We start from the raw sequence: 72,089 nt of genomic DNA on the forward strand, positions 1-72,089 counted from the left end.
ATTAAACAAACTAAGAACTATAGACTTAGGAATAGGTCCACATCTAGTCCAAGAAGCCACTCCTGAAGCCATAGAAGATTGCAAGATAACATGTTTTTTGTCGATGCAAATTACTACACTTCACTCAGTGTGTCAGCCAGGAACACGCCTCGAAAAAGAATTAAATATATCTTTCCAGCGATAAAACATTAAGAGCCACAATCAAAGGTAGAAGATCCACGATAGGTCCACTTTAGAAAATTGTGACCGTAGATGAAGAAAATAAGGAGAACAAGACTGTTCACTTGATCAACAAACTGAAGCACCAAAACACAGGAAAGTCTTTGGTTACTGCAAGATTAATAATGAACCCAAGATGTTCTTGCATTAATATATCATTCAAAATATGTGTCATAAAGATACTAATGTATACACATCATTTGTAATAATGGTAAATGGCAAGTCACATAATATATTAACATATACCAATTATAACTTATAAAAGATCACTACATTGGTTTTCATCCTCACATGTATTTCATCCATGTATTTTTTGGTAGGTGCATAAGAATGTATTCTAAAACCACTCAAGAATGTGTATAGAAGGATTTGAATGACTATTTTCATCAGAAAATGGTAATCATTACACAACGAAAATGAATGATTGCAATCATGTATTGTCATCGCTGAAATTCTTAACAAGTCCATTTCAATTTTTTTAATTAATTTCCAAAGTTTCGTCTGTTATTCTTTTTCGTATCCCGACAATTTCTTGAAACTTCCAATATCCATGAATTTACAATGCCAAACGGATCCACGATTTATTTGTTCAATTTTGAAAAGTGTGGCTTTGAATTTGCCCACAGAAATTCCAGGTCTCACACAAGCTTCCATACATGCCTTACTACAGTCCTGTAATCAGCGAACATTTCCCCATTAATCCATGAGGATCCTCAGAATGAAAATCTAAATACCTCAATCGCAGAGTCAACAATGTGGCTAATTTTCTAGCAACCCACAAGACACCCTGTTTCATACCTTGCACCCGCACAAAACAGAGCTCCTGAGGTTTGGCCCACCAACCAAAAAGATCGAAAAATTTATAGGCAATTCTTGGCAGTAAATAACTTGTCTGAATACTCATCTCTCGTGCCAAGAATTTTTTCCCCAGTTGTCGGAAGATTTTGCATTTGTCAGTTAAAAATGTGTGTGCAATTTAGAGAACAAACGTACTGTTTACAAACGAGAACAACTCGAGTTGGTCTAGTGGTGGAGAACTTGTACTCTTGAAAAAGAGGTCACAAGTTCAAATCCCACTGGGGGGTAGGGTATGTACGCCTCGTTTGTAGTGCCAAGTGCCTCTCAAAAAAGAGTACGAGGTAGTATGTACGCCTCGTTTGTAGCACCAAGCGCCTCTCGAAAAAGAGTACGAGGTAGTCCCGTATCACTGTCACCATATGTAAACCCAAAAACTATGGCATAGTGTCGTGGACTATAAAACCCACTTACTTTTTTTTTTTTTTTTTTACTGTTATGCAATACCCCGCTGTAGTATTGACGTGGGCTCTTCCTAAAGAGCTTCTACAACGTAGATTGAAGACACAATAATCATAGATGTTTTAATAAAAAGACAGTAGTCACTGATAACAAAACTTCAGTAGGTATGGCTATGTTATTTGGATGTTTTGAGATTGAAGAAAATGAGTAAGAATAGTTACGTTTTGTAATTGAAATTTTGGGTGATTTCGAAGTGAATACCCAATTTCTTGACGCCTCTGCAGCACAGAGTGCAGGGATGTCCTATTCAAGACATTTATAGCGACGAGAATTCTCCTTTTTACACATTTCAAAATTTTGAGTCATTTTGTTTCACTACAATCTTCCATCGTCACGTTAGAACATCTAATATTCTTTGTAACTCCCCTTCTTAATTTTTTTTGGGAGGTGGGGAAGTCTTAGCTATAATCTTTTGGTGTTTTTCTATCAGATGTATACATAAACCCAACATTATCTATGTAAAGAGAAATGATTGAGATTCATTTTATTATTATTTAAATATCACAGAATATCAATAAATTCTTGTTATGCTAGTGAAGTTGAAAGGTTCTTAAAGAATCTATGAGAGATCAAGTCCTACTAAGTTTAAGGCTGCAACATTAAAAAGAGATGGGTCTAATGGCACAAATTTGGTAGAATGGACACCCCTTAGTCCTTGGCTCTTAGCCGAAGAGGTTCAGCCATAAAGAAAAACCATTTAATTATCTAATGTGTAGAAGCATGTTAGAAGGCATGTGAATAAGCTGTTGTAGATGGATTGAAGACATGGAAATACAAAGTTTTGTAACATGAAACTCGTGACATGTGTTATGTAGTTCTATGGATATCACAAAGCATAGTATATATATAAACAATAAGAAGAAGAGTGTCATATTGAGCAAAACAAATATAAGTCATTTGGATCATATATTACATGAACTCACTTGTCATTTTAGCATAAGTATATGATTTTGTAATCCTAATCTTGTTTAATTTATTCAGGGTGTAGGAGATAATCTTCATTATTAACTATTATTACTTTAACACTCACTTTGTTGTTTTTGGACAATAGCTACATCAAATTGACATGCACTATGCTTGGAAAAATCTTTTTCGTATATAAATATTCTATAAACTACTATTTTGTTTGTCAAACTTTTCTTTTAATCTTAAAAGCGTACTATTATCAAAATTAGATGTGCTCTAATATTGTATTGATTTCTATACGGTCTTGGTTTTTCCATGATCTAGGAAATGTGAATTAATTGTTACCCCTACCTATAGCAAATGCTTTGTCCAATATAACTAATGTGAGAGATCAAAGATAGGAGTCTATCTTTCTCTCACACACATCTTTTCTTATCACATGCTTGCCAATGTCTACCTTCAAAAAAAATCGCCTTCATTAGTTCTTTCTATTATTTTTCTTTAAATGAACACCTTTTAATGTCTTGGGATATGCCTAAAATTGTGAGATTAATCATTCGTCATGAAAATTTGACCCAAACTTTAAAATAAAATAAAATCCATGTGAACTTGTAGTTACTCTACTAGTAGTTGTTGTGAATCAAATTAGTATAAATTTTAAAAGTTAATTGTTAGGATTTTTATTTAAAGATCCAAATTTCCTTAACACTTTTTAATGTCTTTGGATATTCTACTTTAAAAAAATAAATTAATCATTTGACAGTTAAAATTGACCAAAACATTAAAATTAAATTAAATCCATGTGAAATTGTGTGTACTCTACTATTAGTCATTATGATTCAACTTAGTATATATTTTAAAAGTTCATTGTTAGGATTTTTATTTAAAGATCCAATATGCATCCATTGCCATTGAATACTAAGATGAAAACATTATAACTTATAGAAAACTATCTTTCTCAATTTTTTGGACTAAACTATTATCAAACTAGTATATTACTAAAGAGATTATATTGATTCTTTGATTACATCAAAGGGAAAATTATGATATTCTAGATATTAATTTACCTATTATAAATAAATATTATAATATATATTTCTTTTATTGCTTTAATATATGATTTTAATTTTTAACATATACAAATTTTCAATTTTCAATTGATCTAGGAGGATTATATATCTCTCTACCCACCAAGTGAAACCCAAAATACACTTAACATATGTAGAGACTCTCTTCTCAAAAACATCACTATTTGAAATATAAAATGTAATGGTTCTACATATTTCTCTCTCTACTAACCTCTCCCTCGTTTCCACTGCTCTATTACATTTATTTCATGCATCTCTTTCTCATTTATTGCCACTTGCACTTCTTTCTCATCTAATGTAGTAGAGAGAGCCTCTTTAACTATCGTTACTCTTCTTGTACATGCCATGTTCTTACACTATTCCTCATAATATCTACCTTTCAATAAGAAAGTTGATCCTTATTTAATTTATTTCCCATGGATAACTATAGGCAATTCTCAAAAGGGAAGTTATCATTGGAGTGTTCAAACTATCTATTTTTTTGGTTTCCTAACTACCCCATTTTCTTCTCCTTACTCTCTTCTCACATTGCACACTAAAGAGATATCAATTCTCATTGAGATTGATATTTAACGTCTCCATCTACACTACTACATAAATTAATTCATTTCCATATTTGTGTAATGATTCCTATTTAGATCCCTTATGGTATATTTTCTCTTTTCTTCCACCATGGATACCATGTAGAAAAATAGTATTTGAATTTTGATATGTAGGAAATTGTATTTGAAATTTCATAGAGATTCATTGTTGGATGGTCAAGAGTTCCACTATGTTGTGGTGTTGTTGAGTCAATATGGTGTATATCTAAAGGATAGGAATATGGGAAACTACCATATGTCAAAAAGAGTATTTGAAGTCCTTGTAGGAGATCATTTACGTTTCTCAACTTAAGCAGTTAGTATCTTGTCATTCTAGACTTAATAAGTATGATTTATGAAATTTGCATTGTCTTGTTCTCAAAGATCTAGATGAGTTAGGTGGTTGATATTGTTTTATTGTTTATTAGCAAAATGTTGGTTGCTAGGAGTGGTCAAGACTGGCCCAAATAATGATTTTTGTTGCCTCACATTAGTATTTCTAGGTGTGTTATTGGTTGGACATGTTCATGATGTTTGGGCAATATTGTAACTTAGATATATTATTTGGATTTTTTCTACAAGTGGCTTTATGATACTTCATGTTCAGTGTTATTTTCTATGTTAGTCTGTAGCTAAATGAGATAATTATGTTGATTATTTTAAACTGATATTATCCAAATATGTACATCAATGAGAGATTTATAAAGTTGTTATGAGTATTTTTATTGTATACTGAGATATATTTGAGATTATGAATATTGAAGAATAAATTTTGGGTTGATTGGTTAACAAGCTCTATTACCTTTCTTTGTATTAGATGTTGACTTTGTAATTGTCAAGGTGGTATTTATGTTGCACCAAAAGAATGGTCTATCAATGCTTGATACAACTGCTCAACTTATAGTACACAGGAGATGGTTAATTCCTTGTCATGAATCCTGAGAGGACTACTAAACAAATTTGCAACAATCTCTCCCTAAGTGTTAGATGAGGGTATGAGGATTCGAACCTATGACCAAACTATGATACCACTTGTTAGAGTGGGGTTGATGTTGCACCAAAAAACTAATCTATCAATGTCTAATACAACCACTCATTTTATAGTACATAGGAGGCAATTAAGCCCTATCATGAATCCCAAGAGGAGCACTAAACAAGTTTTGAATAGTAACATGGTGTATTTTGATTAAATCAAGAGGGATAGGTCTTGACCACATGATTTAAAGTAACATTAAATTAAAGGTAGAAAGAAAACACAATAAGTGAATTCAAATGGCTCACATACTAAGTTTAATAGATATCATTGGTCTACCAAAAAACTTGAAAACACAAAACCAACACACGAACCACCAAACCAACCTTTATAGAGGGGGAATAGGAAACCCTTTCTATTATTTTTTTAGCTTCTTCACAATATCCATGAAGGAGTCCATCTTGGGAGGATGACTTGCACTAGAATCAATGAAAGCTCCATCATCTTTGAGATTCACTTGCATGCTTTCCTCTCTCTTCCTACAATTAGCCTTCTTTTCTTCAATCCCTATCTACAAGGCATTAAGGGAAAGGGTGGTATTTTCAATAATTTTCTTACTATATAACATCTATATCCTAAATTATCCTATTATACTAATATTGTTTGGCCTTTATTTTGGCCAATACACCTACTATCTCATTATTCTCTTTCTTTGTTGGAATCTAGTAATTGATCTTTTTGATTTGTTCCTTCAATATTTTCTAGTTGTTTTGACTTTGGCAAAAATATGATTGCCCACTTACTCTTATTTCCATTTCTTTGCATATAGTCCATAGCCCTCTTCTCCACCTCATCAATAACTTCATACATATATACATACATACATATACTCAAATTTTGATGCGTCACCTATGCAGAGAATGTTGCTTGTATTGCATCTAGTGGATTCGTTAAAACTAAAGTTCATAGTTGATGACTGGGGCATAAAAATGGGCATAGCAGGAGTATCCATTAGACAGAGAACACAAAGTACACCAATAATTTGGGAAAACTTAGATGTAGCCATCTAACCGTATTTTTGGGAATTGATTAAGGGCGATAACAACTTTTTTAAAAAAACTATAGGAAACATATGTTTGCCAATGAAAAGTTGAATAAAATAAATAATAATAGTTCACCTATGTTTGAACGCTCATTGCCCAAGTACAAGTACAAGTGAATGAATAAAGTGACTTCCATCAAAACTAAAAACCCAGTTGTTTCGATCAGGCAAGAATTTGAATATGAGATGAAAAGATTGATTTCAACTTTTCCTGAAGCAAGATTTCATTTTACCTTTACCGTATGCATAGTGCCAAATTCTGGAGTGCACTTACATTTGTCGGGTTTAGCATATGGTCGGTCCCTCCCTTTTCTTGGCTTTTTCAAATTTTTAGGTTCAAGTCCTTGAAAAAAACCAAAGTGTGGAGATACATCTGTACTATTCGCAAATATCGCTAGTCCCTCCTTTGTGTAATGCCCCGCCAAGAGATCCAAAAGAATTAACTTAAAGTTTTACTAAGTTTGCTAAACTTTTTTTTTTTTTTTTTAAAGTAAGAATGTATAGTTCATACACATCAAACACATAGTAGCAGAAGCAATAACATGTAATCATCAACAATCATACATAACAGGTTACATTCCTTAAGGATCCCAAGACATTGAGTCACTTTTAAATTTAATTAATTCTAAGTCTAACAACTACCACATCCACATGAAAGAATAATACTAAGGTCCAATGTCCACAATATACATTTGTTCCGAATGCCTCTTGGAAAATTAATTTAGAATGCTCAATCATCCACTGTACATGTCACAGGGTATGAAAGGTTTAAAAGAATATACATATGTAAAAATAAAGATACATCATCCTCAAATCCATGATACAAATATAGTAAAATAAATGAAATCATATACCATACATGATACATCCATCCATCGTAAAAAGATAAAACATCCTTCATAAAATCTAACCATTCATCATAAAAATCCATGAACATAGTGAAGGTAAATGCCAACCAAGAAAGCTCCAGCCACGGCGACTACGGACGGATCTCAATGGTAAGAGTAAAAAGCACTACCACCCGACCACGTGGAACCTAAATGGTCCACTCCCACCGCTATGAGGAGATAGTCTCAAGTCCCAAATAGGAGAACAAAACATATAACATAAATACTCTCTAAGTCCAGGAAATCCTATAAGTATGCTAACTCAAAGGTTCCTAAAATAGATTGACATCTAAACCCAAAGGCACCACAAAGACACGTAGGAAACCTACTATGCAAGCAGGAAAGTGTCATCGCAAAAGTCACGTCGGAACTTACCCGAGCAATCCCTTAGGAATCTCGGGTCCCCTGTGATCCTGCGGCCACTAGTATCCTCTCATATTAACGAGGCATACTACGGAATGCAAGGTCGTAACCAAGCGTTCTCTCTACCCCATCCTAGTCTGTACTAGCACTCAAGGCATGGGAGAGAACATACAGTTATCTTATTAGATTCATTTAAGTCAGTATTTAGATGAGATGTTTCCACTTATTAAAACAACTTACAATGAGTTACCCTGGCAGCCACTTAAGGCCCTGGCCCCCATCGCAAGCCACTTCCCGACACTACACATAGATAACCTACCCTAGGCTCATGAAATCACAAATCAAAAATATCACCTCAGCCCTATACAGGCGACTGGAAAACATCAAATGATAATCATAATGATCACAACAGTTCTCTATCAGCAATTGAAGGCATCAATAATAAGTCACAATATCCAATGGTTCTCCAACGAGCAACCAATAAGTATTCCAATAATAGATCACAATACTGATCGAAGACTCCAAAATGGTCAAGTCAAAACATGTCACAACATGACATCATCAAGAACAAATCACTTTAAAAACACCTCAGCTTCACACAAGGAAATTGGAACGCAATAACAACCAGTAAAGACATCCATAATAGAGCATAGCATCACATTACCAAGGTCAAGTATAAAGATCGAGAACAACTCACCATAGCATCATATTCACAACCCCGAGCCTCTGGTAATAAACTAAACTGGACAATACTAGAACAACCCCAAAACACAGAGAACACATAGAAAACATCAAGTCTCATAGATTGGATTTGAAAGTATATTATTGAGTTAAAAGGAGAGGATTCAGTTTTCAGATTAACATATGTTTGAAATAACTAAGTTTCATAGTTTGCCCCCAACAAATTAACCCGTTCTTATAATTAAATAACATATAAATTTACCCCATTTATATTTAAAGTCAACTAAATCAAATTTAATAAGGCTAATGATTAGTTATTTATAAAATAACTAGATGATTAACATTTAATTAATCATTATAATTTAAATCTTTTAATAAATTTGATTATAACCTACAACTATATTAATATTTTATGAATTATTAATTACTTAATAATTAACATACTATTTAATAAGAATTATTAATAACTAAATTAAAATAAACTATATTAAAATTTGCTAATATGAATTAATTTAACACTTATTTAAATAAGTATTATTAAAAAACAATATTAATAAATTTATTTTAATATAACATAATATAACTTTATTAAATGTAATAATAAAACAAAAATTTAAAAAAAAAAAAAAATTAGTACCTACCATACATTTAGGGCCCGCTGGCCAAATAAAGCCTTGCGGCCCTTTTTAAAAAAAGGACGCCGCAGGCTTAAAAGCCATGCGGCCCCTATACATTCGCAGGTACACTGCGAATTGTACAGACCACAGGTTTGTATTAAAACTTTCTCTTTTTTTTTTTAAATACGTTTTCCCAAAAAGATATATATATATATATATATATATATATATATATATATATATATATATATATATATATATATATATATATATATATATATATATATATATATATATATATATATATATATATATATAATTATTTTTTTAAAAATATATATATATTTTTACAAATTTAAAACTAATGCCCCTTCCAAACATGTATAATTAAATACACTCCCCTTTCAAAATGAATAATATATGTAATTCATTTTCTTTATTTTTAAATCGATTTTAATTAAATTAGTTCCATTAAATCCTTTTATCAATTATAAAATTTAAATACAACAAAATTCTCAATTAATATAATAATTTATATATATACGTATTTTTCATCCTTACTTTGATAGAGAAGATATTACCAGCTATCTAAATTTTTAATTTAGAATTTATTTTATTATTATTATTATTTTTTAAAAATTCAGCCCCTCCCAAATTCAATCGTATTTTCTTTAAGCTAGAAGATGAGGGTTCCTAACTGATTTATTTTTCTTCTAACCATATGTTAACCATACCCTATCGTAGATACAGAACCAAAGAACAAGAGATTCATGCAATGAAACCCAGAGACTTGCTTTTAACAATCACAAAGAAGACAGGAATCTCAAATTGCATAATTTAACCAGTGATCAAAGCACAAGACCCTACTTGATCCTGATGCTAATACGAAGTCCCCGAGAAACTGTGAGGATTCGCTTCTCTTCAATATCTTTCCTCTGAAAATATTTCCTAAAATTCTCTTTCTAAAATGTACTCCCAAAAATTGTCTCCCCAAAATTCTTTCCCAAATTCCTTGTCCAAATTCGTGTGTCCCCCAAAAATGAACCCCCAAAGTTGTGATAAGGAGTTTTCTCCTCAAATCGAGGCACTAATTGTGCGTTCACCCGAGAAGACTCTTTGCTCAACTGAGTTAACTCAAAATTAACTTTTATTATCTTTGCTTTTATTTTGCATTCCTCTTTTCATGCACATTAAGTTGAATTATTAAATAACTTTATTTAATATTCCACTTGACTTCTATTTTTAAATTAATTTATTACTTTAATCTCATGTGCACTTTATGAAATTAAAATAACATTATTATTTTCTATTATTTTATCTTTTAATTAATTTCTCATATTTAAACTCATGCTTAGATCATGCGATCTAGAAACCTTTAATAATTTAATATCTTTTCCACTTTTAATTTATTTAAGAAACTTTAATTGATAAAATATTTATTAAGTCAATTAATAATAATATTTAGCATTTATTTAAAAATGAACTCTAAATATATTATTATTAAATAAAATAAATATTATCACATTCTAAAATTATACTTAAAACTTTATCTCCTTATTCAATTCTTTTTATTTAATTAATTTCTTAATTAATTAAATATAATTAAATATTAAAATATCATAATAATTTTCTATTAAATTAAATCATTAATTAATCTTTTTAATTAGAATTAATTAACAGAAAACACATCAAGGACTCATAAGGTAACATACGAAAACCCATCATAGAAAAACACATACTAAATCAAACAAAAGGGTTATAATCACAAAATTACATCATTTGATGCATTCGGAGGGTACTTAACTCAGATACTTGTCCTAATTATCAATTAGGACAATTGGCTAAAGGGTTTAGGATTTGGACTTAAGAGTTTATCTCCCCTCTCTTACCATTTAGATAATGCGATAGGGTACGCTCATCCTGCCAATTCAGGGAAGTCGACACCCGGTACCTACAACCTGCATAAAATCCACGCATGTACAGACACAATATTCTAAGCTAGACAGACAATGGCAGGAAGTGGTGCATCGTGTAGATCCCGACTAGCAGGTGACTACAACTCCCTTCCTTAACCACATCAGAAACACCATGCATAAAGAAAACAAACACACACACCATACACATGCAGTATGGGGTAAGTATCTATAAGAAAGCACATGTGATAATAAACCATCTAACTAATCATCATTGATAACTGAAAACATTGAATAATCATCATACATGCATGAAATATAGAGTACCAAGTAATCTCATCATATAATAAACTGAGCATAAAACAACATCTGATAATCTCTAAAATAATAATACTAATCATCAAACATAAAATTGGCCTAAAAGAGTTTGGCAAAGATGACTGAAATGCGACTTAGGGGCGGGCACTACACTTTGCTTAGGTTATTCAAATTTTTAGGGTCAAGTCTTTGAAAAAAACCAAAGGGTGGAGATACATCCGTATAGTTTACAAATATCGTCGGTCCCTCCTTTGCTTAGGTTATTCAAATTTTTAGAGTCAAGTCTTTCAAAAATACCAAAGGGTGGAGATACATCTGTACAGTTTACAAATATAGTCAGTCCCTCCTTTGCTTAGGTTATTCAAATTTTTAGGGTCAAGTCTTTGAAAAAAACCAAAGGGTGGAGATACATCTGTATAGTTTACAAATATTGTCAGTCCCTCCTTTGCTTAGGTTATTCAAAATTTTAGGGTCAAATCTTTGAAAAAACCCAAAGGGTGGAGATACATCTGTACGGTTTATAAATATAGTTAGTCCCTCCTTTGCTTAGGTTATTCAAATTTTTAGGGTCAAGTCTTTGAAAAAAACCAAAGGGTGGAGATACATCTGTATAGTTTACAAATATCGTCGGTCCCTCCTTTGCTTAGGTTATTCAAATTTTTAGGGTCAAGTCTTTGAAAAAAACCAAAGGGTGGAAATACATTTGCAGGGTTTACAAATATAGTTAGTCCCTCCTTTGCTTAGGTTATTCAAATTTTTAGGGTCAAGTCTTTGAAAAAAACCAAAGGGTGGAGATACATCTGTATAGTTTACAAATATCGTCGGTCCCTCCTTTGCTTAGGTTATTCAAATTTTTAGAGTCAAGTCTTTGAAAAATACCAAAGGGTGGAGATACATCTGTATGGTTTACAAATATGGTCAGTCCCTCCTTTGCTTAGGTTATTCAAAATTTTAGAGTCAAGTCTTTCAAAAATACCAAAGGGTGGAGATACATCTGTATGGTTTACAAATATAGTCAGTCCCTCCTTTGCTTAGGTTATTCAAATTTTTAGGGTCAAGTCTTTTTTCAAAAAAAGGTGGATATACAACGTATGGTTGAAGGTTTCTTCTTGTTGCATAAATTAAGATAACAATTTTTTTCTTATGAGATCCTATCAAATCTCACCACTAAAAAATTACAATAACAAAGAATTAAGAAAGTGTCTAATCATTTTTGGGGATTTAAAAAAATTTACACTACATATTAAATACCAAAGTTTGGTAAAGATAATGACAATGGTTAAAAGAAATTTAAGAACAAAACTCAATCATATTATTATAAATGTAGATACAAGATTGACAAGAGACGCAATGCGTCATAGTTCCTGTCGTTGTAGAGGTGTAGGTGAGTGAGAATAAGGTTAAATAGTTGTAAATTAGGATTGTAAATACATTGATTTTTTCCTAGAATTGCACTTGTCATCTGATAGATGGCTCATATGTTTTCATAGAATAAAGTAATTTTTAATTATGAAATAATATGTATATAATTTAATATGTACATTTGTAAATAATATATAGATGTAATACACATGAATTAATCTTAATGAATAAATATAATATAATAAATAAGAAATAACATATAACTATTTAATTTTAGTACATAGTTTAGGAAAACTTAATAATAATTTATACATCTTTTAGAATTGAAGTATCCTTTTTTGTGGTTATTTCCTTCACTATGTTTTTTGATGTAAAATATAAGTATTAATTTAATATTAAAAAATATATTTAAGCTAAATGATAAATTGTTTAAATAAAAAATAATAATAATAAATGATATAATTTTTGAATTGTAACACTAATCAATTATACATATTACAAACACTATTATAAAATATAATTAAAAAAGAATGTTGCTTAGTTTTTTTTTATTTTATAAAAGTAAAATGATAGCAATAATTCAAGTACTTTTATTAAAAAATCAAAGTTTTTAAAAAATTACAAATTGAAATACTAAACTCTATATTTGATTTAAAAACTTGGTAATAAAAATAAACAGTAATAATTGTTATTGATTAGACATATTTGATTTAAAAACTTGGTAATAAAAATAAATAGTAATAATAATAATTATTGACTAGACATTCCTTTGTGAGGTGGAGGATAAAAATAATTGTTTTTTAAAAAGTTAATCCACTTGTCACAAATGATTGCACTATAAGGGAGAATGTGGAGAAGTGTTGGCTGTCGGCTGGGCTAGGGTTTTCCCCCTAGCATGTTCTTGGTGTTTGATCTTTACTATTTTTCTGTTCTGTTTGGATTGCTAGCTACTAGACATAATTTGCGTCGGTGTTTTTGGAAATCTTCTGCAGTCAATTTTGGATTGGGGTTTTATTGTTTGCATGGCAGGGCCTGGGATTTCTTCTCCGTTGGTGAGAACAGATGGTTCTTCTCCAACTATGCATGCAATGCGATCTGAATCATTTTATTCAGGGGAGAGTTCCAAGCTGAAAAAAGTTAATGGTTGTTTTCCGCGTAGCCATGATCGCCCTGTTCTAGTTATTCCTCCAACGGCTGTAATGGAGGACATTGATTATTGGACCAAGCATGCTTTGATATGCAAATTTCTTGGAATCCAGATTTCCCTATCCGCTCTTGAGGCATGGATCCGCCGCTTATGGCAGGTGGAAGGCGATATGGAGATTATGTTGGTGGGGAATAGTTATTTTTTTGTTGTATTCTCTTGCATGTCTGATCGGGATCATGTTTTTGAAGGAGACCCTTATTTCTACAATCATGTGGGGTTATTTGTCAAACCTTGGCATTCAGGTTTTAATTTTGCTGAGGATCTCCCTTCAACGGTGCTAGTTTGGGTTCGCTTGCCTCGTCTTCCCTTGGAATTTTGGCGTGAAGACATCCTTCGACAAATTGCTACTTTGTTGGGGAAGCCGGCTACGATTGCACATCAATCCCTCGATAAAAAGGTTATTTCTTATGCTAGAATTTGTGTTGAAATTAATTTGAATAACCCATTACCAGATTCTTTGGAAATTAGTATGGGGGATTTTTCTTGGGTGCAGCAGTTAGATTATGAATCTCTCCCTTTCCGTTGTCGGATTTGTCATGAGTATGGTCATTTACTGCATCAGTGCCCCCGTAACTCAAGTTTCAAAAGAGTGGATGGTTCTACAGCTGGCAATACTGGTGGTTTGGCAGATACTACAGGGAAAGGACAATCTCAAATGGCTAATACTACCAAGGGGATGAATCCGCAAGATGCTACAGGTAAGGGTAAGGCTCAAATGCAGGATAAGGATGGATTTACCCCTGTTCGTCCTCGTGCTAAGGGTCATGGTCAAAAGAGGCCTTTGAAAGAAATATTATCCGATTCAGGTTTTAACCGCTTTGAGGTGCTGGATAGTATGGTTCTAGAGGAGGGTATTCCTCCTCCTATCTCTTCTGATCCAATTTTCCCAGATGAGAGATCTGTTCCTAATGATGCTTGTGGGGCATCCCAAGTTGTAGTATATCAGAACTGTGAGGTCCCTGTAGCTCCTATGACAGAGGCTCTTGTGACTCCTGCAGTGTTGGAGGATAATGATGTTGTTTTAGCTGACTTGGTTAAGGATGTGCTACCATCAGGTAAGGGCAAGGGTTCTCCTCTCCCCTTGGGGTTGATGTCTCGACCCTTTAAGTGGGCTTCTTCTACTCCTCCTCTAAGGAGTGGGCGCAAAACAGACCAAGAGAAGATTAAACTCATAGGAGATATATTGATTGAGTCTGGTTCAGTGAAACCTTTGGATTCTCATTTTCCCAATTCTACCCAATGATGATTATTCTCTCATGGAATGTAAGGGGGTTGAATAGCATCCCTAGACAAAAGGCTATTCATAACTTTGTGGTTGATCATAGCCCTGATGTTTTTTGTATCCAAGAGACTAAGCTCTCTGTGGAGTCTATGGTCCAACATGCCTCTAGTATTTGGACTCGTGGCCAATGCCAGTGTGTTGGGGCAACAGGCAGTGCGGGTGGTTTAGCTATATTTTGGGATCCTCAAAAAATTTCTCCTCTTGGCTGGATGTCTTCTCACTCAGCTCTCTCTATGGTAGCTTCTGCTCTAGACTCAGGAGAGGTGATCATGGTTACTAATGTGTATGCACCTTTTGATCTTGTGGGAAAGGAGGAACTTTGGGAACATATTCAATATGTTACAAATTGTCATCCTTATCATCCTTAGGTGTTAGCAGGGGACTTCAATTCAGTTTTAAGTCTGGAGGAGAAGCATGGTGGTTTGGCTAGATTGGGGCCTTCTTCTGCTCTTCTTCGGCAACATATATCTCTTTTGCATCTCTCTAATGTTAAGCCTTCTAATGGTCTCTATACCTGGAATAATCGTAGGACTGGTGTTGCTGCTATCTCAGAATGTCTGGATAGATTTCTAGTTTCTTGCTTCTGGGTTAGTGGCACCCTTACTATCTCTTCAGAAATCCTTGATTGGAGGGGTTTAGATCATTGGCCAATCAAATTTTCCGCTATAGGGGCTTATGTTCCAAAGAATCCTCCTTTTAAGTTCCAGTTGATGTCATCACAAGGGAGATTAGATATTGAGGTTTCTCAGAGGATCTTGGCAAGGCTAAATCCCTTGCTTCTAGAGCTCTAGAAGAATGGGAACTTCGAGAGAAAATTTTTTGGAAGCAAAAGGGTAGAGTTGATTGGCTCTAGGAAGGTGATCATAACACTGCCTTTTTCCATAAAATAGTGCAATCTCGCCGGAATTAGAGCACTATCTCTTCTTTGGTTAATTCTCAAGGTATCCAACTGAATTCCTTACCAGCTTTGTTCCAGGAGGCTATTTGGTACTTCTCTACCCTCTTCTCTGAGGACTCTCCTCCTGCTGATAATGAAGAAAATCTTATTTTGTCCTCTATTCCTTCCCTTATCACTCAGGAAATGAATGATTATCTCATGTGTCATATTTCTTTGGAAGAGTTGGAGGAGGTGGTCTTTGGCATGCCTAAGGGGAAGGCTCCTGGTCCTAATGGCTTTCTAGTTGAATTCTTTCAGGAATTTTGGGACATCATTAATCATGATTTGTTGGAGGTGGTTAAAGAATCCTATGCTAGCAAGCAGATGCTTCGAGCTTTGAACTCTACATTCTTGACTCTTATTCCTAAGAGAGAGGGTGCTAATCAATTGGAGTTTTTTAGACCAATTGCCTTATGTAATGTGGTTTACAAAGTTATTACTAAGTTGATTGCTGAGAGATTGAAAAGGTGGCTTCCCATTATTATCTCAGAAGAACAAGGTGGTTTTGTTGCTGGCAGACAAATTTTGGATGGGGTGGTTATTGCTACTGAGGCTATTCACTCTATGGCTACTTCAAGGGAGAGAGCCATGTTTGTTAAGTTGGATATGGCTAAGGCTTACGATAGAGTTAAATGGAGCTTCCTAAGGAGTATTCTTCTTTCTTTTGGATTTAGCTCTGACTGGGTGAGTTGGATTATGAGTTGTGTTACTTCTGCCTCTTTTTCTGTTCTTATTAATGGTCAACCTTCTCAACTATTTGGTGCTTCTAGAGGCCTCCGCTAGGGTGACCCTCTCTCCCCATATCTATTCATCATCATGGCTGAAGGCTTGGGCAGATTCATTATGCATCAGGTGTCCCAGAATTCTATTCAAGGTTGGCGGTGGGGTAATGGCTTACCTTCTCTTTCCCATCTTCAATTTGTTGATGATTTTTCTCTTGTTGGTCTTGCTAGGATCGAGGAAGCTGAAGCCTTTCGACATGCTTTGGACGTTTATTTGGTAGCTTCAGGCCAGAAAGTTAATGAGCACAAATCTTCCATTTACTTTTTTAACACTCCTGATTCTATTCAGCACAGGATTGTTGGTATCCTACGGTTTCAGATAGGATCACTTCCTTTGACTTATCTTGGCATCCCTATTGCTGTTTCTAGGCAGCCACGTCTCTTCTAGCAAAATTTGATTACCAAGCTTCAGGATAAGGTAAATCATTGAACTCATAGATGGCTTTCTACTGCTGCCCAGGTTACTCTTCTTCAAGCTGTTATCCAAGCTCTTCCTACTTATCGAAGCATGGTTCACGCTGCACCTATTTACTTTCTCAAGGAGTTTGATGCTCTTTCTCAGCAATTCCTTTGGAGTGGTAATTTGCGTAGTACTAAACAGAGCTTGGTTAATTGGGCAACTGTTTATAAGCCTAAAAAGGAGGGTGGTCTTGGTCTTCGATCTGCTATATTGAGTAGTCAAGCTTTGGCTGCTAAACTTTATTGGCGATGGTGCTCTGGACAACATCAACTTTGGGCTCGTATTATCACTCATAAATATTTTCATGGTGTTGATCCTTGCTCTGTTTCTGCACTTCCTCTTCAAGGTCGTGGCTCAATGGTTTGGCATACTTTGAAGACAGGTGCGATGTTGGTAAAGAGGGGTCTGTTTTGGGTATGTAAAGGAGGTTCTCAGGCTTTGTTTTGGTCTGATGCTTGGGATGGATTCCCTTCCATTTTATCCATATACCCTTATCTTCAGCCTCTTTGTGACTCTTTTCTTGCCGCTGGATGGGATAAAGTGGCTAACTACAAGACTCCTTATCAATTGGGACATGTTTTTGGTTACAGATGGAAGCATTCTTCTGATTGGCCTCCTGGAGGTACAGACATGGATCGTCGGGAGCTTTCTCAAATTTTGGCCTTTAGAGAGTGTTCTTCTTTGCTTGGTCCAGATGTTTTGGCTTGGGGCGGTACCTTGTCTGGTAAATATCATGTCTCTGCTGGGTATCAAGAGATAACTAGACAATTATTTGGGGGATGCTGAGGTCCCTTGGTGGAAGCAAGTTTGGAATAAAGTTTCTTGGTCCAAGTGCAATTTTTTCATGTGGCTAGTGGCTCACAACCGTTGTCTTACCTGGGATAATCTTTGTAAACGTGGATTTCAGGACCCCTCTTATTGTGTTTTGTGTGGTAATGGAGAGGATTTTGTCTCCCATTTGTTCTTCCATTGCTCCTATTCTACTCAAATATGGCACCTTTGGTGGAGCGCTTGGGGTTGCTCTTGTCGGCATGCTTCCTCTTTGCCTGAGTTCTAGGCCCGCTTGGGTACTACTCCCTCCAAGTCTTCTTTTCTCCATGCTGCTTGGATTGCTGGCCCATCTTTTATGCTTTGGCATATCTGGTTGGAGAGGAATCGTTGCATATTCCAAGATGTTCGGCTTGGTGTTTTGCATCTTTGGTGGAAAATATCACATTCTCTTCAGGAAACTATTCTTGTGAAGTGTGAGCTTGATGGGGGTATGGATCCGGTTGATCTTGCTATCTGTAATTGCCTCAATTCTCATCTGCAGGATGGAGCTGCAGTTCATAGGTTTCCTTCTATGTCTAGGCAGCTTCACCATCAGAGGAAGGGTCGGGTTAACCGAGATGGGTACTGGACTCCTCCTCCCTATGGAGTTCTGAAAATTAACACTGATGGTTCTTCCTGTGGGAATCTTGGTCCGGCTGGTATTAGCGGAGTGGCTCATTGTAGTTCTGGGGATGTTAAATTTTTCTTCTCAATTCATAAGGGTGATTATACTAACAATCTCATGGAAGCTCAGGCTATTTTATATGTTGTGGAACAGTGTTGCTTGCGGGGATGGAGTAAGATTATCTATGAGTCTGATTCCCAGGTGGTGGTGAACATGCTTTTTTCGCAAGAGCTTGAGGATGTTAGTTGGCAGCTGGCCACTGTTGTTGAGCAGATTCTTTTCTTCTCTTCCTCTTTTCAGTTCATTAGGTTCACGTATATTCCTCGTGAATGGAATAGAACTGCTAATTGTTTAGCCAAATGGGCATCTAGTAATGATCTGGGTTGGAATATTAGGGATAGGAAGCAATTGTCCTTTGAGATGGTGCAAGAATTTGATGATCTTGTTGCTCAGGATCGAGCTCCTTGTTGAGCTCTCCTTGTTGTATTCCTTTCAGTCTTAATAAATTTTTACCCCTCTTTTTGCCACTTGTCACAAATGTGGAAAAGATAAGGAAAAGATAAGGTTGTAATTAATGCATTCATAAAATTCTTATAAATCAATGTATTTGCAAAGTGTTGAAAATTCTATATTAATATGTAATAAAAATTAATTTTTCCCCTTACTATTTTTACTCCCTACCAATCCCAATAAAGATAATTAGTCTTTTTTCATATGTTAAAATCATAGAAAATAAGTCAACATTACAAATTTCTGTATAGGCAAAAAAATATTTATCTACCATTGGTGGGATGGAAAAGGTAGTTGGCATTTATTTGCATCTGACCGATGCGTTAGTATCCTGCCAACAGCAAGAACTAATAAATAGATGTTTCTTACAATTTGCAAACATAAACTATTGAACACTGTCATTGAAATCTTAGTTTTTGTTAGATGCCCAAGAAATATCTAGCTTTATAAATTATATAAAGTAATGAAAATTGTAAATTTGTTGATTTTTTAAGGTATAGCATTCTCATGCCATGATGGGTACATATTTCTTTACAAGTGAAAAGATTGTAGTAAAAAACTTGTTTTTTCTCATTAGTTTAGAATCGCATATTTTGCTTTATTCATTGCACAGAGAACACAAAGTACACCAATAATTTGGGCAAACTTAGACGTAGCCATCTAACCGGATTTGTGGGAATTGATTAAGGGCGATAACAATTTTTTTTTTTAAAACTATGGGAAACATATGTTTGCCAATGAAAAGTTGAATAAAATAAATAATAACAGTTCAACTATATTTGAACGCTCATTGCCCAAGTAAAGTACAAGTGAATGAATAAAGTGACTTCCATCAAAACTAAAAACCCAGTCGTTCTGATCGGGCACGAATTTGAATATGAGATGAAAAGATTGATTTCGACTTTTCCTGAAGCAAGATTTCATTTTACCTTTACCGTATGCATAGTGCCGAATTCTGGAGCGCACTTACATTTGTCGGGTCCGTCCTTTTGTCGGGTTCAGCCTATGGTCGGGGGTTATTCAAATTTTTAGGGTCAAGTTTTTGAAAAATATCAAAAATATCAAAAGGTAGAGATAAATCTGTATGATTTACAAATATCGTTGGTCTTTCTCTTTGATTAGGTTATTCAAATTTTTAGAGTCAAGTCTTTGAAAAATATCAAAGAGTAGAGATACATCAGTATGGTTTACAAATATCGTTGGTCCCTCTCTTTGCTTAAGTTATTCAAATTTTTAGAGTCAAGTCTTTGAAAAATATCAAAGAGTAGAGATACATCAGTATGGTTTACAAATATCGTTGGTCCCTCTCTTTGCTTAAGTTATTCAAATTTTTAGAGTCAAGTTTTTGAAAAATATCAAAGAGTAGAGATACATCAGTATGGTTTACAAATATCGTTGGTCCCTCTCTTTGCTTAGGTTATTCAAATTTTTAGAGTCAAGTCTTTGAAAAAAAACCAAAGGGTAGAGATACATCTGTATGGTTTACAAATATCGTTGGTCCCTCTCTTTGCTTAGGTTATTCAAATTTTTAGAGTCAAGTCTTTGAAAAATATCAAAGAGTAGAGATACATCAGTATGGTTTACAAATATTGTTGGTCCCTCTCTTTGCTTAGGTTATTCAAATTTTTAGAGTCAAGGCTTTGAAAAATACCAAAGGGTAGAGATACATCTGTATGGTTTACAAATATCGTTGGTCCCTCTCTTTGCTTAGGTTATTCAAATTTTTAGAGTCAAGTCTTTGAAAAAAACCAAAGGGTAGAGATACATCTGTATGGTTTACAAATATCGTTGGTCCCACTCTTTGCTTAGGTTATTCAAAATTTTAGAGTCAAGTCTTTGAAAAATACCAAAGGGTAGAGATACATCTGTATGATTTACAAATATCGTTGGTCTCTTTCTTTGCTTAGGTTATTCAAATTTTTAGAGTCAAGTCTTTGAAAAATATCAAAGAGTAGAGATACATCAGTATGGTTTACAAATATCGTTGGTCCCTCTCTTTACTTAGGTTATTCAAATTTTTAGAGTCAAGGCTTTGAAAAATACCAAAGGGTAGAGATACATCTGTATGGTTTACAAATATCGTTGGTCCCTCTCTTTGCTTAGGTTATTCAAATTTTTAGAGTCAAGTCTTTGAAAAATATCAAAGAGTAGAGATACATCAGTATGGTTTACAAATATCGTTGGTCCCTCTCTTTGCTTAGGTTATTCAAATTTTTAGAGTCAAGGCTTTGAAAAATACCAAAGGGTAGAGATACATCTGTATGGTTTACAAATATCGTTGGTCCCTCTCTTTTCTTAGGTTATTCAAATTTTTAGAGTAAAGTCTTTGAAAAAAACCAAAGGGTAGAGATACATCTGTATGGTTTACAAATATCGTTGGTCCCACTCTTTGCTTAGGTTATTCAAAATTTTAGAGTCAAGTCTTTGAAAAATACCAAAGGGTAGAGATACATCTGTATGGTTTACAAATATCGTTGGTCCCTCTCTTTGCTTAGGTTATTCAAATTTTTAGAGTCAAGTCTTTGAAAAATACCAAAGGGTAGAGATACATATGTATGGTTTACAAATATCGTTGGTCCCTCTCTTTGCTTAGGTTATTCAAATTTTTAGAGTCAAGTCTTTGAAAAATACCAAAGGGTAGAGATACATCTGTATGGTTTACAAATATCGTTGGTCCCTCTCTTTGCTTAGGTTATTCAAATTTTTAGAGTCAAGTCTTTGAAAAATACCAAAGGGTGGAGATACATCTGTACAGTTTACAATATAGTCAGTCCCTCCTTTTCTTAGGTTATTCAAATTTTTAGGGTCAAGTCTTTTTTCAAAAAAAAGGTGAACATACAATGTATGGTTGAAGGTTTCTTCTTGTCACATAAATTTAGATAACAACTTTTTTCTTATGAGATCTTATCAAATCTCAGCAATAAAAAATTACAATAACAAAGAATTAAGAAAATGTCTAATCATTTTTGGGGATTTAAAAAAAAAATTACACTACATATTAAATACCAAAGTTTGGTAAAGATGGTGACATTGGTTAAAAGAAATTTAAGAACAAAACTCAACCATATTATTATAAATGTAGATACAAGATTGATAATTAGATGTTTCTTACAATTTGCAAACATAAACTTTTGAAGACTGTCATTGAAATCTTATTTGTTGTTAGATGCCCAAGAAATATCTAGCTTTATAAACTATATAAAGTAATGAAGATTGTGAATTTGTTGATCTTTTAAAGGTATAGCATTCTCATGCCATGATGGGTACATATTTCTTTATAAGTGAAAAGATTGTAGTAAAAAGCTTGTTTTTCCTCATGAGTTTAGAATCGCATATTTTGCTTTATCCTAAATGTTTTACTTTCTCTAACATAGAATACTACAATTTTTTTGATGGTTTACTTTATCCTAGATGGTTTACATTATCCTAAATGGTTTACTTTGTTGCAACAACAAATTTTGTTCCCTCTGTTGGTGCTAGTTCTACTCCTCTTGTTGAGCGTGCTATCCCTATTACTGTTGGTTGGGAATATGTTCAAGACCTATTGGGAAACCTTGTGCTAAGTGTACATATAGTTTGGAGTAATCATCTTGGAGTTAAAACCATTTTGGTGACTATTGGTTGTGTGTTCCTGATTCACTGGTAGACTTTGGAGATTTTATTTGCTAGCTCTGATCCAAGGGAGTTGATGTGCGCTCTCTTGAATTTGGATTGTCCAACGACACTCAAACCTAATGGAATAATTTAGAATAATTTAGATGTAGAGTGAATCAGTTATCCAAGGTTTGGATGTACAAATAAAACTTTTCACAACTTAGTGAACACATATCCATAAAATATATTCATGCATGCATCTATTAGATCATATAACACTTAAACTTGTAGGTTACTATCCTAGGTCAAAACAACTTTGCAGAAATATAAACATGAAAAATAATAGATACAATAACACATTTGACACAAGAATTTTAAATGGAAACCCAATTTGGAAAAAACCACCAGTAATATGGTACTAATTCTCACTCTTATGAAGTGATGCCCTATGAAAGGACAACCTTGTTAAAGGTTACAATCGACACTATTAAATGTAACCTAGTTAGAGGATTTCAATTACCTTGTTAGGAGTGAGCCTTGTTAGAGGACTTTAGACTGTTCACTTGGAATGTCACTTGGTTAAAGGATTTACAAATGAATTTTAGGTAAACCTTAACCCAAAGGATTTACCCTAGACCGATACAATGATTAGAAAGTAACAGTAAGGCTTGATTTGATAACAAATTACAACTCACTTGTAGATTACAAATCTCTTTTTCAGTCCTCCATTTTTCTTGGCTTTCACACACTTCATCTTTGATAGATTGTTCAACCTTCAAGCATTTATACTCTTAATCCTTCTTGCTTTTCTTGCCAATAATAGTCTCGTTTATTCAGTAACTGAATGAAGAAATACCTTAGACTCCTTTTCTAACTTAGGTTCTTGAATATGACCAACCTTGCTTTAGACCAAATACCTCTATAAATAGAGAATTAAGATATTTTGTAATTTAACCTCTATCGTCCATTGTAGGGTTAGGTAGGATTAGGTAGAATTCAATGAATATACCAATCTCTTCATTTGAGTCTCTTCTAGAAACTTTGCCTTCAATCCTCTTTTAATTCACCTCAAAATGGTTTACCATGAATTGTGTACTACCAACTCATCATAGTTGTCTTCCACATGGTTCACAAAATTTAATAGAAATAAATAGTCAGCTCAAATTCGTCAAATCTATGATTTAACATGAATACTAGCACTTAACATCAATATGTTGTCACTTGCCTTCCATACTATTCTTCCACTCATCTTCAACTAGATCACTCAGCAAACACTAAAGTTTATTGGTGCTTGGCATTAATTAAATTTTACTCGTCTTACACTATTTCACTCGGCATACACTAAACTTTCACTTTGCTCAGTTCCGATTGATTTTTTGCTCGGCTTGCACTAACTTTTCTCAGCACCTATTGTCCACTTGGTCAAACTTGGCAGACTCAATTCTTCTTACTTGTTCTTCTAGACCTAGTTAGTGTACCCAACCTTTGCAACCTTAAATAGATAATCAATGCACTATAACGTCACTATCTTAGCTGATCATTTTATTCCCTTTTCATATGATAGCTCAACCTTTTCTCTAGGTTTTCTTGTTATCTTTTTTGATCTAAACCTCCTCATCAATAACACAAATGATAGTACTCAAATCAACTAAGAAGTTGTATTACTAGCAAGTAGCAGGTTTGATATAAGTGACAGAACAATGATTGAAACACATTCTCATACTTGTATCAATCAATTTTCAACAATCTATCTCTTCAGTATTAATGGAAAACGAGTACCAACATCAATACCAAAAAGAAAATTATTCCTTGTATTGAAATATCTCCCTCTATTAGTAGCTTTCACCTTTTGTGTAGGTTACAAAACTCTGTATCAACTCTTTTTATTCCTTATATCTCCCTCAGTACTTTCTCCCTCTTACTAGGTAGATATTTCATCACAATATTTCTCCCTCAATAGGATATATATCTCCCTCTTTAGTAAACATTAGGTACACTGTCTTCCATCTCCCTCTGAGTAGATATTTCTCACTTTGTTTGTTATTCTTCATCATTTTCTCCCTCTTTGATAATAATGCCAAAGACTTGTCATCTTAACATGCAGGTGTTAACAAGCTCAATTTTTCCCTCTGTCACCTATCTTGTGATTGATCTGCAGTTCCATCTACTTGATTACCTTAGCCAAATCCTAAAGTAAGATCCACAACATCAAGTTGTAAGATACACCATTTCAACATCATTTGATGCAGGGCACTACCCATGCTTCTTAAATAACCTTGGATAGGGGTATCACCCCTACTTTACCTCTTAGACACTCATAAGCATCCTTAGGTAATGCTTTTGTAAAAATATTAGCTATCTACTCTTTTGTATTCACATATTCCATTTTCACCTCTTTGTCTTGAACTAACTCTCTCAAGTAATGATACTTAATTGCAATGTGCTTAGTCTTTGTGTGCATCACACGATTCTTTGTTGTATTTATAACACTTGTATTATCACAATAAACTGTCATAGGTTTAGTGATTTTCTCCTTCATACCTTTGAGTAGCTATTTGATCCATACCACATTTGCACAATTTACTACAACATCAACATATTCAACTTCAGCAATAGATTGAGATATGTAGTTTTGTTTCTTGCTAGTCCATGTAAGTAGCCTCTTTCCTAAGAAAAGCACTCCTCCACTAATGCTCTTTTTGTCATCAATATTTCCAACCCAATCAACCTTGGTGTAGTATCTCAATTTAAATTTTTCATTTTTATTGTAGTATAGACCATAGTCTTCTCTTCCTTTTAGATATCTCATTATTCTCTTAACAACCATCAAATGATTCTCCCTTGAATTAGCAAAGAATATTGAAACTATCCCAATAGATAATGTAATGTTAGGTCTACTATGCACAACATATTGCAATTTGCCAATCATAGACTTATACAATATTTGATTCACCTCAGCTAAATCATCATTCTTTAACAACTTGTGTCCTGTCACTGTATACCAGCTAATAGAAGCCAAATTTAAATAAAGCTTCTACAAACTAAACAAAATTCATAAACTTCAAGATAGACTAAGATGAGCTCTCAATTGAGAATATGAGCCATTAATGGACTCTCTCAATAAGAAGCTCTCTTGTTGAGTAGCTTTGTCTAAATAGATAGGATGTATGCTCAAGCTTTATGCTTCAAAAAGGGCTTCAAATGGAGTTGAAATTTGGGTGTGAGTGTATGGCTTTGATGTAAAATGGCTTCTTAAAATGGCATTATGACTTTACTTCGTGGATTGTGTTATTTTGCAAAGGGGAATGATCAAATTTATAGGCAAGAGGCTTGAGGGATTGAGGGCTAAGATGCAAGGATGGGAAAAAGCTCATGGAGGGCTCAGATTGCATGAGAGGAGAACACATGGATTGTGCTTCCTTATAGCCAATTAGGGAGTGACACATGTCACAGGGTGAGAGGATGGAGGAAAGGGGAAGGATGAGTCAGCAAAGGAGGCTCACAGGATAAAATCTTCATAAAGACCCTCATAATGGCTTGTAAGAGCAATAAAAGGGCTTGGAAGAGTCATTTATGGCCTAGTGGGCTTCATAAAGTTTTATGGTTGAGATATTTTGAGGGAGATGAGAGAAATTTTGACTTGGGCTTGATTAGGAGGGTTTTAAGCTTGCTTAGGATTGTGCAAATGATTAGAGGATGGATTAGGATGGATTAGGATTAGCTTAGGGATTGGCAAGTGGATGGCATTTAATGAGGGTGGGTGAAGGAGGAGATATTTGTTAACTTTGGCTTGGGTTAGTAAGTTTTAACCCATGTTTAGGGAATGTGACAAGGTTAGGAGGGGATTAGGATTAGGTTTAAAGACATCTTCTAGAAGAGTCTAGACTTTGGATAAGGATAAAGACTTTCTAGAATAGTCTAAAACTTCCTAGGATGAGGATGAAGACTTTCTAGAAGAGTCTAGAACTTCTTAGGATGAGGATAAATTAGATTTTTAGGAAATAAATAAAATTTTATTTATATCAAGGGTTTGGGTTGAGGAGATATTTATTAAAACTTTTTTAATAAACATGAGGATTAATATTTAATCTTAATTAAATATTTTGAGTTGGGATTAGGGGTAGGAAATGATGGGATTAGCCTTTAATCAAAATTAAAGAAGGATTAGAAGATTTTGGAAGAGGTTAGTGGTCTTAAGGAAATTGGCCAAGTTTTGGGCAAAAAATAAATTTTTTATTTATTTTGGGTTTTTTGGTCAATTTATTAATTAAATAATTAATAAATAAGGAAATAATGTTTAAATAAGATTTAAACATTTTTGGGAGGGATTCCTTAATTAAATATTTTTAATTAAGATAAAGGGATTTAATGGCATAAAAATAAATTAATTAATTAATTAATAAATGATGATGTCATTAGGGACTTTTTTCAGAAAATAAAAATATTTTATTTTCTAAAGGATTTTTAGTGTCTACAGTCACCATAGGTGTTTTTACTAGCTTTGAATCCTCTAATGCAAAAAATTTTATTATCTCCTTCACATACTTAGACTAAGTGATGTATATACCATATTTCATCTAATGTACTTGCAGACCCACAAAGAACTTGATCTCTTCAAATATAGATATCTCAAATTCTTTCTTTATTTCAATTGCAAAAGCTTTAAATAAAGTATCTTGACCTCCAAATATAATGTCATCAACAAAAATTCTAGATAGTAAAATACCTTTTCCTTTTTTTGTCTTCAATTATAGATTATCGTTATCATCAGTCCTTCAAATCAAATCTTCACAAGATAATTGTGAAGCCTTTCATACCATGCTCTTGGGGATTGCTTTAGACCATGTAAAGCTTTGTGTGGTCTACATACCATGTTCTTGTTGTTAGCATCAACAAATCCTTCTCATTGTTCTATATAGACCTCTTCTTCCAAAATGTCATTCAGAAATGCAGATTTCACATCCATTTGATAAACTTTGAAACCTTTGGATGCAGACTAAGAAAGTAGGGTTCTTACTCCTTCCAATCTTGCAATAAGGTGGGATTTTCCTCCATAGTCTATCCCTTCTTCTTGAGCATACCCCTTGCAAACTAATCTTTCCTTATTCCTTGTGATTTCACCATTTTCATCTAACTTGTTTCTATACACTCACTTGGTACCAATCACATTTTTATCTTCTAGTCTGGGAGCTAGAGTCCATGTCTTGTTCTTCTCAATTTGTTCAATCTCTTCTTTCATTGCTTTACTCTAGTCCTCATCTTCTAACGCGTCTTTCACTATCTTAGGCTCATGCATGCTCAATAGACATGTACCACTTCTCAACTTGTTTCTTATCTTAGGTCTTGCATCTTGATCTCCAATAATTTATGCAGTAGGGTGATGCCTTTTGACATACTTTGACAATCTTAGTTTTGCTCTATTTTCCTCATTAGGTCTATCAACTTTTGAATCACTATGTACTTCTCCATTAGGTAATTCAACATCTCTTTCATATACACTAATCTCATAATCAAAATGTGCCTTAGCTTCAGTCTACAAATCAGAACCTAATTGTACCTCGGTTCCTGAATGTAACTCAACATTCATTGTATGTGACTTAGTAGTTGTTGAAACTTGATGTTGATTTGCAACTTGATTTACAACATCTACACTAGGAGTTATACCTTCATAACAATATACAAAAGATTTGTATTCCTTTCGTTCCTTCATAGGTTCGACCTCATGTACCTCTGTATATTAATCAAACTTCACATTTGCACTTTCCACAACTTTGTTAGTGTTAGTATTTAAATTCTTACAAGCTTTAATTCTTTTGGAATAGCCAAAGAATATACCATCTTCACTTTTTGCATCTAATTTACCATTCCTAAAATCTTTAAGAATATAACACTTGCTTCTAAATACCTTAAAATATTTTACATTGGGAGAGTATCTACACCATAGTTTAAAAAGTGTTGAATGAATACCTTTCTTGACTTTGCACACATGGTTCAAGGTCTTCTCCATCATGAGTGTCCTAGCATAGTTCATTACAGATTTGTTCCTCCTTTCAGCAATTTCATTTTGTGGAGGGGTCTTAGGTGTGGATGTATGTCTTTTGATTCCTTTGTCATTACAAAACATCACAAAATCATTTGATATAAATTCTTGTCCTCTATCAAATCTTAGATATTTTAGGCTTTTACCTATTTTTTTCTCAACTCTTGCTAAGTACCACTTAAATATTTGGAAAACATCAGATTTATGTTTTAGAAATATAACTCTCATCATCCTAGAATAATCATCAAAAAATAGCATAATGTACTTATCACCCTTGTAGCTTTGTAGCTTTGCACATCAATTAGTCCACACAAGTGAGTATGAACAATCTCCAAAATTCATTTATAGGTTCTTACTCTTAAAACTAGACTTTGACATTTTGCTTAACTAACATTGTTTGTAAATTATATTTTCAGGCTTCTTCAACTTAGGTAAACCTCTGACTCTTCTCATGTTACTGATACTAACCAAGTTATAAAAATTAACATGACTTAACATCTTGTTCCATAACCACACATCATAAAATTCTACAACAAGACAAGTAGCATCATTCATATCAAGATAAAATAGATTACCTCTAGTTTGATCACCTTTCCAAATTATTTTTCCATCAGCATCATATATCTTAGCTATCTTGTTCTCAAACTCAACCTTGCAAGATGAATTATTTAGTTGTGACACACTCAACAAATTATAGTTAATTCCTTCAACATAATAAGCATTGTCACATAAAATATTTTCTATGAGTTTGATAGATCCTTTTCCTTTTATTAGATAGGGTGCATCATTACCAAACCTTACACTATTTCCATCATAATAATTTAGGGTAATGAACTTACTTTTATTTCCAATCATGTGATGTGAACACCCACTATCAATGATCCATTTGGCATTCTTGTTCACACAAGGCACTAGTGCAATTGCCTCATCCTCATCAGAATCATCCTTCATTGCAACATACACCACTTCATCATCATGATCATCAGATCCATCTTTGGTTTCCTCTTTTGCAATATAACAAGACTTCTTAGACTTCTTTCCTTTGTCTTTGTAATCTTTGATGTCATCACTCTTTTACTTATGTATTTTTCTCCACTCTTATTGTTTTTCTTCTCTGGACATCAAGCAACAATATGACCAACCTCATTGTAATTAAAACACATGATAGGTAACTTACCTTTGAATTTGCCTTTATCTCTATATAATCTCCTTGCTAGCAATACTTCAAGCTATTTTGCATCCTCTTCATCTATATCACTATCACTGGAAACATATTTTACCTTTCTTTTTATTCTCATTAGGTTCCTTCAATGATAGCTTAGCTTTGCAAGCAGATTCAACATTATCAAATTTAAAGTTATCAAAATTGGATAGCTCAAAAGCAATGAGCCCACCTACTAGACCTTCCAGAGTCAGATTAGAACATGGTATACATCTTAGCTTTTGTATGGTAGAAACTCTAATAGTATAGATGGGAAATAGTGTTCTCAAAAATTTACTTAATATGGTATCATCATCTATCTTACCAGTACCTCCTCTTATAGATTCAAAAAAATATTTTATTCTAGAGCAATATTGAGCAATATCCTCATCTTCTTGCATTCTCAAATCATTGAACTTACCTCCAATACTTTCAAATTTGGCTCTCAAAACATTTGCATCTCCTCCATAGATGGTGTGAAGAGCATCTCACATCTTCTTTGCACTATCACAAACCTTGATGTCATCAAAATTGACATAATTTAGGTTAGAGGTGATCTCCAACATTGCTTGATTGTGTTCTTTCTTCTTTTTTAGATCTTCAAGAGTTGGAGCTCCAGTAGGATCAACAAGGTCATATTAGTGATGGTAGATTATGCATGGTTACCAAGACCTCCTAGGTGTAGCTTCATCGAACTTTTCCATACACAGAAGTTGTCCTTGTTAAACTTGGGTACCTCTCTTTTTGAAATCTTGATCTTTTGCTTCTAGTATCTTCAAACTAGTCCTCTTAAGTGGATGGCTCTGATATCAATTGTTGGAATTCTTTAGAATAACTGAGAGGAGGGGTGAATTAGTTATCCAAGGTCCAGATGTATAAATAAAACTTTTAATAGCTTAGTGAGAACATATCCATAAAACATATTCATGGATGTATCCATTAGATCATACACCACTTAAATTGTAGGAAAATGTCTTGGGTTAAAACAACTTTGTAGAAATGTAAACATGAAACATAACATATTCAATAACACATTTGACACAAAGTTATATGTAGAAACCCAATTTGGGAAAAATAACCAGTAACATGCTACTAATTCTCACTCTTCTAATGTGATGCCCCCTAAAAGGCCAACCCTATTAAAGGTTACAATACACACTGTTAAATGTGACCTAGTTTGATGATTTCAATCACCCTATTAGGAGTGAGCCTTGTTGGAGGACTTTAGACCATTCACTTGGAATGTCACTTAGTTAAAAGATTTATAAATGACTATTAGGTCAACCTTAATCCAAAGGATTTACCCTAGATGGATACAATAATTAGAAAGTAATAGTAAGGCTTGATTTGATAACAAATTACAACTCACTAACAGATTATAGATCTCTATTTCAGTCCTCCATTCTATTTGGCTTCCACACGCTTCAACTTTGATAGCTTATTCACCCTTCAAGCATTCATACTCTTAAGGCTTCTTACTTTTCTTGCCAATAACAGTCTCTTTTGTTCGATCATTGAATGAAGCAATACTTTAGACACCAAGTGTCTAAGTGTCTAACTTAGGTTCTCAAACATTACCAACATTGCTTTTAACCATATACCTCTATAAATAGATAATCAAGATCTTTTATCATTTAACCTCTATCGTCCATTTTAGGGTCAGGAAGTATTAGGTAGGATTCAATGGATCTACCCATCTTTTCATTTGAGTCCCTTCTAAAAAATTCTCCTTTAATCCTCTTTGAATTCGACTCAAAATGGTTTACCATGAATTTTGTGCCACCAACTCATCATAGTTGTCTTCCACATGCTTCACAAAATTCAAGAAAATAAAATAGTTAGCTTAGATTCATCAAATCTACAATTTAACATGAATACTGGCACTCAACATCAATATGGTGTCACTCATTTTCCATACTATTCTTTCACTCTTCTTCAACTAGATCACTCGACAAACACTAATGTTTACTGGTGCTCGGTATCAACTACACTTTACTCAGTTTACATTGTTTCACTCAGCATACATTGAACTTTCACTTTGCTCAGCTCCAACTGATTTTCTACTCAGCACCTACTTTCCACTCAGTCAAACTTGATAGACTCAATTCTTCTTACTTGTTCTTCTAGCTTAATTAGTGTATCCAACCTTTGCAACCTTAAGTAGATAATCAATGCATTATAACATCACTATCTTAACTAATCTTTGTACTCTTTTTTCATACCATAACTCAACCTTTCCTCTAGGTGTTCTTATTATCTCATTTGATCAAAACCTCCTCATCAATCAAACAAATGATAGTAATCAAATCGACTAAGTAGTTGTCTCACTAGCAAGTAGCAGGTTTGACATCAGTGACAAAACAATGATTAAAACACATTCTCATACTTGCATCAATCTATTTTCAACAAAGCCTATGTCTAAATGAACTTACTCTTATGATGTCATATGAGTTAGTTATGTTTTGTAAAATTGGGTCTTGTCCTATGTATTTTATTATTTCTTTATTTAATGTTTGTTGCCAAGCTGACTTATGGCTTGTAGGTGTATTTAATGTGAGTGTTTATTTAATGTCTATTATGTGCTAGGATGTCTTGTGGCCCAGTTTAGTATTGGTAGAGGGTCTTGTGGAGTCTAGAGTCATTATTCATTCAACATGGAGTAGATGGAGTAGATGAGAGGAGTGAAGCTTGAGCGGAGCTAGTAGTTAAGTGTGGGCTTGGGAAATAAGAAGGTTGCTTAGAGGCTTGCAAGAACAAGTTTAGATTCTTCTTAATATTTCTTCTAGATTTTGGATTTGGTTGATTGCTTTGGCTTTGTGAAGATCTTGAAAGATGCCTCTAAGAAGATTAGACCCTAGGTAGATTGATGATCTTTCTGGTGCTCTAGAGACTAGGATTTCAAAGGTGGATAGACTAGATTTTAGATCTTAGATGAAGTTGATGGCGAATGAGATCATGAGAGCTATTGTTGGCGTACCTTGGAATGGGGGTACTAGAGATGTTTATGAGGAATTTATTGAAGTCTTTGAAGTTGCTAGATCTAGTGGTGAAGACAAAATTGATCACATGGAGAGACCTATGGGAGAAAGGGCTAGTGAGTTTGATAGGTCTAGAGCTTAGTTGAAGATGATGCATAAGATGGATGTTTCTAATTTCTTAGGTACTCTGAATCCTTAAGACTTGATTGATTGGATTGGTGAGCTAGAAGACTACTTTTAGTTAGAGGATATTGGAGATTTGCATAGAGTGAGGTTGGCACAAAGTAAGTTGAAAGGACATGTTGCATTGTGGTGGAAATAATTGCAAAGAGATAGAGAAGAAGATGGTGAAATAAAAATCAATTCAAACTTGTTTTTGTTGACAACAATAAGAAAAGGAGTTGACCAACATAGATTTAAATATGTCATTCATATTGACCAACATGATGGGGGTCTGTTTACATTCTTGGACAACAACAATGTTGTTTCAATTCGCTTATATAAATACACATCTTAAGTTCTTTACTAACTTGCATTTTGGACCTTTGATTGCATTATTCTCCTTAGCTACTTTGGATAGTTATTAATAGCCCTTGATCTTTTACAACAATTTCATTCTTATACTATTGATTTCTTTCTTGGAACAATTTCCTATGCCATATCAATGGAAAAATAGACTACAATATTTCCAACATCTACTATTTACTACTTTATATCATTTTCAATCTTAAAGTTTGATATTCATTGAAACCTAGCATAATGCATGAAATTTAATTGACAACTCCAATAGTATATTTAAATTTTTTTTATTTAAAATATAAATATCAAACAACCACTCCATCACACTTGCATGTCTTCTAATATTGATCTAAAAACATACCACAATAATATATAGCTATCTTACATTTAAATATAAATCAACGATTTTGCTATAATAATTTGTTTAATTTATTTTATAACTTCACATTTATAATGTTTCCGAAATTTATTATCGAATAATACATTATCATTTAAATAAATAAAACAACACCAACGAACAACTTGGTTAAACACCTTTTAGGTCTTCTTTGTAATTTTTTGTTGTTTGGATTCGATAGGATCCAATAACTTAGTGGAAGGATGTCATCTTAACATTGGCGACAAGAGTGACTGAAAACCAAATGGGAGGGACCGATCACTCTTAAAAAATTTATATCTAATCTAACTCGCAAATGTAAGTGCGCTGCAGAAGTCTGCACTATACACACATCAAAGGAACAATGATATCTTGCTCAGGAGAAAGGCTGAAACAAATTTCCATTACATATTAAAAACAAAGAGTAGGTACGTTTCCATGCCTGACTGGAAAGTGGTTTTTTAGCTCTGTTAATTTCGTTGTATATGGGCAATGCACGTTTAAATCTAGGTTTTCTCTTATTATTTTAACCTGTCTACATGTACAGTTGCAACCTCATCTTTACCCCCAATTTTTTTTACCTTTCCTATTGTTATCTCAACTCATCATTTCTCATATATCTGATTAGGTGATATCCCATTTTATTCTTTTTGCTCACCGCCTTACATAGTGTTGAATAGATGGCTACGTCTAAGTTTCCCCAAATAATTGGTGTGTTTTGCATGCTTTACGCAATGAATACTCTGTCTATCCCCATTTGTATAGCCCAGTCAGCAGACGTGAACTTCAGCTTTAATGGATCCAACATATGCAATACAAGCGACATTCTCTGCGTAAATGACGCCATAATATCTGAACATAAAATCCATCTCACAAACAGTACAAATGCTCATTATAAATCGACTAACAAAACTATGGGCAGGGTTGTTTACAACAAGACCATTCAGCTCTCTTCTCTTGCGAGTTTCAGGACGGACATCAAGTTTGTTATGAAATATTACAACAAGAGCCATAATGATGATGAAGGAGAAGGTGGAATTGCTTTCTTCATGACTTCTAAAGAAATGGCCCCAAGTGCTCATTCAGCTTATCCACTCAATGGTCTTCCAGGAAATGAATCCGATCTCTCACCCAAGACATTTGGTGTTGGATTTGATTGTTTCTCTTACTCCGACTGCAATATCGGAACGTATGCTGCTGGCTATCTTCCAAATGAGAGATTCAATGAGACCCAATTAGATGAACCGCTATACAATGGAAGTTCGTGGACTGCGAGAATAGAGTACAACGATACAGAAACGTATTTAAAAGTATCTCTCTCAAATGCCTCCAATAGCTCTCTTCCTCAAAACGAGTTATTTCAGATATTTGATGTCTCTGAATATCTCCCAGAAAATCTTGTAATAGGAATTTCCGCTTCCAGTGAAAATTCCAGTCAGATCCACACAATCCTATCATGGAGCTTTAATAGCAATACCATAGCCAGGAATTCTTCCATAAGCTCCATTACAAAGACCAAGACCAGGAAAATAATAATTGTGGCAACTGTAGTGGCACTTTTCTGTTTAGCCGGGGCTGTTGTTTCTTGGAGTTTGCTAGTCATTGTGAGGAAGAAGAAGAGATTTGGAAGCAGCACTAGACAGGCGTGCGAAGAAGATGAGATCGAGCTCGGCATGATTGTGTGTCATGGGCCTTGTCGATATAAGCTAGAAGATCTTAAGGCCGGAACTAACAATTTCTGTGAAACTCTAAAGCTGGGCCAAGGAGGGTTTGGGGATGTGTACAAGGCTGTTTTTGAAGAAACCAATACAGTGGTAGCTGTGAAGCGCATCTCAGAAAAGTCGAGACAGGGAATAAAAGAATTTATCTCAGAAGTAAGCATTGTTAGTCGAATAAGACATCGAAACCTCGTCCAACTCTTAGGATGGTGCCATGAGAAAGGTCAGTTGCTCTTGGTGTACGAATACATGCCTAATGGAAGTCTGGATAAACACCTTTTCGGCAAAGGTGATTCTCCCATTCCCATTCTGCAGTGGTGTCACAGATACAGAATAGCTTTGGAGATAGCTTGCGGACTGTTGTATCTCCATGAAGAATGGGTTCGATGTATCGTGCACAGGGATGTAAAATCTAGCAATATCATGCTCGATTCCAATTTCAATGCAAAGCTTGGGGACTTTGGTTTGGCACGCATGCTGGAGAACAATCGTCTATTTCAGACAACAAAAGTGGCCGGAACTTTTGGATACCTTGCTCCTGAGTGCGTAATCACGGGAAGAACAAGTCCTGAATCAGATGTTTACAGTTTCGGAGCTGTGGCCTTGGAAATTGCTACAGGAAGGAGAGCAGTAGATGTGAGCTTGGAAGAGCATAATATGAGGCTGGTGGAGTGGGTGTGGGATCTTTATGGTCAAGGCAAAGCTCTGGAGGCTGCAGATCTAAGGCTGGATGGAGAATTTGACGAGGCAGAAATGGAACAATTGGTAGGGATAGGATTGTGGTGCTCTCATCCAGATCCAGCTGAGAGACCCAAAATGAGTCAAGTGGTGAAATTGCTGAAGATGGAAGATCAAGTTCCTCAACTTCCTTCGGCATTACCTGTACCAACATATGATGCTGTTGAAGAAGAAAACTTTTTTGTGGCTTCGTCATTTACAGCTGGTCTTTCTCAGCCATAATTGGCTTCGACCTCTTCTCAAGCAACGATATCTTCCACTTCTGTAGCAGTGGGTCCTCCAAGCAGTACAACGCAACCTTCCTCCTCCTCAAATTCAAGCATACTTCCTATGGTTCTGCACTTCCAAAAGCAAGAATAGTAAGCTTTCTATAATATTTCCCAACTTGGTCTATCATTCGCTTTGCAATTCGTTAATGGGCTGGATTGCTTTTGTTATATCTTTAGAATTTTCTCTATGGAAATACCTAAGCGAAAGGGGATCCATGGGGTCTGCCTTATAAAGGCCAACAATTGCCATTTGGATAGATGTTTTCTATTAAAATGCCCCGCTGTATAATTTGCTTTTCCAAGTTCATGCTCTGAACTATATGTTTCTGCTGTTGCTTTGATTGAAAATTCTCAGTTAAATACAAATGCGTTGGCTTATTCATTGATCACGAGATAGAGCTGAATGCTAGATTAGCCTTGATAATTTCACTTTCAAGTAGTAAAATCACTTTTTAGTTCAGAAACCATGATATTCAATCTGTAGCGATTGCAATTATGTATGAATAGAGTGTCTGATTTGTCACCAATGATCATTTTTTGTAATAAGGCAAAGCAGAGCTTCCACTCACATATCTGAGATCTATGAGCATGTCCATAATAGTATATGCACGGTAATTGTTTGCCGATATTTAATTTCAAAAGTATAGTCCATTAGTCTTATTTCTTGTCCTGATAGTTTACCATTACCTTTGTTGTTGTTGTTTATACATTCAATACACAATCAAACTTTACGCAAACTAATTACAGTAGGGTCTTTTTGAAATGTGCAAAAGACAATCGTACAGACACTAGTCTCGTTATTATTCCACCATCCTTAAAATAAAGTGAACCATTTATAAACTATTTTCACAGATAACTTTCCTTATTATAAAGGTAATAGAATAGGGTCGACTATTTATTCCATCTGTAATTCATGTATTTGCGTCCCCATTGCAAATCCAACTGAGCCATAGCTCATTTTGACGAAGTTATTTATTATTATAATTATATATTGACTGAAAGAGAGTGTATATCTAATGTATTATTTCTTGTAATTTTCTTGCATATCTGTCTATTAAATTGTAATTTAAAAAATAAAAAATAAGTATATTATTTTAGTAAACAAGTAATCTAAGTTTATTAATATGACATAGATAGCTATTGGAGATTGACAACCATGTATAAATAAGGGTGTATTTATTAATAGTATTTTAAATATTATGCACATTACATTTCATAAATGAATACGAAGTGATAATATTTACTTTTTAAGTCTTGTTGAGTTTGTGAAAGAATAAAATTAAAATTATATGCTTTTGTACATTCTTAAATCCTAATTATTTTAAAGGTTCCTATTGAGCCCCCCACACTAATGCAATTAATAAAGTAATCAATAATCACATGAAGATAATTTACCTTCAATACAATCTTATCCAAATTTCCTAAAACAAGTTATTAAACCTTTATCAAATATCTTGATCCTACCTATGAGATTTAACGAGCATGTCTAAAGAACAGTGAACTGAAAAGACGTAGGATCTCTTGATCATGTCAAACACTCACTTGCAAAAATACTATCAACATTGAAATATATTATCAATTTGAAGATCTTATATTCTACGTTCACATCATATGAACTTCACATCTAGTCCACATTAAGTCCACAACCATCCAAAATATTTTATCTCCTATATATATCATCTTAACCATCAAAAGTGGTATCAGAGAAAGCACTGTTAGGTTAGATTTAGTTATGAGGATTAAAAAATAAGAAGAAAAGAAGTTGCCAAGATGCTTCCAAAGATTAATATGGAAACAATAGTTATAGAGGAGATAATCTCTTTCCAATAAAAATGAGTGATTAAGGGAAATCTTGATGCAAGACACTCAATAGTAAAAAGTGACAAAAGAAGACAATTGGTCAAATGATATTTGAGTGACCATGAAGAAGAAGAAGAGGTGGTGAGGAAAACACACCATAAAAAGAATATGAAGGAGAAAGAGTTGTTAAAGAGATTAGGTTGCTAACAGTTGCCAAGAAACATGGTTCTAAAATCAAGATTTACCTCCTAATATATTTAGCTAGTGTGAATGGAGAACCTTGCTTCTAGATTCGATAGGAGAAATGAATACATTCTTCAATTTTGAAGAGATGCCTTAGGAATATAAATGAAATTAGGCAAGGAATAAATGAAAATATCATGCATTTCTATAGTAGAATTATATAGAAGATAAGTAAGAAAAAGAAATGCAAGGAAAATATTATATCCTCGGATAGAATGCTAGAAAACTTTGAAGGGAAAACTATTACCTAGTTACAATGCCATTATGTGGTATACGATGTTGAAAACTCTTTAAAAAAAGGACATAGATACATGAAGCCCAAAAAATGTGGCTTGTCAGTTTAGCTTTAGATCATCCCACATGGAAGAATATGTTAATAAGGTCACAAGATATTTGAATGCAATAATGTATAAGATATAGGAAGAAATGAGCCTCACATATCCTAGTATTGTAGAATAATGTTATCGATTTTCCTTAAAGGTTGAAGAAAAGTTATATGGGAAGAAATAGAGGAAGAATAGAGGTCAGAGAAAGACAATGGCAATGCGAATTCTCCATCATCCATGCATCTCCTAAAAGTGCAAAATCCTTGTGTACTGCCTACCCCCATTTTTCTTTCAGTTATAATACCAAACTCCTTTAGGTCAGTTTTCATGTGTATATGATTTGATTTAGTGGTCTTTGGTTACCTAGTTTGTTGATACTATTTTTGTGATTTGATTATATATTTGATGAGCTACTTTGTACTTGAGTTATTTCATACATTATTGTATTTCTTGATTATTCCTTTGATGATGTTGTTTCAAATGCCTTTATATAATAATTACAATTATGTTCATGATGATTATTATATATTGATTCTGAAAACCTATCCCATACTTACGTGTGTATGGTGTACATGTATGTTTTATTTTATGATTGACATATTTGATGTGATTGAGGGAGCGAGTCATAGTCACCTAAGAGTCAAGATCTATATGATTTACTACTCCCTATCATAGCATGTTTAGTTTAGATATTTATACATATGTACATGTTGTCTTTTTTGTAGGTTGCAAGTACCATGCATTTGTTAGTTTGTGGTGACTGATTAGGAAAGTACCATACATACTTCATAAATTTTTTTAAAAATTGGGTTGTGGCCGACATATGGCTAACATATGGCCAACATGTTGTAACCCTAAAGTAGCATAAAATTACTTGTATAAATGGGCTTAGGGTTAGGTATTTTCATTAAGTTGTGATGTGAAATTGGTTATTGCAGTGGTATTGAGTTGTAAGGGATTACAGATTGTAATCAGGTTGTAATCACTGGATTGTAATAATATCGGACTTGTTGTTTGGTGGGCATAGCCTAGGGATTGGGTGAACCATGTTAAATCTTGGTGCCTTGTATTCTTTTCTATGTGACCTATTATTTTTTGTTACTAGTTATATTTTCATGTAATTGTTATTTTCTATCTGTGGTTTAATCCTAACAGCATTGACTTCCTTGAATTACTAGGATGAGTTTGCTCTATTGCAGTATCTCAATGGTAAAAGATGGGAGATAGTTTTCAAGTCCAAATCCTAAACTTGAACCTACTTTTGTTCTAAGCAAAAGGACAAGTATCTGATTTCTCTACCCTTTCGAGTTTGTCAAAGTAACGTGAATTTGAGAACATTACCAGTGTGTTTGACTTTCATATTTTCTTTTAGTTGAGTTTCTAATTGGAGTATGTGATGTATTTTTTTATTTTAAGTTTGATTATTAAGCCAAGGAAATTAATTTAATTAATTAATTAAATGAGAATCTTAGGAGAGAACTAATATTATACTATATTTAATTATTTAGGAATTAATTAAATAAAAGACTAAAATTTAAAAGACTTAATTAAAAGTATAATCTTTGAAATTAGAAGTAATTATAATAGCTAAGGCTAATTTTGGCGTAACTATAATTATTGAAATGAATAGCAATAATTTTATTGTTGCATTTAAAAATATGAGCTTTAAATATTATTATTAGTTAAAATAATAATTATGTTTTCCAAAACACATCTTGCTAAATGAAATGGGAATAATAAAAGAAAGTATTATTCTAGTTAAAAGCACTAAGTGTGCATAAGAGAATTAATTTAATTAAAATAATAAAAGATTATTTAAGTGAGAGGCTTTTATTTTTGTGATGTGGAGCCTAATCAAAATTGGAGGTTAACTTTTTCTAACTTTATTCGATGTGATTTCCCCCTCGGAGTTTACTATGGGGGTTTAAAGGCAACACCCCTTGTGGGATCCTTGGGTAGAGCCCAAGGTGCACTCCCTATTGTAGTATAGAGTGGGGTCAAGGGGCAATGCCCCCATGGGGGTTTTTAGGGGCTTGACTGACTTAATTATTGTAAAAGGCATTAACTAATATTTTTCTAAGGGCTAAATTATTCTATCCCTCCTTTTGTAAGTGGCCAAAAGCTTGTATAAAATGGCTTAGGGTTAGGGATTTCAACAAAGTATGTTGAGATTGTAGCTTCTTGCAGTGGTATTGATTTGTAAGGTATTGTAGATTGTAATCAAGTTGTAAGAACTAGATAATAAGAATATTGGACACACTATTAGGTAGACGTAGCCCAAGGATTGGGCAAACCACATTAAATCTTTGTATCGTGAGTTCTTTAGATGCGATTATTTTCTTATATTGGTTATATTTGGATATAATTATTATTTTTGTGTCATTAATCATAACAAGTGGTATCAAAGAAAGGATTTTTTTTATTTATCCTCTGTAGGATGGTCTCACAGTTGAGTAGGAGTGATAGAAGACAAGGGTACAAGCTGAAGGTTCAAAAGTTTAATGGGAAAAATGTTTAGTTATAGAAAATGCAAATAGAAGACTATATTTATTTGAAGGATTTATGATGCAATGGACAAGTGTGATGTGGCCTAACCAATTTCACAAAGGTGAAAATGTGCAAGGGAAAGGCAATGTTCCCCAAACCCACAAAACAACAACTATCCACTATACAACTCCTACACCCTCCCAATGACTATGATGGATGTATTTCAATTATTTAAGGTGGATTCAAGAGGTTCCAAGTGGTTTCAGACCCCAACCCAATCCTAGCACTCAAGTCCTTCAAAATTGCCTAGTAGGCCTAATTGCCCCCAACTAGGTCTACAATGAGAAAGATTTGAAGTTTTCTCCACACTTTTCCAAAGTAATCTTCAAAAAAAAGGTTTTTAGATACCCATTTCGGCCTTATTGAACATATGTAAAACTCAATATAGGTTGTTTTGGACCAACAACCAGATCCCCAAACTTGGCACCCTTTTTAGGCATAAAATAGGGCAATTTTACAAAGCAAGTACATGTTACCTATACTTCCTATTAGTGAACAGATTTTCCTTTGAGAAAATGTATGCAATTCTGACCCTGAACGCCAAAGTGAAAGGACAAACTAACACCAACAGTTGGATAGGTTATTATTAGATTAATAACCTTCCTCTGAATTTTATTAGGTACAACTCCTCGTGCAAGATTTACAATGAATTAATTATAGGTACTTTTAACCAGAAAGCACAAAAGGATACCAAGCATCTATCCGTAAACACAGAGTAGACGCGAAACCTAAGAATTGAAAAGAAAGGAAACATAATACAACAGATTACACAAAGTTAATTTGCTATACACTGTATCACATAGTGTAAATGAATACCTAACCTCCTCTCTCGTGAGAGAATCAAAATTAGAGCTCTAAAAGATGTTTGGAATGTCAACGTAATAAAGAAACAGTGACAACAAACTTTAATTTCAGGAAAAATTGGAAATGACTCAAAGTCCAAATTCAGTGGAAGGAAAAATACATTATCAACAAAGTATAATATGTTTAACCTTCAGGCTCCCTTCCCTGATTGTAAAAGAACACAAGGACTCCTTTACACATTACAATCAAACCATTATTTACAGAAAAACTAAAATTTCTTTCACAATATTACATCAATCACCAAAACCTTTTCTCTATCTCAGACACACAGTTCAGAAACAGAAAAATCTGCCCATGCTCTGCCTCTCCCTGTCTCCCAAGGAAATAAAAATTATTTTTGCTAGATCTCCTCCCTGCCTGAAGCCTAAAGTCTGTAGCCTGGAAGAAGCTAGCAAGAAGAATTGAATAGGAAAAAGAATGGGACCTCCTGTAGCACAAAGTCTCAGAGAAATCCAATCTTCCCTCCTATCACTGTATTCACAGCCTCTATTCTATTGTAGCCCAAAGTCTCCCAGCAAAAACTCAGAAAACTGGAACCCCTTCTATATCTTACCTTCTCAATTAAATAGAATTCTGCATGAATCCCCCTTTCAGTTCCTGTAACTGCTTCTTGCCAGCTGTTTCTTTACACATTCCCAAGAAGTTTTTCATTTTCCCTCATTAGCTTACTTTCATAAACTTTATTAAAGTTTATTCTCATCAATAATAATCTTTTTCAAAGTTATTTCAGTGACCTTTCAGTTTTACAATATTTCCCTATGTGAGAGTCTCCAAAGATTATTAACCAAAGTTCTAACATCTTCATGTGGTTGTATCTGCTTTGGACAAGTGTACATAACTAATTGACAGGCGTCAATTAATGATTTTTCATCTTTGGATTAAATTTCCTTGGATATAATATTCAATTTTATATCTTTTCAAATTCATGACCCCTATGACATACTCATGCTGACAGGTGGCACTTGCTGGTGATGATGTTCTATCATGGTTTTATAACTGCCATTGATCGTTTTGATAGTGTCCCACTCAATCAGTCGTAACTCATTAACCAGGAATGAGTTTGAAAAACTCTTTGGTCAGATCATGTGTAACTGTCTTCTTAGAGACATATCTGAAATTGAGCCAAATCCAACGGTTTGATTGGAAGTTATGGGCCCCGCATTGAGACCCAAATTGATTGTCTGCATTCTGTAATTGTTAATTGCTGAGCCGATAGAGGCATGAACAGAAACCCATAAATCTTGATCCATACTTAATCTCATAAAAATATTTGGAAAATATTTAGATAACTAGATTTTCCAACAAATATCTTAAATGAAGCATGATCCAACGGTCCGATTGAGAGATATAGCCTTCGAAATATGACTATTTTCTGCCATCTGTAATTTATGACTGTTATTTCTGATCTGATAGTGGTGCAGTCAAGAACCTTTAACTTTTGATCCATATGAAATATGACAAAACTCTTTGGTGAAGATTTACAAAACTAGGTTTTCCAAGAAATATCTAAAATTAAGCCAAATCCAACGGTTATATTTGGATTTATGACTTCTGAAATATGACTATTTGTTTGTCATCATAGAATCTGTGTTTGCATGTTGTATTCTTGCATGGTGTTTCAGGCTTGCTGTCATAGGAGCACCGAAACTTTTCTTTATTAATGCTTACAGACATAGGCTCTATTGCACATGCTATCAAAGAGTTTTCTACCATTTCCATTGATTAGCACATTGAGAAGAATTGGCTATCAAGTTCTTCACACAGGAAGGATGTGCTGAATAGCATGCTGAGGATCTAAAATTCTACAAAACTTTGTCACCTTTCTTGCAGCCACAATGTGCACTTCTACTTCATCATCCATGAATCATTCACCAGTAGCAAGACTCTTCATAGGTGGAATAAACCAATCGATCAAATCACCCTTCTTCATCTGAGAACTAATTTGGCATAGTGGTTCAACATTTTGTTTTTTGACACTGATTCCATCCTCCAGTTGGTGGTCGATAATCTAGACTAGTAGAAAGAAATAGTGGCCAGATGATATATAAATAGGACTCACAAAATAGTTATCCAGTTCTCCAGTGAAGTTTTATTCAGATGACCATAACTCAAATCCTATGGAGAATATATAGTCAACAACAGAAATTTACTAAACCCAACTGTGAATCCTGATGTAGAACTGTTGTCAACGAAAGTAAAACTGCCATTGAACCATACATGTGAGCTTCTCAAAACAGATCATCGAACCTCTAAATTACTATACTGAATCATTGAACTTGACAATTTTGAGCCAGGACTTGAATTTGTAAGATGAACTAGTGAACCACCTTGTGCTTCTGAACCATCGAACTACTTTGAACTACTTTGAACTTCAGTTCGAAGTGGTTCAAAAACTCTAAACTTGAAGTTTTACTTTGATTGTATTGAACCTATAGGATGGGTTATTTGGACCACTAAACCATTCTGAACTACTTTGAACTACTTCAAACTTCAGTTCGAAGTGGTTCAAAGAGGTTCAACATCTGGAATTGAAAGCTTTAAAACTGTGACCATATTGGGTACTAACACTTCCAAAGATTCTGAGCTTCAAAAGTCCTCTAAAATGATCCCAATCAAAGGAAAATCAAATAAATTTGACTTCCCAACCTCTGCAAAAATGAAACCCCCAATTTGGCCTCTTACAAACCCTAAAATCTAGACCTTTCTCAATGTGTGACCTCCCAAGACAATATCAACCAACTGAAGGTTTATTATCCAAGTACAAGGTATATTTAGATGATATATACCATAAAATAACCCTCTCCAATGGATAGATCTCCAGGTACTACACTCTAGGCATGTATTTCATGCACCTACAACCACCAAACACCCATTAGAAGCCTCCATTCGTGCAAAATCTCAGCCAATAATTTTAAGAATAATTATTTAAAATAGAATATAAGTTAATTCTATGGGCATCAAATTCTTTCATCCATGGAATGACCAAATGCTTCCAAAGTGCCCAAAACTTGCACAAATCATTGCAAAAGTTGCTTGAAATCAACACTTTTGGTAAAATAAAGACCTATTTGTTTTAATGCACTAGAAATGGTTTAGATATCATCCCAATAGGTTCAAAATATCAATACAAAATAAGAAACCAATCTAATCAATCTAAACAATGCAAAATGCTCAAAAATGGAGTTTTATTGCATTCAAATGGTCAAATCTGTACATTTGTTGGTAAATCTATACCAATGCTCCTCCTTGGTGATCCTATACCTTTACCAAGATATACAAGACATACAACAACTTCCCCAACCATATTTCATTGCTAGGAATCCATAACAAAGGTTAAAACACTCAAATATTTATTTTCCCTCCAAATCTAGTATATAGTCGTTAAGATTCAAAATTTGAATTAAAAACCTTATTAAATTATTTTAACTCGTATTTTATTGGTTTCTACCACTTAAGAATTATTCTAATAAGTGGTCCTAGGACCCCTATGGACATATGTCGTCATTTATTGGGTCAAAGGGGGTCATAGGTCAACCTATGACCCCATTTGACCCATAAGAATGATTCTATTATATTGTTAGGGTTCCTAGGACCCCTAAGGACATATGCCATCATTTAATGTGTCGAAGGGGGTTATAGGTCAACCTAAGACCCCCTTTGACCCATAAGAATGATTCTATTATGTTTTTAGCATTCCTAAGACCCCTAGGGACATATGTCATCATTTAATGAGTCGAAGGGGTTCATAGGTCAACCTATGGCCCCCTTTGAGCCATAAGAACGATTCTAATATGTCCATAGGGGTCTTAGGACCACTTATGACATATGTCATCATGTAATAGGTCGAAGGGGGTCATAGGTCAACCTACGACCACCTTTGACCCATAAGAACTATTCTAATATGTCCCTTGGGGTCCTAGGACCCTTAGGGACATATGTCATCATTTAATGGGTTGAAGGGGGTCATAGGTCAACCTATGACCCCCTTTGACCCATTTGAACGATTCTATTATGTCCCTAGGAGGCCTAAGACCCCTAAGGACATATGTCATCATGTAATGGGTCGAAGGGGGTGATAACTCAACTTATGACCACCTTTGACACATAAAAATGATTCTAATATGTCCCAAGGGGTCCTAGGACTCTTAGGGACATATGTCATCATGTACTGGGTCAAAGGGGGTCATACGTCAACCTATGACCCCCTTTGACCCATAAGAATGATTCTATTATGTCTCAAGGGGTCCTCACATATGTCGTCTTGTAATGGGTCGAAGGGGGTCATAGGTCAACCTATGACCCCCTTTCACCCATAAGAATGATTCTAATATGTCCCTAGGGGTCCTAGGACCCTTAGGGACATATGTCATCATTTAATGGGATGAAGGGGGTCACAAGTCAACCTATAACACCCTTTGACCCATTTGGATGATTCTAATATGTCACTAGGGGTCCTATGACCCCTAGAGACATATGTTGTTATGTAATGGGTCAAAGGGGGTCATAAATCAACCTATGACCCGCTTGGACCCATAAGAATGATTCTATTATGTCCCTAGGGGTCTTAGGACCGCTATAGACATATGTCATCATTTAATGGGTCGAAGGGGGTCATAGGTTGACCAATCAGAATGATTCTAATATGTCCCTAGGGGTCCTAGGACTCCTAGGGACATATGTCATCATGTAATGGGTCGAAGGGGATCATAGGTCAACCTATGACTCCCTTTCACCCGTTTTAACTTTTCTATTATGTCCATAGGGGTCCTATGACCCTTAGAGACATATGTCATAATGTAATGGATTGAAGAGGGTCATATGTCAACCTATGACCCCCTTTGATCTATAATAACGATTCTATTATGTCCCTAGGGATCCTATGACCCCTAAGGACATATGTTGTCATGTAATGGGTCGAAGGGGGTCATATGTCAACCTATGATGCCCTTTGACCCATAAGAACAATGTTATTATGTTCCTAAAGGTCCTAGGACCCCTACGGACATATGTCATCATGTAATGGGTCGAAGGAGGTCATAGGTCAACCTATGACCCCCTTGGACCCATTTGAACGATTCTATTATGTCCTTAGGTGTCTTAGGACCCCTATGGACATATGTCATTATGTAATGAAGTCGAAGGGGGTCATAGGTCAACCTATGACCCGCTTTGACCCATAAGAATGATGCTATAAGTTCCCTCGGGGGCCTAGGACCCCTAGGGACATATTTCATCATGTAATGGGTCGAAGGGAGTCATAAGTCAACCTATGACCCCCTTTGACCCATAAGAAGGATTCTATTATGTCTGTAGGGGTCCTAGGACCCTTAGGGACATATGTCATCATTTAATGGGTTGAAAGGGGTCATAGGTTAACCTATGACACCCTTTGACCCATAAGAATGATTGTATTATGTCCTTAGGGTTCCTAGGACCCTTAGGGACATATATTGTCATGTAATGGGTCGAAGAGGATCATAGGTCAACCTATAACCTCCTTTGACCCATAAGAAGGAGTCTATTATGTCTGTAGGGGTCCTAGGATCCCTAGTGACATATGTCATCATTAAATAGGTCGGAGGAGGTCATAGGTCAACCTATGGACCCCTTTAACCCATAAGAATGATTCTATTATGTCCCTAGGGGTCCTAGGACCCCTATGGACATATGTTGTCATTTATTGGATCGAAGCGGGTCATAGGTCAATGTATTATCCCATTCGACCCATAAGAATGATTCTATTATGTCCCTAGGGGTCCTGGACAATGTCGTCATGTAATGGATTGAAGGGGGTCATAGGTCCACCTATGACCCTCTTTGACCCATTTCAACGATTGTAATATGTATCTAGGGGTCCTAGGACCCCTAGGCATATATGTCATCATATAATGGTTTGAAGGGGGTCATTGGTCAACCTATGACCCCATTGGACCCAAAAGAAAGATTCTATTATGTCCCTAGGTGTCCTAGGACAGCTAGGGACATATATCATCATATAATGAGTCAAAGAGGGTCATAGGTCAACCAATGACCCCCTTTGACCCATAAGAACGATTCTAATATGTTCCTAGGGGTCCTAGACATATGTCATCATGTAATGGGTCGAAGGGGTTGATAGGTCAACCTATGACCCCTTGGACCCATAAGAACGATTCTATTATGTCCCTAGGGGTCCTAGGACCCCTAGGGACATATGCCATCATGTAATAGGTCGAAGGGGGTCATAGGTCAACCTATGACCCCCTTCGACCCATAAGAAAGATTTTGTTTTGTCCATAGGGATCCGAGGACCCATAGGGACATTTGCCATCATTTATTTAGTCGAAGGGGGTCATAGCTCAATCTATGACCCCCTTTAACACATAAGAATGATTCTATAATGTCCTTAGGGGTCCTAAGACTGCTAGGGACATATGTCATTATTTATTTGGTCGAAGGGGGTCATAGGTCAACCTATGACCCCCTTTGACCCATAAGAATTATTCTAATATGTCCCTAAGGATCTTAGGACCCCTAGGGACATATGTCATTACTTTATAGGTCGAAGTGGGTCATAGGTCAACCTATAACCCCCTTTGACCCATAATAACGATTCTAATATGTGCTTAGGGGTCCTAAGAACCCTAGGGACATATGTCATCATGTAATGGGTCGAAAGAGGTCATAGGTCAACCTATGACCCCCTTGCACCCATAAGAACGATGCTATTATATCCCTAGGGGTCCTAGGACCCCTAGGGACATATGTCATTATGTAATGGGTCGAAGGGGGTCATAGGTCAACCTATGACCTCCTTTGACCCATAAGAAGGATTCTATTATGTCAATAGCGATCATAGGACCCCTATAGACATATCTCATCATTTAATGAGTCGAAGGGGGTAATAGGTTAACCTATGACACCCTTTGACCCATAAGAACGATTGTATTATGTCCCTAGGGATTCTAGGACCCCTATGGACATATGTCATCATGTAATGGGTCGAAGGGGATCATCGATCAACCAATGGCCCCATTTGACCCATAAGAAGGATTCTACTATTTTCGTAGGGGTCCTAGGACCTTTAGGGACATATGTCATCATTAAATGGGTCGAAGGGGGTCATAGGTCAACCTATGACCCCCTTTGACCCATAAGATCAATTCTATTATGTCCCTAGCAGTCTTAGGACCCCTATGGACATATGTCATCATTTATTGGGTCAAAGGGGACATATGTCATCATTTAGTGGGTCATAGATCAACCTATGACCCCCTTTGACCCATAAGATTGATTCTATTATGTCCTTAGCGGTAGTAGGACCCCTATGGACATATGACTCTATTTGACCCATAAGAAAGATTCTATTATGTCCCTAGGGGACCTAGGACCCTTAGGGACATATGTCGTCATTTGATGGGTCGAAGGGGGTCACAGGTCAACCTCTGACCCTCTTTGAACTATTTGAAAGTTTCCAATATGTCCCTAGGGGTCGTAAGACCCCTAGGGACATATGTTTTCATTTAATGGGTTGAAGGGGGTCATAGATCAAACTATGACCCCCTTTGACCCATACAAACTATTCTATTATGTCCCTAGGGGTCCTAGGACCCCTAGGGACATATGTCATCATTTAATTGGTCGGAGGGGATCATAGTTCAACTTATGACCCCCTTTGACCCATAAGAATGATTATAATATGTCCTTAAGGGTCCTAGGACCCTTAGGAACATATGTCATCATGTAATGGGTCGAAGGGAGTCATAGGTCAACCTATGACTCGCTTTGACCCATTTGAACGATTCTAATATGTCCTTCAGTGTCCTAGCACCCTACGGACATATGTCATCATGTAATGGGTAAAAGGGGGTCATAGGTTAGCCTATGACCCCCTATGACCCCCTTTGACCTATCAGAAGGATCCTATTATGTCCGTAGCCATCCTAGGATGCCTAGGGACATATGTCATCATTTAATGGGTTGAATGGGGTCATAGGTCAACCTATGACCCCCTTGGACAAACAAGAATGATTCTAATATGTCCCTAGGGGTCCTAGTACCCCTAGGGATATATGTCGTCATGTAATCAGTCGAAGGGGGTGATAGGTCAAGCTAAAACTGCCTTTGACCCATAAGAATGATTCTATTATGTTTCTCGACGTCCTTTGACCCTTAAGGACATATATCATCATTTAATAGGTTGAAGGGGGTTATCGATCAACCTAAGACCCCTTTTGACCCATAAGAATGATTCTATTATGTTCATAGGGGTCTTAGGACCCCTAAAGACATATGTCGTCATTTAATTGGTCGAAGTGGATCATAGGTCAACCTATGGCCCCCTTTGAGCAATAAGAACGATTTTAATATGTCCATAGGTGTCTTAGGACCCCTTATGAAATATGTCATCATGTACTAGGTCATAAGAACGATTCTAATATGTCCCTTGGATTCTTAGGACCCCTAGGGACATATGTTGTCATTTAATAGGTCAAAGGGGGTCATAGGTCAACCTATGACCTGATTTGACCCATAAGAAGAATTATATTATGTCTGTAGGGGTCCTAGGACCCCTAGTGACATATGTCATCATTAAATGGGTCGAAGGGGGTCATAGGTCAACCTATGGCCCCCTTTGACCCATAAGAATAATTCTATTATGTCCTTAGGGGTCCTAGGACCCCTAGGGACATATGATGTCATTTATTGGATTGAAGAGGGTCATAGATCAACCTATGATCCAATTTGATCCATAAGAACGATTCTATTATGCCCCTAGGGGTCCTAGAAATATGTCGTCATGTAATGGATCGAAGAGGGTCATAGATCAACCTATGACTCCAATTGACCCATAAGAAGGATTCTATTATGTCCCCAGGGGTCCTAGGATGGCTAGGGACATATATCATCATTTAATGGGTCAAAGGGGGTCATAGGTCAACCAATGACCCCCTTTGATCTGTAAGAACAATTCTAATATGTCCCTAAGGGTCCTAGACATATGCCATCATGTAATGAGTCCAATGGGGTCATAAGTTGACCTATAACCCCCTTGAACCCATAAGAACGATTCTATTATGTCTCTAGGGGTCTTAGGACCCTTAGGAACATAAGTCATCATGTAATAGGTCGAAGGGGGTCATAGGTCAACCTATGACCCCCTTCGACCCATAAGAAGGATTTTGTTTTGTTTGTAGGGGTCCTAAGACCCATAGGGACATATGGCATCATTTAATGGGTCGAAAGGGGTCATAGCTGAATCTATGACCCGCTTTAACTCATAAGAATGATTCTATAATGTCCCTAGTTATTCTAGGACCGCTAGGGACATATGTCATCATTTATTTTGTCGAAGGGGGTCATAGGTCAACCTATGACCCCCTTTGACCCATAAAAATTATTCTAATATGTCCCTAGGGGTCTTAGGACCCCTAGGGACGTATTTCATTATGTTATGGGTCAAAGTGGGTCATAGGACAACCTATGACCACCTTTGACCCATAATAATGATTCTAATATGTGCTTAGGGGTCCTAAGAACCCTAGGGACATATGTCGTCATGTAATGGGTCGAAGGGGGTCATAGGAGAACCTATGACCCTCTTGCACCCATAAGAACGATGATATTATATCCCTAGGGGTCCTACCCCTAGGGACATATGTCATCATGTAATGGGTCGAAGGGGGTCATAGGTCAACCTATGACCCCCTTTGACCCATAACAAGGATTCTATTATGTCAGTAGCGATCATAGGACCCCTATGGACATATATCATCATTTAATGGGTCAAAAGGGGTCATAGGTTAACCTATGACACACTTTGACCCATAAGAACGATTGTATTATGTCCCTAGGGGTCCTAGGACCCCTATGGACATATATCATCATGTAATGGGTCGAAGGAGATCATAGGTCAACCTATCGCACCCTTTGACCAATAAGAAGGATTCTATTATGTCCATAGGGGTCCTAGGACCCCTAGGGACATATGTCATCATTAAATGGGTCGGAAGGGGTCATAGGTCAACCTTTGACGCCCTTTTACCCATCAGATCGATTCTATTATGTCCCTAGGGGTCCTAGGACCCCTATGGACATATGCCATCATTTATTGGGTCAAAGGGGGTCATAGGTTATCCTATGATCCCATTTGACCCATAAGAAAGATTCTATTATGTACTTAGGAGACCTAGGACCCCTAGGGACATATCTCGTCATTCGATGGGTCGAAGGGGGTCACAGGTCAACCTATGACTTCCTTTGAACCCTTTGAAGGATTCTAATATGTCCTTAGGGGTCGTAAGACCCCTAGGGACATATGTTGTCATTTAATGGGTTGAAGGGGGTCATAGATCGAATTGTGACCCCCTTTGACCCATACAAACGATTCTATTATGTCTGTAGGGGTCCTAGGACCCCTAGGGACATATGTCGTCATTTAGTTGGTTGGAGGGGGTCATAGTTCAACCTATGACCCCCTTTGACCCATAAGAATGATTCTAATATGTCCCTTGGGGTCCTAGGACCCCTAGGGACATATGTCGTTATTTAATGGGTCCAAGGGGGTCATAGGTCAATCTATGAGCCCCTTCGACCCATTTCAACGATTCTATTATGTTTCTAGGGGTCCTAGGACCCCTAGGGACATATGTCATCATGTAATGGGTCGAAGGGGTTCAGAGGTCAACCTGTGACCCCCTTTGACCGATAAGAATGATTCTATTATGTTTGTAGGGGTCCTCGGACCCCTAGGGACACATGCCATCATTTAATGAGTTGAAGGTGGTTATAAGTCAACCTATGACCCCCTTTGACCCATAAGAACGATTCCAATATGTCCCTAGGGAACCCTAGAGACATATGTCATCTTGATGCATTTGAACAATTCTATTATGTCCCTAGGGGTCCTACGACCTCTAGGGACATATGTCATCATGTAATTGGTTAAATGGGGTCATAGCTCAACCTATGACCCCCTTTGACCCATAAGAACAATTCTAATATGTTCTTAAGGGTCCTAGGACTCCTAGGGACATATGTCATCATGTTATAGGTCGGAGGGGGTCATAGGTCAACCTATGACCCCCTTTAACACATAAGAATGATTCTATTATGTCCCGAGGGGTCCAAAGACCACTAGGGACATATGTCATCCTATAATGGGTTGAAGGGGGTCATAGGTCAACCTATGGCCCCCTTTCACCAATAAGAATGATTCTAATATGTCCTTAAGGGTCCTAGGATCCCTAGGGACATATGTCATCATTTAATGGGTCGAAGGGGGTCACAGGTCAACCTATAACCCCCTTTGACCCATTTGAACGATTCTAATATGTCCCTAGCAGTCGTATGACCCCTAGGGACATATGTTGTCATGTAATGGGTCGAAGGGGGTCATAGATTAACCTATGACCTCCTTGGACCCATAAGAACGATTCTATTATGTCCCTAGGGGTCCTAGGACCACTATGGACATATGTCGTCATTTAATGGGTCGAAGTGTGTCATAGGTCAACCTATGACCCCATTTAACCCATCAGAATGATTCTAATATGTCCTTAGGGGTCCTAGAACCCATATGTCCCTAGGGATATATGTCATCATGTAATGGGTCGAAGGGGATCATAGGTCAACCTATGACCCCCTTAGATCCATTTTACCTATTCTATTATGTCCATAGGGGTCCAATGACCCATAGGGACATATATAATCATGTAATGGGTCGAAAGGGATCATATGTGAACCTATGACCCCCTTTGACCTATAATAATGATTCTATTATGTCCCCAGGGGTCTTATGACCCCTAGGGATATATGTCATCATGTAATGGGTCGAAGGGGGTCATATGTGAACCTATGACCCCCTTTGACCCATAAAAATAATGATATTATGTCCCTAGAGGTGCTAAGACCCCTACGTACATATGTCATCATGTAATGGGTTGAACGAGATCATAGGTCAACCTATTTGCACCTTTGACTCATAAGAAAGATTCTATTATGTCCGTAGGGGTCATAGGACCCTTAGGGACATATGTCTTCATTTAATGAGTCGAAGGGTGTCATAGGTCAAGCTATGACCCCCTTGGACCCATAAGAATGACTCTATTATGTCTCTAAGGGTCTTAGGAGCCCTAGGCACATATGTCGTCATGTAATGGGTCGAAGGGGGTGATAGATCAACCTATGACCCCCTTTCACCCATAAAAAAGATTCTATTATGTCCGTAGGCATCTTGGGACCCCTAGGGACATATGTCATCCTTTAATTGGTTGAAAGGGGTCATAGGTCAACCTTTGACCCCCTTTGAACCATAAGAATGATTATATTATGTCCCTAGGAACATATGTCATCGTTTATTGGGTCAGAGGAGGTCATAGGTCAACCTATGAACCTCTTTGACCCATAAGAATGATTCTAATATGTCCCTAGGTGTCCTAGGACTCCTAGGGACACATGTCATCATGTAATGGGTTAAAAGGGGTCATAGGTCAACCTATGACCCCCTTTGACCTATAATAATGATTCTATTATGTACCTAGGGGTCCTAGGGCCCCTAGGAACATATGTCATCATGTAATGTGTTGAAAGGGGTCATAGGCCAACCTATGACCCCCTTTGACCCATAAGAATAATTCTAATATGTCCCTAGGGGTCCTAGGACCTCTAAAGACATATGTCATCATTTAATGGGTCGAAGGGGTTCATAGGTTGGACCCCTAGGGACATATGTCATCATTTAATGGGTCGAAGGGGGTCATAGGTCAACCTATGACCCCCTTTGACCCATTTGAACGATTCTAATATGCCCCTAGGGTTTCGAGCACCCCTAGAGACATATGTCATCATGTAATGTGTCGAAAGGTGTTATAGGTCAACCTATGACCCCTTTTACCCATCAAAATGCTTCTAATATGTCCCTAGGGGTCCTATGACCCCTAGGGGCATATGTCGTCATGTAATGGGTTGAAGGGGGTCATAGGTCAACCTATGACCCCCTTTGACACATAAGAATGATTCTTTTATGTCCCCAGGGGTCTTAGGACCACTAAGGACATATGTCATTATTTAATGTGTCAAACGGGGTCATAGGTCAACTTAGGACCCCATTTTACCTATAAAGACAATTTTAAGATGTCTTTAGGGTTCCTAGGACCCCTAGGGACATATGTCATCATTTAATGGGTCAAATAGGGTCGTAGGTCAACCTATGACCCCCTTTAACCTATTTGAATGATTCTTATATGTCCTTAGGGGTCCTAGGACCACTAGAGATATATGTCATCATGTAATAAGTTGAAGGGAGCCATTGGTCAACTTATGACCCCCTTTGACCCATAAGAATGATTCTAATGTGTCCCTAGGGGTCCTGTGACCCCTAGGGACATATGTCATCATGTAATGGGTCGAAGGGGGTCATAGGTCAACCTATTATCCCCTTTGACCCATAAGAACAATTCTATTATGTTTCTAGGGTTCCTAGAACCCCTAGAGACATATTTCATCATGTAATGTGTCGAAGTGGGTTATAGGTCAAGCTATAAACTCCTTTGACCCACACGAAGCATTATATTATGTCCGTAGGGGTCCTAGAATCCCTAGGGACATATGTTATCATTTAATGGGTCGAATGGGGTCATAGGTCATTCTATTATTTCCCTAGGGGTTGAAGGGGGTCATAGGTCAACCTATGACCCCCTTTGACCCATAAGAACGATTCGAATAGATCATGTAATGGATTGAAGGGGGTCATAGGTCAACTTATGACCACCTTTGACCTATAAGAAGAATTCTATTATGTCCTTAGGGGTCTTGGGAACCCTAGGCATGTATGTCATCATGTAATGGGTGGATGGGGGTGATAGGTCAACCTATGACCTCCTTTGACCCATAAGAATGATTCTAATATGTCCATAGGGGTCTTAGGACCCCTAGGGACATATGTCATCATTTAATTGGTCGAAGGGAGTAATAGGTCAACCTATGACCCCCTTTCACCCATTTCAATGATTTTAATATGTCTCTAGGGGTCCTAGGATGCTTAGGGACATATCTCATCATATAATGGGTCAAAGGGGGTCATAGGTCAACCTATGACCCCTTTTGACCCGTAAGAAAGATTTTATTATGTCCTTAGGGGTTCTAGGACCGTTAGGGACATATATCATCATTTAATGGGTCGAAGGGGGTCATAGATCAACCTATGACTCCCTTGGATCCATAAGAACAATTCTAATATGTCCCTACTGGTCCTGGACATATGTCATCATGTAATGGGTCGAAGGGGGTCATAGGTCAGCCTATGACCCCCTTTGACCCATAACAACGATTCTATTATGTCCCTATGGGTCCTCGAACTCATGGGGACTTATGTCATCATGTAATAGGTCGAAGAAGGTCATAGGTCAACCTATGATCCCCTTCAACCCATAAGAAGGATTCTATTTTGTCCTTAGGGGTTCTAGGACCCCTAGGGACATATGTCATCGTTTAATGGGTCGAAGGGGGTCATAGGTTATTCTATGACCCTCTTTGACACGTAAGAACGATTCTATTATGTCCCTAGGGGTCCGAGAACCCCTAGGGACATATGTTGTCATGTAATGGGTCAAAGGGAGTCATAGGTCAACCTATGACCCCCTTTGACCCATAAGAAGGATTCTATTATGTCCGTAGGGGTCCTAGGACCCCTAGGGACATATGTCATCATTAAATGGGCCGAAGAGGGTCATAGGTCAACTTATGAGCCCCTTTGACCCATAAGAATAATTCTATTATGACTTGAGTAGTGCTAGGACCCCTGGTGACATATGTCATCATATAATGGGTCAAAGGGGGTGATAGGTCAACCAATGACCCCCTTTGACCCATAAAAATGATTCTAATATGTCCCTAGGGCTCTTAGGATGCCTAGGGACATATGTCATCATTTAATGGGTCGAAGTGGGTCATAGGTCAACCTATGACCCCCTTGGACCCATAAGAAAGATTCTATTTTGTCCATAGGGTTCCTAGGACCCCTAGGGACATGTAATCATTTAATGGGTTGAAGGGGGTCATAGGTCAATCTATGACGCTCTTTGACCCATAAGAATGATTCTATTATGTCCCTAGGGGTTTGAGGACCCCTAGGGACATATGTTGTCATGTAATTGGTCAAGGGGGGTTATAGGTCAACCTATGACCCCCTTTGACCCATAACACGGATTATATTATGTCTGTAGGGGTCCTAGGACCCCTAAGAACATATGTCATCATTAAATGGGTCGAAGGGGGTCATAAGTCAACCTATGATCCCTTTTGACCCATAAGAACAATTCTATTATGTCTTGAGGGGTCCTAGGACCCCCGGTGACATATGTCATCATGTAATGGGTCGAAGGGGGTCATAGGTCAACCAATGACCCCCTTTGACCCATGAGAATGATTCTAATATGTCCCTAGGGGTCCTACGACCCCTAGTGACATATGTCGTCATTTAATGGGTTGAAGTGGGTCATAAGTCAACCTTTGACCCCTTTTGACCCATTTGAATGATTCTAATATGTCCCTAGGGGTCCTAGGACCCCTACGGACATATGTCACTATGTAATGGGTTAAGGGGTTCATAGGTCAACCTATGACCCCCTTTGACTCATAAGAACGATTCTAATACATCATGTAATGGGTTGAAGGGGTTCATAGGTCAACCTATGACCCCCTTTGACCCATAAAAATGATTCTAATATGTCCCTAGGGGTCCTCGGACCCCTAGGGACATATGTCATCATTTAATTGGTTGAAGTGGGTCATAGGTTAACTTTTGACTCCCTTTGACCCATTTGAACAATTCTAATATGTCCCTAGGGGTCCTAGGACCCCTACGGACATATGTTTTCATGTAATGGGTTGAAGGGGGTCATAGGTCAACCTATGACCCCCTTGGACCCATAAGAACGATTCTAATACATCATGTAATGGGTTGAAAGGGATCATAGGTCAACCTATGACCCGCTTTGACCCTTAAGAACGATTCTATTATGTCCCTAGGGGTCCTAGATGTCATTATGTAATGGGTCAAAGGGAGTCATAGGTCAACCTATGACCCCCTTTGACCCATAAGAACGATTCTAATATGTCCCTAGGGGTCCTAGGACCCCTAGGGACATATGTTGTCATTTAATGGGTTGAAGGGGGTCATAGGTCAACCTATGACCCCCTTGGACCCATTTGAACAATTCTCTTATGTCTCTAGGTGTCCTAGGACCCCTAGGGACATATGAAGTCATGTAATGGGTCGAAGGGGGTCATAGGTTAACGTATGACCCCCTTTGACCCATAAGAAGGATTCTATTATGTCCCTAGCGGTCCTAGGACCCCTAGGGACATATATCGTCATTTGATGGGTTGAAAGGGATCATAGTTCAACTTATGACCCCCTTGGACCCATAAGAACGATTTTAATATGTCGTTAGGGGTCCTAGGACCCCTAGGGACATGTGTCGTCATGTAATGGGTCGAAGGGGGTCATAGTCCAACCTATGACCCCCTTTGACCCACAAGAAGGATTCTATTATGTTCATATGGGTCCTAGGACACCTAGGGACATAGGTCATCATTTAGTGGGTCAAAGAGGATCATAGGTCAACTTATGACCCCCTTTGACCCATAACAACGATTCTATTATGTTCCTAGGGGAGCTAGGACCCCTAGGGACATATGTCGTCATGTAATTTATTGAAGGGGGTCATATGTCAACTTATGACCCCCTTTGATCCATAAGAAGGATTATATTATGTCCGTAGGGGTCTTAGAACCCATAGGGACATATGTCATCATTTAATGGGTCGAAGGGGGTCATAGGTCAACCTATTGCCCCATTTGACCCATAAGAATGATTCTATTAATGCCCTAAGGGTCCTATGACCCCTAGGGACATATGTCATCTTTTGTTGGGTCGAAGGGACCCATAAGAACGATTCTAATATGTCCGTAGGGGTCCTAAGACCCCTAGGGACATATGTCATCATGTAATGGGTCGAAGGGGGTCATAGGTCAACTTCTGATCCCCTTTGACCCATAAGAACAATTCTAATATGTCCTTAGGGGTCCTAGGTCCCCTAGGGACATATGTCATCATGTAATGGGTGAAAGGGGGTCATAGGTCAACCTATGACCCCCTTTGACCTATAATAACTATTCTATTATGTCCCTAGGGGTCCTAGTATCCCTAGGGACATATGTCATCATGTAATTTGTCGACCTATGACCCCCTTTGACCCATAAGATGGATTCTATTATGTCCGTAGGGGTCCTAGGACCCCTAGGGACATATGTCATCATTTAATGGGTCAAAGGGGGTCATAGGTCATAAGAAATATTCTATTATGTCCCTAGGGGTCCTAGGACCCCTAGGGACATATGTCATCATTTATTGGGTACTGACTGATTCAGAATTTTGAATAAAAAATCTTGGATTTTAATAGCAATTTGAAGATCCTTTGGAGTTTCTGAGTTCTTTATGATATTTTGATGCATTGAGGCATCTTCTAAGATCTACAATGAAGTTTAAGACCAAGTTTTGATTTTCTTTTTGAAGGGTTATTCATCTAACTTGCTGATTGTTAGCTGTAGCAGTGCTTTTCATAAGCATTTTGACAATTTTTTCATCTAATCTTTGTCATTCCATGAAATGCTTACCTGATTCTTCATGGAATGCCATTTCCCTAACATGTATAATATCTTCTAACCTTGAAATGATCAACTAACCATAATAATTGGTGGCCACCAAACATAAAAGGGTGAAAACAAGGGTTGAAAGTGAGGGGACAGTCCTATAGGAAGAGATTTTCCTTAAAGAGGGTAGTGTTTGTGAGTTGATTCATGTTTATGGCAATAAAACATAGATGTCTGAATTTTGAATTAGTCCAAGAAGGCTTGGCACATGTGAGATTGGTGATGCCCTAGGAACAAGGATTTTGAGAAGGTGAATTGGGGCTTTTGGGGTTAGGAAATCCATAGACTTAAATTGAGAGTGGATTTTTCTAATTGAAGTCATTTTAGGAGCCTATGCAAAGTTTGGAGTCTAGATCTTAAGTCCTTCTAGTGGTTGCTTTGTAAATGCATCTTTTCTACATTGTTAAAAAATAGGAGACGTGTGAAAGTTCATTGATATTTTCCGAAGGAAGGGTATCTAAGTCTTATACATGTTTGTGAAAGGATAAAGGGTATCCAAAACATCCATTTATTCAAGGCATATTTTGAAAAAAAGAAAAGTTATCCACCTATTTGTCTTGCTACTGTCACATAATTGTAAAGTTGCATAGACAACATTTTGGCATGTTGTGCATTTTGACTTGAAAAATATTGAAAATCAAGGGTAAGTGTTGGAACATGGTGAATATGTCAAAACAAACTCATTAAAGCCTTAAAACCTCCTCGAGTTGACCATTTGTGGGATTTGACCATCAAGACCTAGAAGGGTCACTTGGCACATTGTTACAAATTTACTCAAATTAGGTTGTTTCTTGGGTCCATCACCTTATCCTCTACATCATTTGTATATTGTCAACATTTGGGAATAAAGAAACATGTTGCATTTGATCCTCTCCATAATCATCTTTATGTTCAAGTGCATCATGGTTCATAGTGTTTCTTCTTTTTGTTGGTTCATCATGGTTACCATGCATTATTAAAATCATGCCAACTCTTCCTCCATTGGTTACCATGCTTAGAATCATTGGAAAAATGAACTAGTCATTACCAAGGTGGTTCAACATCACCCATTAGTGTTGAACCCTTAGGCCCACCCTTCCAACTGAGAGGAAAACTGGTTCTTAGTCCAATAACGTTAATGAAATCAAGGGAACACTAGTGCAAAGCACCTAATCATTTTTCTTTTCTTGATGTAATAAAGTCTAGGGATAGATCTAATGATCTCCTTGTGACCATCCACATTTGTAATGGACACAAGACCCCATGGTGCAACTATAAGCCTTGGCCATCAATTGGTACAATAAAGTCAATTTTTGGTAAATTCAATGTTTTTTAGGTAAGTCTAGATGTTTATAACATTATTAGGGTCCCTAAGAGTTTGTATAGTCCATTTGCAATAAAACTTGTCTTAGCGCAAAAATTGCAAAAAGTTGCTTAGCAACTTTTACAATTTTCTTAACAACTTTTCAAAATCTAACTCCTAATGGCTAGAATTGTTTGAATTGTCAGTGCCATTAACTCTAGGTGGGCAGGTGAACCCTAGTGACACCCTTGTTCTAGCCACAGAGACCATCCATCGTCCGTGACCACCCCGTACCAAGGAGTCCCCAAGGTTCTCTAAGTGCGTTTTGGAGTTGATCTTCTGAGGGTCATAACTCAGAGCTCATGAGGGCTATTGATGAACTATTAAATGCTACAGGACGGTGATGTTGAGGCCTAAAATAACCTATCTCATTTTTGAGAGATCACATTCCATTTGGATTCAGCACAACGATCTCGCTTGATGCCAAAACTTGCAGTGTGCCTCAGTTCATAGGTGCACCACAGCATAACTTTGAAACCACTAATCTTGGCATTGAATCAAGTGCCATTAGCTCAAGGTCGGTGGGTGAACCCTAGTCACACCCTTGTTTCGGCCAAGGAGACCATCCATCGTCCGTGGCCACCCTGTACCAAGGAGTCTCCAAGGTGCTCTAAGTGCCTTTCGAGGTCGATATTCTGAGGGTCATAACTCGGAGCTTGTGATGGCTATCAATGAACTATCGAATGTTACAAGATGGTGATACTGAGGCCTAAAATAACCTTTCCCATTTTCGAGAGATCACATTCCATTTGGATTCGGCACAACGATCTCGCTTGATGCCAAAACTCACAGTGTGCCTCACTTCATAGGTGCACCACAACATAACTTTGAAACTGCTGATCTTGGCATTGAATCATCAGAGCCATTAGCTCTGGGTGGGTGGGTGAACCTTAGTCATAGCCTTGTTCCGGCCATGGAGACCATCCATCATTTGCGGCAACCCCGTACCGAGGAGTCTCCAAGGTGCTCTAAGTGCATTTTGAGGTCGATCTTTCGACTGTCATAACTCGAACCTCGTGAGGGCTATTGATGAACTGTTGAATGCTATAGGACGGTGATGCTAAGACCTAAAATAACCTATCTCATTTTTGAGAGATCACATTCCATTTGGATTCGGCACAATGATATTGCTCAATGCCAAAACTTGCAATGTGCCTCAGTTCATAGGTGCACTACAACGTAACTTTGAAATCGCTGATCTTGGCATCAAATCGTCAGAGGCATTAGCTCCGAGTGGGAAGGTGAACCCTAGTCACACCCTTGCTCCATCCACAAAGACCATCCATCATCCGTGGCCACCCCATACCGAGGAGTTTCCAAGGTGCTCTAAGTGCCTTTCGAGGTCGATATTCCGAGGGTCATAACTCAAAGCTCGTGATAGCTATTGATGAACTGTCAAATGCTATAGGACGGTGATGCTGAGGTCTAAAATAAACTATCTCATTTTTGAGATATCACATTCCATTTGAATTTGGCACAACAATCTCCCTCAATGCCAAAACTTGCAGTGTGCCTCAGTTCATAGGTGTACCACAACGTAACTTTGAAATCATTGATCTTGGCATCGAATTGTCAGTGCCATTAGCTCTGGGTTGGTAGATGAACCCTATTTACACCCCTGTTCTAGCCATGGAGACCATCCATCATCCGTGGCCACCCCATACCGAGGAGTCTCCAAGGTGCTCTAAGTGCCTTTCGAGGTTGATATTCTGAGGGTCATAACTCAGAGCTCATGATAGCTATCAATGAACTGTTGAATGTTATAGGATGATGATGCTGAGGCCTAAAATAACCTATCTTGTTTTCAAGAGATCACATTCCATTTGCATTCGGCACAGTGACCTCACTTGATGCCAAAACTCGCAGTGTGCCTCAGTTCATAGGTGCACCGCAGCATAACTTTGAAACTGTTGATCTTGGCATCGAATCGTCAGTGCCATTAGCTCCAGATGGGAAGGTGAACCCTAGTCACACCCTTATTCTAGCCATAGAGACCATCCATCATTTGTGGCCACCCCGTACGAGGAGTCTCCAAGGTGCTCTAAGTGCATTTCAAGGTTGATCTTTTGATGGTCATAAATCGGACCTCATGAGGGCTATCGATGAACTGTCAAATGCTAAAGGACGGTGATGCTGAGACCTAAAATAACCTATCTCATTTTTGAGAAATCACATTCCATTTTCATTCGGCACAGTGATCTCGCTCGATGCCAAAACTTGCAGTGTGCCTTAGTTCATAGGTGCACCATAGTGTAACTTTGAAACCACTGATCTTGGCATCGAATCGTCAGTGCCATTAGCTCCAAGTGGGCGGGTGAACCCTACTAACACCCTTGTTTTGACCACGGAGACCATCCATCGTCCGTGGCCACCCCGTACCGAGGAGTCTCCAAGGTGCTCTAAGTGCCTTTCGAGGTTGATATTCTGAGGGTCATAACTCAGAGCTCGTGATGGCTATCGATGAACTATCAAATGCTACAAGATGGTGATGCTAAGACCTAAAATAAAATATCTCATTTTGGGGAGATCACATTCCATTTGCATTCGGCACAGTGATCTCGCTCGATGCCAAAACTCGTAGTGTGCCTCAGTTCATACGTGCACCATAATGTAATTTTGAAACCGTTGATCTTGGCATCGAATCGTCAGCGCCATTAGCTCTGGGTGGGCGGGTGAACCCTAGTCACACCCTTGTTTCGGCCATGGAGACCATCCATCGTCCACGGCCACCCCGTACTGAGGAGTCTCTAAGGTGCTCTAAGTGCCTTTTGAGGTCAATATTCTAAGGGTCATAAATTAGAGCTCGTGATGGCTATCGATGAAATTTCATATGCTACAAGATGATGATGCTGAGGCCTAAAATAACCTATCTCATTTTTGAGAGATCACATTCCATTTGCATTCGGCACAACGATCTCGCTCGATGCCAAAACTTGCAGTGTGCCTCAATTCATAGGTGCACCACAATGTAACTTTGAAATCACTGATCTTGGCATCGAATCATCAACACCATTAGCTTTGGGTAGGCGAGTGAACCCTAGTCACACCCTTGTTTCAGCCACAGAGACCATCCATCGTTTGTGGCCACCCCATACCGTGGAGTCTCCAAGGTGCTCTAAGTGCCTTTCGAGGTTGATATTTTGAGGGTCATAACTCGAAGCTTGTGCTGGTTATCAATGAACTGTTGAATGCTACATGACGGTGATGCTGAGGCCTAAAATAACCTATCTCAATTTTGAGAGATCACATTCCATTTGCATTTGGCACAGCAATCTCGCTCGATGCCAAAACTCGTAGTGTGCCTCAGTTCATAGGTGCACCACAACATAACTTTGAAACCGCTGATCTTGGCATTGAATCATTAGCTCCATTAGCTCTTGGTGGGTGGGTGAACCCTAGTCACACCCTTATTTCAACCACAAAGACCATCCATCATTCGCGGCCACCCCGTACTGAGGAGTCTCCAAGGTGCTCTAAGTGCCTTTCGAGGTCGATATTTTGAGGGTCATAACTCAGAGCTCGTGATGGCTATCAATGAACTATCAAACGTTACAAGGCGGTGATGCTAAGGCCTAAAATAACCTATCTCATTTTTGAGAGATCACATTCCATTTTCATTCGGCACAACGATCTCGCTCGATGCCAAAACTTACAGTGTGCCTCAGTTCATAGGTGCACCACAACTTAACTTTGAAACTGCTGATCTTGGCATCGAATCGTCAGTGCCATTATCTCCGAGTGGGTGGGTGAACCCTAGTCACACCCTTGTTCCAGCCACGGAGACCATCCATCGTCTACGGCCACCCCGTATCGAGGAGTCTCCAAGGTGCTCTAAGTGCCTTTCGAGGTCGATCTTTCGAGGGTCATAACTCAAAGCTCATGAGGGCTATCGATGAACTATCAAATGCTACAGGATGGTGATGCTGAGGCCTAAAATAATCTATCTCATTTTTGAGAGATCACATTTCGTTTGCATTCGACACATTGATCTCGCTCGATGCCATAACTTGCAGTGTGCCTCAGTTCATAGGTGCACCACAATGTAACTTTTAAACCACTGATCTAGGCATTGAATTGTCAGTGCCATTAGCTCCGGGTGGGCGAGTGAACCTTAGTGACACCCTTGTTCTTTCCATGGAGACCATCCATCATCCGCAACCACCCCATACCGAGGAGTCTCCAAGGTACTCTAAGTGCATTTTGAGGTTGATATTTCGAGGATCATAACTCAGAGCTCGTGAGGGCTATCAATGAACTATTGAATGCTATAGGAAAATGATGTCGAGGCCTAAAATAATTCAGAGCTCATGAGGGCTATCGATGAACTATCCAATCAAGTCTCTTAAGTTGAGATATTTTGAAGTTACGTTGAAATTGAAAAGTTGTAGTATGAGGATAGTAACAAAGTGAAGTGCTAGTTATCAAAGATTATGAATCTATGAATGACTTGGTGGTTGGGAATAGAATCCATGGTTGAGGAGTGGAGTCCTTAAGTATGTTGAGATTAGATTTGAAGCCAAGAGTTAGTTTCAAGGTTGAAGGTGGAGTTTATAATCAGATTTGGGGTTATCTGAACCTTGCGTAAGAGATCAACAAGTGTGTTTATGTCATGATAACACTTCAAATTATACATTGCATCCAAATTTGATAATAAAGGTTGTTAAAATGTTATTCAAAAATTATTGCATTTGAATCAAATATAAAAAACATAATCAAAATTAATGATATTCCATAAACATGAACAATACACATGATCCATGATAAATTGAACAATACTAGATACTAAATTAATATGTATATCATTGTGCACATAAATGACAAAAATATATATCAAAATACATGTATCCATAGACAAAATTTTACACAAATATATATCAAAGATCATGTATCCATAGATAAAGTACTCAAATATATATCAAAATACATAGATCCATAAACAAAATGTGGCTGATCATGCCATCAGAATGTGTATAATATTAATGTTTCTGTATACAATGTGGCATATGCCATCTCAAAATGTCTCATGATGCATCCTATGACAACTATACTATCCTAGGGTGTTGGTGGATGATCAAAATGCAGCCTCTTCGTTGCACTAGGTGCATCAGATGCCTCCTACATAAACAAAAAAGGAAAACCCAAAGTTAGACTACTAAATTTATATGATTCTATGTATCTAACATTGAATTACTCAAATGTATAATGATATTTTTTCTAATGGGGATTTATACTATGAAAATTTCATAATAAATACCTCTCTCGTCAACCTCCTGTGCCGATCAGGAGTCCTCTCGTATGCCCTCGACAATGCTGGTACCTCTCTGATTGTGGGTTGTATATGTTCAAAAACCTTTGTCATTTTAAAAAATAACATTATAATTCATGGAATACTAAATTTATAACATATTTAATCATGAATTCAAACTACAACTTACTATTGTAGGCTCCTCCTTAGGAGTGAGTGGCTGCGTCATCAAATCTACATAACTCTCCCGTTAGACCTCATGTGCACTAGGAGTCTCCTATGAGATACAAAATAGTAGTTTTTAATATCACGAAAATAAGTTTTGAATTTATTTATGAAGATAAGGATAATAAAAAATAAATGATACTTATACATACAATGGGGCTCTTAGTGCAAATGGAAATACCTGATGGTCTATGACGCAGAATCTCTACAGACTCATCGCCAGTAGCCATGCCCTATATACAATAAAGAATGTAATTAAATGGGATTACCACAAACATTTTACAAGAATGCATCGATATTTAATCAAATAGAAAGTGCCTAATTACCTTTCCTTTGTCAATGCGTGCTGGCTCACCCCCCACACTTTGTCCCCCCGGGATAGGTGCTACCTGTAAGATAAAAGAAAGATTAGCAACCATATATGCTACAATATCAAATAGAAAAAAAAATGCGAACACAATATAATGTACCGTAGATGTCTTAAGGCCAAATGAAATGGCCAAGAGCATGGCATCATCAATCTATATGAGCTCCTCCTCGGTCATCAACTAAATGTGAATGAACATCACATACATATAAAAGTCAATATGGCTTAAAAATTAAAAGTAATCTATTATAAAAATTAACTTTAAATCACATATGTCATAACACAAAAAAAAATATACACGTACCTACATAGAAGGAGTCCTGGCCTCTGCATTCCCCTCCTCTCTCGCATCAAGGTCTGTAGCCTCTGCATGTTTGTCTGGTATATCCTTGTCTAATACAAAATGATACTCAAGAAGATCACCTATGGGACCCAGGCAAATATTCTTGCACATAATACAAGTGTGAGGCACACAAACGTGTGATGAGCTAGCCGATGATGAATTGGCATCGACATCATCAACACGAGGAGGCAGGACTGACCTAGCCTAAGATATCATTAGGCTACTCAACCTATGAATGGCTTTGATGGTCTGAGAGCTAGCCTCTCTCATAATATCTGGATGCTGCACTTGAGGAGGAGGGGAGATATCAATGTGGGGGACAAAAGTGCTAGCTTTCTTCTGCTAGGAAGAGAGTCTATCCTGAGGAGCTCCTAGTCCTAAGCCCATGTTGGGCTTCATGCTCCAATAGTTCACTTTAAGTTTCAACACAAATTCTGCATATAATTTTCTAAGGAAATAAAATGGTATGTCTAAATTTCCATGTAGAGGTATATCAAAGACCATCCACCAATGATCCCAAAAGTTTGCACGTATGGCGTCATTTGTGCACCATTTAATTGATAGTTTGGATTTTTTTGGGTCCACTAGTAAACCCATTTTTGGGTTTGCAAAAAGGCTGACCAAATCATCTTTGCTTATGTTGAGGGCTGCAACCTCATCATAATGCAAACCATCATCAAACATCTCATGCATTTCATCACACCAATGAAGAGCGGCATTTTGTTGGTTTGTAAGGGTTTCAATGTTATCCACTATGGTTTTTAACATGGATAACATAGGAGCCAATGTGGGTACATTATTATATTGTCTATGCAAACCTCTCAACTCGGTGAGATTTTCATTTATCAAATCCTCAATTCGAGGATGGTTTTCAGGGGGTAGAGGATCATTTGGTGGATGGTTTTGTGGGGGCACTGGATCATTTGGTGGGGGGTTACGAGGAATATTATTCCCTGCCTCAATGTCATCATTCTGATCAGCCATTCCTATTGAATTGCAAAACGTAATATATATTTAAAAAAAACCTTAATTTTAACCTTTTTTCTCAAAAAAACCCTAGATTCAACTAAAACAAACAAAATCATGCTAAAATCTATTGAATTTAAATTAAAAATGAGTTAAAAAAACAAAAAAAAATACTTTAATATCTGATATCCGATCTACTATCTGATATCCGATTGTGTGCAAATACTGGCCCCCAAAATATGCGAAATAAGGGCCCACGGGTCTGGTTTTGTTTTTATGTAATGTCACAGATATCGGATATCCGATATGGCGCATATCTTATATTTTATATATAAGATATAACATATATATCATATAACATATATCTTATATTTTATATGATATTTTATATATAAGATATTACATTATATTATATTTTATATTATTATAATATAATATTATTATTATATTATATTATTATAATTTATAATATATTAGACTTTTTTATTATATATTATATTATAATATATTACTTTTTTATTATTATATTTTATATATATTATATTACATTAATATATATTATAATATAAAATATTATATTATATTATTATATTATTATAATATAATATAATTATTATATTATTATAATATAATATTATTATTATATTATATTATTATAATTTATAATATATTATACTTTTTCAGTATATATTATATTATAATATATTACTTTTTTATTATTATATTATATTATATATATATTATATTACATTACTATATATTATAATATTAAATATTATATTATATTATTATTATTATAGTATGATATTATATGATTATAATATAATAATAATAATATTATATTATAGTATAATAATAATTATTATAATATTATTATATTATAGTATTATTATTATTATTATTATATTATTATATTATATTATATAAAATTAAATAATATATTATACTATTATAATATAATATTTTTATATTATTATAATATAATAATAATAATGTTATAAGATTATCAGATATCCGATAATATTGGATAATTCGATATCAAATCGGATATCCAATGCCAAATCGGATATCTGATAAGGCTCGACCTGTCCTTCCAAGTTTGGTACCTAGATAGGTGGAAAAAAGTCAGAGCAAATTTTGAAGCGCTTTTAGATGTGTTCAAACTCTATTTTTTTCACATCGCCACTTTTTGGCACACCATGATACTGCACATACCCACTTGTGGGAGGTTGTGTAGGTGGTTCTTGAGTGTTTTCCTTCTCCCTTGTAATTTTTGCTACAGCCTTCTGTAGTTCATCCACACTCACCAAAATTGGATTTGTACAAAGCTGTGATTGCATTGTAGTTTGGTGAAGGATCTTGCTGAGATCCTCTGCAGTAAGTGGATTGATGTTCTAACCTGAGGTGTCAGGAACATCGTTGACGATTATTGTTTCTATAGGTGTTGTGTGTGGAGGACTCGATGGTGCCATTTGGGTGTCATGGACACTCTGTTCTTCCTGCTGCTCTTCAGCTGTTGCCTCTTCACCTTGTGTCTTCTCCACTATTTCCTTTTCTTTTTCTCTCTACCTCTTGCTCTTTCTCATTTTCCTCTTCTTCTTCATCATTTCTCCCCTTAAAGGGGTCTTCCTGCCCTTCCTTTATAGTTGTCAATCCATAAATCAGCTTCCATATTTGTGTGGACTTTTGCACAACATCTTCTATTTGGTTCTACAAAATTCTAAAGGCTCTATATTTGGGTGCAAGTTTCCTCCCATGCTTCTTGCTAGCCTTTGTTATTTGACCTTTAGTAAGGTCTGGAAACATGAGCCAATGTAGGCTCCCTTATTTCTTTCTCTATTTTGAGACAGTAATGTCATTTATTTTCAACTAGTGAACTTAGCTCCGTAGGCATTGAATTGTCTAGTTCAAGTGGGGTGGTCTTGAACTTAGCCATCATAGTGTAGATGGACTATTCCACTATGTTCTATTGTTCCTTTGACAACTTATTAAACTCAATGGTCTTTAGACCAATTAGATTTGCATTGTCTCTAATATTATTGCAAATACTTTCCAATTTAGATGTGGTAGAATGGATTACCAATTTGAATTGATCTTCATCAGACTCTATCCTTTCTTCATTTGATTCAGGAGTTTTAACATATTTCTTCTCTTCTTCTTCTCTGCAAGTCCTCCTTGTTATGTTGGCCTCTACTTCTCTTACTCTTTTGCTACCTGAGTTGTATCCCTGGTATCAACCCTTATAGTTGGCTTGGCTAGGCTTGGCTTTGTAGCCTTCTTCTTTCCCTTGGGCTGTGTAGCTAGTTGTTTTTGAGCTTTTCTTTTCTTGGGCTCAGTCTTGGGTGCTTCTTTCTCAGCATCGTCCTCCTCATCTACATCCTCTCCTATACCTTGGGTTATAGAAAGTGGTCCTTGACCTTGCTCCTCTTCATCATTCTTGACTCCTTCACCTTCTTCCTCAGTTGCTTCTATAGTGCCTTCACCAAATTTGGCCTTTAGCTTCTTAACAAGTTTATCCTTCTTTTTCAGAGTGGAGGCAGTCTTCAACTCCATATCCACTTTTGATCTCACCATGTCATAGGTTCCAAAATGTAGTGCATCCTTATCTATGTCCTCTACTAACAATGCAGTTATTGTTGCTGATGCTTCATCTATGTTTATTTCATACCTAAGAGGTCTTAACCATCTCACTCTTGGTATAGTAGTTTGAATGTATGTATAGTCAATACCTACAAGAAAACATACATCATTTACATGTTTCTCTACTAAGGAAACTAGAATTCTTAGCCTTTGCTTCATTTTCTTCTTGAAGTCTTCAAAATATCTAGTCATTAAGATCTCAAAATTAGCTCCTATCTACTCTATGTATTCATTGACTTGAGCTATAATAGACCTATTAGTTTTCCATGCAACTTTACCAGAAGAAGGAAATTCATTCTGCACATAAAAGAATATGCAAATCAAAATAGCACCAAATTTGCATTAGGCTCCCTTGGTTCTCCTTATTGCTACTAGATTCTCATTAATCTATTGTAGTTGTAGTTCTGCAAGATCATAAGTATGATCCTTCTTTACCAATTTATAACGCACGTCTACTACAATGCAAGGCACACTGTTGAGTCTGCTGGATTGGTAAAATTTGTGTGCAATAACTCTAACAACAAAATCAACAAGAGGGTCTTGGATGATATCAATTGTCATCCCTCTCTTATTCCACTTAGCACTAGTATTCTTCTCAATTTCCTCCTTGGAATCACTCCTAAGGGTCTTCAAGAAATCTACGGTTGGGTACCCTGTCACTCTATGCAAAATTCTCTTAGTGATTTCACAAGACCATCCTCCAACCATAAGCTTCCATCATGTATTCGGCTAAGCACTAGTCTGATCCATTCAGTCTTGAACACTGTAGGGAATTCTAGGGCACATGTTAAACCCTTCTTCTCAACAATCCAATATTCATCCTTTAACACTCCATTATTACATAGTCTCTCATAGGCTTCCCTCATTTCCATGTCTCCTACGAATCCAATCTTGTAATTATAGCATCTCCTAACGTCTTGAACTATTACAACCTTGATGGGTATGAAAGATAGGGCTCTAGCTGGGTTGTTCTTATATGCTACCTCTAGTATTGGGTGGAAATTGAGTTGTTTCACCTCATTTGACACTAGCTGGACTTCAAATGGTTCCTTCTCCCAAGTTTTCCTAGAGCTAGAAGCCATTTTTGCAATCTAGGGTTTGTACACAAAGAAAA

At 36.5% G+C, this 72,089-nt stretch overlaps 1 protein-coding gene across 1 annotated transcript; it reads left to right on the forward strand.

The window, feature by feature from the left end:
- Positions 1-33,970: 33,970 nt before the first annotated feature.
- LOC149559439 (L-type lectin-domain containing receptor kinase IX.1-like) lies at positions 33,971-36,762 on the forward strand. Its single transcript, XM_089833339.1, has one exon. It carries the CDS (start codon positions 34,329-34,331, stop codon positions 36,324-36,326), a length of 1,998 nt encoding a protein of 665 aa, XP_089689465.1. The 5' UTR covers positions 33,971-34,328; the 3' UTR covers positions 36,327-36,762.
- Positions 36,763-72,089: the final 35,327 nt, after the last annotated feature.

This window comes from Cupressus sempervirens, chromosome 5 (genome assembly GCF_028749045.1).
Source record: "Cupressus sempervirens isolate cs-2001-9-10 chromosome 5, ASM2874904v1, whole genome shotgun sequence".
Lineage (NCBI taxonomy): Eukaryota > Viridiplantae > Streptophyta > Pinopsida > Cupressales > Cupressaceae > Cupressus > Cupressus sempervirens.

Bases quoted from the DNA above. Each gene is read 5' to 3' on its own strand.
- LOC149559439 (XM_089833339.1), top strand. From the start codon at position 34,329: ATGGCTACGTCTAAGTTTCCCCAAATAATTGGTGTGTTTTGCATGCTT.